The sequence below is a fragment of the Dendronephthya gigantea genome, unplaced genomic scaffold, assembly GCF_004324835.1.
Source record: "Dendronephthya gigantea isolate DGI-Jeju-01 unplaced genomic scaffold, DenGig_1.0 000142F, whole genome shotgun sequence".
NCBI classification, from domain to species: domain Eukaryota; kingdom Metazoa; phylum Cnidaria; class Anthozoa; order Malacalcyonacea; family Nephtheidae; genus Dendronephthya; species Dendronephthya gigantea.
The window spans coordinates 35415-107123 of NW_021163152.1; the positions used below are offsets into that span (position 1 = coordinate 35415).

At 36.6% G+C, this 71709-nt stretch overlaps 7 protein-coding genes and 1 long non-coding RNA gene across 9 annotated transcripts; 3 read left to right on the top strand and 5 right to left on the bottom strand.

Moving 5' to 3' along the window:
- The first annotated feature begins 853 nt into the window (after nucleotides 1-853).
- LOC114536647 lies at nucleotides 854-2164 on the top strand. Its single transcript, XM_028557999.1, has 2 exons — nucleotides 854-1402; nucleotides 1886-2164. The coding sequence occupies exons 1-2, from the start codon at nucleotides 854-856 to the stop codon at nucleotides 2162-2164; spliced, it is 828 nt and encodes a 275-aa protein (XP_028413800.1).
- Nucleotides 2165-4019: 1855 nt separating this feature from the next.
- Nucleotides 4020-7205, bottom strand: LOC114536648 (kinesin light chain 1-like). Its single transcript, XM_028558000.1, has 4 exons — nucleotides 6748-7205; nucleotides 5930-6011; nucleotides 4726-5599; nucleotides 4020-4681 (listed from the first exon to the last, which is right to left on the bottom strand). Exons 1-4 carry the CDS (start codon nucleotides 7203-7205, stop codon nucleotides 4131-4133), a joined length of 1965 nt encoding a protein of 654 aa, XP_028413801.1. The 3' UTR covers nucleotides 4020-4130.
- A 13531-nt stretch (nucleotides 7206-20736) lies between these two features.
- On the bottom strand, nucleotides 20737-24331 carry LOC114536649 (nephrocystin-3-like). Its single transcript, XM_028558001.1, has 3 exons — nucleotides 23859-24331; nucleotides 22741-22825; nucleotides 20737-22020 (listed from the first exon to the last, which is right to left on the bottom strand). The coding sequence occupies exons 1-3, from the start codon at nucleotides 24329-24331 to the stop codon at nucleotides 20737-20739; spliced, it is 1842 nt and encodes a 613-aa protein (XP_028413802.1).
- Nucleotides 24332-29789: 5458 nt separating this feature from the next.
- On the top strand, nucleotides 29790-30389 carry LOC114536638. Its single transcript, XR_003688470.1, has 3 exons — nucleotides 29790-29856; nucleotides 29976-30086; nucleotides 30246-30389. It is a non-coding gene; the product is annotated as an uncharacterized LOC114536638 (long non-coding RNA).
- A 109-nt stretch (nucleotides 30390-30498) lies between these two features.
- LOC114536637 lies at nucleotides 30499-31366 on the top strand. The gene is made up of 3 exons (XM_028557991.1): nucleotides 30499-30688; nucleotides 30837-30905; nucleotides 30993-31366. The coding sequence occupies exons 2-3, from the start codon at nucleotides 30895-30897 to the stop codon at nucleotides 31342-31344; spliced, it is 363 nt and encodes a 120-aa protein (XP_028413792.1). The 5' UTR covers nucleotides 30499-30688; nucleotides 30837-30894; the 3' UTR covers nucleotides 31345-31366.
- Nucleotides 31367-31673: 307 nt separating this feature from the next.
- LOC114536636 lies at nucleotides 31674-32612 on the bottom strand. 2 transcript variants are annotated; one of them, XM_028557990.1, is made up of 4 exons: nucleotides 32597-32612; nucleotides 32380-32520; nucleotides 32163-32309; nucleotides 31674-31987 (listed from the first exon to the last, which is right to left on the bottom strand). In XM_028557990.1, the coding sequence occupies exons 2-4, from the start codon at nucleotides 32434-32436 to the stop codon at nucleotides 31697-31699; spliced, it is 495 nt and encodes a 164-aa protein (XP_028413791.1). In that variant the 5' UTR covers nucleotides 32437-32520; nucleotides 32597-32612; the 3' UTR covers nucleotides 31674-31696. The 2 variants fall into 2 exon arrangements, with proteins under 2 accessions (XP_028413791.1, XP_028413790.1); XM_028557989.1 differs by having other exon boundaries at nucleotides 32380-32609.
- On the bottom strand, nucleotides 32610-35183 carry LOC114536650 (nephrocystin-3-like). Its single transcript, XM_028558002.1, has 4 exons — nucleotides 34735-35183; nucleotides 34298-34388; nucleotides 32765-33570; nucleotides 32610-32622 (listed from the first exon to the last, which is right to left on the bottom strand). The coding sequence occupies exons 1-4, from the start codon at nucleotides 35181-35183 to the stop codon at nucleotides 32610-32612; spliced, it is 1359 nt and encodes a 452-aa protein (XP_028413803.1).
- A 16042-nt stretch (nucleotides 35184-51225) lies between these two features.
- Nucleotides 51226-52418, bottom strand: LOC114536635. Its single transcript, XM_028557988.1, has 2 exons — nucleotides 52284-52418; nucleotides 51226-52067 (listed from the first exon to the last, which is right to left on the bottom strand). Exons 1-2 carry the CDS (start codon nucleotides 52416-52418, stop codon nucleotides 51486-51488), a joined length of 717 nt encoding a protein of 238 aa, XP_028413789.1. The 3' UTR covers nucleotides 51226-51485.
- Nucleotides 52419-71709: the final 19291 nt, after the last annotated feature.

The window sequence follows — 71709 nt, forward strand, 5'->3', positions numbered from 1 at the left end:
GTCCCTGTTTGATTGCTTAGCCTGCACAATTATTCGTGACTCGTTTCAAATTCAAGTATTTCGCCTGCTCGCTATCTTAACAAAACGGCAAGCTGTTAAATTACAGCTAGACATCGCGTGTATTTAGCAGTTCAGATGTGTGGACATAATCTGACGAAATATTTGCTGTTGGAAAACTTCATTCAGTCATTTTACGTTTTATAAGACAAACATGAAGTCTTTATATTGGGAGTATATCTTCGGTGCTCACTTTGCTATCACAACTGCGTGGAAGCATCAAATCAGGTAAGAAAATTATTGAAATTGGTGCCACGGTAGGATAATTTTATTTATCATAATACGATTGTCAAAAATTGTTTTGCATGCAGAAATTCCTATCATGTCTAAGTTAATCATTGCTGCTTTATATAATAATCCTTGTTATAATTGCATTGTATGATAATATAATAGTATACTATCATTAAGTCTAAACATATTACCGCGTGTATTGAAATTTTTAAAGAAATACTGGAATTTCAGCTTTATTTAACGGACTTTTGTATAATCATTTGCCATAATATTAATTATCTGTTTTACACCTTAAACGCCACGTTCGGGTAGCTATAGTTTATCAAATAGTTTTAGAACACTTCGCTTTATCTAAGTCAAATGATGGTCAAAAGTGATGACCATTTATTAAAATTATTTTATTATATTATATTCCATTATTTTGTAACTATAATCTTCGCAGTTTTACCCATGCAAGATAGCTGTGGTATTGGGTTTTATAGCTCTTGTCTTGATTAGAATTGATGTTTATGTATAATATAGCTGGAATCATGTATTGAAATTTCCGATCTTTCTAGGAACTACAATGTATTTGTCCGTCATCATCATAGCAATATTCGCACCGGTTTTTCCTGCGTCAGTTCGTGGCCATGGTATGATGATGGACCCAGTGAATCGCGCGAGTCGTTGGCGCAAAGGTTACGGAGGTCCAAAAGAATACACTGACAACCAACTGAGCTGCGGTGGTAGAAACGTACAATGGGGGAAACACAAGGGCAAATGTGGCGTTTGTGGGGACGAATATGGGATCGCTAACCCCAAGTTCCATTATCCCGGGGAGTTCGCAAAAAATGCGCCGATTGTGAGAAGCTACCAGGAAGGTCAAAAAATTGAGGTTAAAATAAGAATCACGACAAATCATTTGGGTTATTTCACGTTTCGTCTCGCCCCATTGACACAACAGCCCATCACGCAAAACGAGTTAAACAAGATCTTGCTGAGAATGCCCGATGGAAACGCGGAGTGGAAATTGCCCCGAGGAAACGGGGTCTACACTATCACCCTGCAGCTGCCGAATGGAGTGACATGTGATCACTGCGTGATGCAGTGGTGGTGGAGCACTGGCAATAATTGGGTATGTAATCACTGCGCTTTTCGCCTGCGTCTGAACATATTCCTTTGCACATGCGCATGCTACTGACACGAGAGCTTTTAACCACTTAAATTATAACTGGATGATATCTAAAGCCCTGGTCAAACGAGAATGAGAGTTGATGAGATTTGAGAACGAGAGTTGACTACCGCGCGCATTAATTTCGTCATTACTCCACTTCGTTTTGCTATTTTTTTGTTATGTAAAAAAAATGCAAACCGCTGGCGGTTTTGCAACTCTCATCAACTCTCATGACGGATCAAACGCGCCCAAACTCTCATCAACTCTCATCAAAATTTGAACCAGTTCAAAGTTGATGAGAATTGATGAGAGTGTACGAGAGTGTATGAGAGTTCGCGGTCAAACGCAAGCGAGAGTTGCAACTCTTATCAACTCTCATCAACTATCATTCTCGTTTGACCAGGGCTTAAATCCATCCAAACTAATCTCATTTCTTCTCTACAGGTAAACGACAAACCAGAATCCTTTGTAAATTGTGCTGATATTGCCATTCTCCCTCATGAGGGAAAACCCCAACCCACCCGAAACCCCAGGCCAACTAAGCGCCTAAAACCCACCAGAAGACCACCCTCCACAATGCGACCTCGGCCTCCACGCCCTACCAATCCGGCAGGAAAGAATTGCCATGCCTTACCTAACAACCCGCGACCATCCATGGACAACTGGTGTCGGTTAAATTGTGCTCTTGGTAATTGTCCAGCAAGTCTTTGTATATGTGACTAGAATGTAGATCTAACGTCATCAGATGCCAGTTATTAAAATTATTAAATGTGTATTAAACGAGCAAAATTAATATTTTGTACTTTGCGCACACGAATTATGCTGACATAGATTGAGAGCCACTGGAAACCTTTCTTGCTTAGGTTATTGCTGGAAGTAACCCGTGTTTGAGGTTTCAATATAGGCACACGTGTTGAATAGCGCACTGTCCAGGTCTAAGTTTGAGATCAGCGACGCCATTTTTTACCAGTAAGAGCGGTTATGTTTCAGTAATTATTTTTCCGCTGCGCTTCCCCCCTTCTGGGATAATCAACTGGTAGAACTTCGCGGTTATATGCCGAAAATGGGTTTAATCGGCCACTTAGAAATACTGGCACATTTTATTTTATCGACAGTTTTGTACACTAAGCGAAAAGAACTTTTAACAAATTACATTTTGCTACGGAGAGAATCAGTGTTTAAATTTATTGTGCCACAAAACTGCCAAAAGTGTTCAAGTTTGAATGAACACACTTAGCTTTTCTCACGATGATGTTTTGGGGGTAGCTATGGAACATAAAAAGCAATATTTTTTAGAATCAACAGACCATTTGAAGAATAAATTCAGTCTTAAATTGAAGACAGTCGCCATTTCAAGGTCTTGCGCTCACGATTTTGAAAAAAAAGTACCGAAAAAATGGCGGCATATTCAACATCGTGGGAAAGGGTATTTGGAAGTGCAACGTTTTTGACAAGTGAGGCAAGGATGTCCTTTAAATTAAATGCCCGACTCTCATCTTTTTGTAATATTTTACTCACTATAAACAACGTCGCAAATGACCAATATTTTGGCAAACTGAAGGAGTCTTTTTTACATTGTTGCCGAAGTAAACAAGATTTTGTTGGTTATGACTTTAGATCTTTCTAGACGAGTAAAATCACTGTTCATGTAGACCAAAATTAGAGTGAGATCTCTTTGTTATTTTCTACCACGAATCATCTCACTTAAATCCTGCATATATGCTACAAACATGATACAAATTTCAGGCAAATATTGGAGGCATATGCGATTTTTGAACTTATTTATCTATTAAAGGGCATGCATATTAAGATTTATATGACCGTAGTTCGCGTCTTATCTTTGGGAAGATCTTAATTGATAAAAAATAGAAGTTAACATAGTCGTATTCAACTTGGGTGTTGTGATATTTTGTGCTCCAAGCCCCCATCAGCAGCTGCATGCCTATACCCTGATTTATTTTACACTATACGCTACATTGAATTATCGGATTCGAAAGGTTTTTGGAATCCCACTCAGACTAGCTAAAAGGGGAAAAACGGTATTCTTAATAAAATTAACGGAAAAAATTCTTAATAACGAAAAACAAAAAGTACTACTTTTGTGCGATAATATGATATGTTCTACCCTATGTATTTGAACCTAAAAAGTTTTTGTTATAAATTTAGTTACTTGGTATTTCAACTGAACACTATATTTGCTAAAACTAGTTTGTTTATTCAATATTTCAGTCCAATACTTTACTTATATTATTATTTAAATCAACAAGTGATATCTTTAACAAGTATCTGACTTCTACTCGTATTACAGATCTCTCTTCTTGTCTCTTTTATGGGCGTGTCATCTGCACACGTCTAATTTACCTCACACTTTACCTAATGCGCTTATATTACTCTATACTTACAGTTAATTAATACGGGCTTACACAATGACGTCATAGACAATCCAGAAGACATTATATTTTGGTCTATGATTACATCCATGCTTGATTCGCGCTCATACATTACATTTCTGCCGCATAAGAAACAAACATAAATCTCTAATGGATATGCGCAACCCTATAAACTAACAATGGCGAATAAAAACTGGAATTTAGATTCGATATTAGATATGCTCTGAATGTACACTCTAATATGGCCTAACAAACAAAAAATGTAGTTGAAATTTTTTTAAATGTTCAGATGCTCTTCTCTACAAATAATCGCTCCAAACTGGCGGTTTCCTTTGTATCTGTCCAGGGTTCGCCTTATTATTCAAAAGACCTTTTACCCGAGAAATATCGAGAGAATATTCAGCCATCTCAGGATGATCTTCTCCGAAGAGTTTTACTAGGATTTGTAGAGCTTTTTGTTTGGACTCTAATGCTGAATTGTAATCCTGCATTTCCTGTTGTGCGATCCCAATTTGGGTATAACTATCAGCTGTGTCGGGATGATGTTCTCCAAACAATTTCAATCTGATTTGAAGAGATTTGTTGTGCGACTCTAATGCGAGTTTGTAGTTTCCCATTTCACATTGTGTGGCTCCAATGTTGCTGTAAATACCGGCAGTGTCAGGATGATTTTCTCCATGCAAATTCAAACTGATTCTTAGAGCATGTTCATGCGATTCTAAAGCAGACTTGTAATCTTTCATCTCGCGTTGTGTGATTCCCAGGCTGACATAACTAAAAGCAGTATCGTCGTGGTATTCACCATGCAGTTTCAGTTGTGCTTGCACGACATATTGATGCAGGTCATGTGCTGCGTGGAGGTTCCTCATTGAACGTTTTTGACACCAATGTCACGATAAGTCTCTACGGTGTCTGGATGATTTTCTCCATATATTTTTAATCTGACTTCGAGAGCTTTTTGTTTCGATTCTAACGCTGACTTGTAATTTTTCATCCCATAATGTGCAAAGCCGATGTTGGAGTAACTACTTGCTATGTCGGGATGATCTTCTCCAAATAGTTTTAAACTGATATCTAAAGCTTTTTGATATGAAACTAATGCTGACTTGAAATCTTTTATCTTATGTTGTATGTATCCAATGTTGTTGTAACCGATAGCTGTGTCGGGATGATCTTCTCCATATAGTTTCAGTCTGATTTTAAGTGCTTTTTGATACGAAACTAATCCTGACTTGAAATCTTTCATCTCATTTTGTGCGTATCCAATGTTGCTGTAACTGTTAGCTGTGTCGGGATGATCTTCTCCATATAGTTTCAATCTGATGTGAAGAGCGTTTTGATACGAAACTAATCCTGACTTGAAATCTTTCATCTCATTTTGTGCGTATCCAATGTTGCTGTAACTGTTGGCTGTGTCGGGATGATCTTCTCCATATAGTTTCAATCTGATGTGAAGAGCTTTTTGATGTGAAACTAATGCTGACTTGAAATCTTTTATTCCATTTTGTGCGTATCCAATGTTGCTGTAACTGTTAGCTGTGTCGGGATGATCTTCTTCATATAGTTTCAATCTGATGTGAAGAGCTTTTTGATGTAAAACTAATGCTGACTTGAAATCTTTCATCTCATTTTGTGCGTATCCAATGTTGTGGTAACTGTTAGCTGTGTCGGGATGATCTTCTCCGTATTGCTTTAGACTAATTTCAAGGGCTTTTTGTTTAGATGCGAGTTGTGAATCACGTTTAACCATTTCTGTTTGTAATTTAGCCTAAGAAAGTAATTGCCATTAGATGAGTTATTTGTATATTTTTTTTTGGGGGGGGGGAAATATTCATAAATTCGTCTTGTGCCTCATTTATTTGTTTTGATAGGGATTGTTTTTACGCCTATTTCAACATTAAGATGTAAAAATTTCTCCTCCCCCCAATTAAGCTCACTAGCTAGCTCCGTTTCTGTTTTAGTGTGTCATACGAATTTTCTCTTGAAATTCCTAGATGGAGTTAATACCTTAGGACCAAAAATACAAAAGATTCTTCTAACAGACTCATCAGTTTTAAAAAAAACAATCGCAAAATTTAACCTCCTTAAGTTTTCCTACCTCCTTATCTTTATTACCATCCTCTACATCACTAATAACAAGACTTTTGATGTTGCTAACAGAAATATTCTTGGTCCGGGACCTGCGTATATTATGAATAGATAAAGTTAAAAATTACACTATCGACTAAAATGTAGTACTATACTTCGAACAGTATAAACCTCTATTAAGAAAATTAGCACTTTATTGTTGGGTCAATAGTAGATGATAATAAACCAGGCTGTCCATTTAAAGTGGATGTCAATTAAACCCGTTCTGCGCATCGGTTCTGCTCACAACATGTTAGCGCACTTTATTTTAAAAATTAACAAAATTTCCAATGTTTCGTAACGTAACGAACCTAAATAGTTTTAGATATAAAGAGTTTGATGTTCAAAATGTAAACAAACCGTTTGTGTAAATACGGACTTGACTTCCGGAAGCACTTAACATCATGAAGGTGGTTTTCTCAAAGTTATTTATACCGGGTGTATCTAAACATTTGAGTTGACTCAGCTGAACGAGTTGGACCGCTTTGCTGAGTGACCCGCTTCTTAAATGTTTAACCCAAATGATTATTAATATTTGGATTACTTGGGAAGCGAGCGAGTTGTCTCGGTTCTAGCTTTCCGAGTCAACTTGCTTAGACGAGACAGAAATTGCCCACAACTGTAATCACTTTTTGACAAGTTGGCTAGTTGAAGCGGGACACGAAATGAGACTAACGAATGAGGTGCATGATTGGTCTGCTTACCCCGCGACTGGCATGTTGCACGCAATCTTACTTTCTAACTCGCACCGGCAAAATTAGTCAACTCGCTTTTTTGTTGATTATATACCTCGTTTTTATGGCGTCCCTTGTCTCATTCACCTCCTCCATGTTTTTAATCTTCACCTTCAGTCCTTCCACTTTAATTCCAACCAGCGAAAGTTCATCCTGCAAGTGTTCCTTCATTCTTCCTGATTCGTAATCCTCCAAGACTTCCAGAAACCTTTCGTCAGTGAAACAATGTAACTCAAAATGCAAACTTCCTGGTCGAATGTCACGAACGTCCTGATCATCGCGTTCGCCACCAACACCTTTTTTAACTGCACCCTCGATTATTGGTTTTAATGAATTATAACCAACATACACAGCACCCAGACCTAGTCCTATTCCAAGTCCTATTCCCAGTCCTTGACCTAGTGTTTTAGCTACTTCCACATTGTCAGTGGAAACACCGATCGAAAATATCCCGCCAAAGAGTGTTTCACCTGCTCGTAGAACCTTTCCACCTTCGGATAATGCTTTGTCCATTCAGGGGTTATGTAAATCACTAAGAAGTCGCTATTCTATAAAAATATAATGCTTTATTAATTCCTCGGTTAGACGAGATAAACCAAAATATCGTAATTTGTAGGTGCTACGAGAACGCGAACCAATCGCGAATTTGTAAAAAAACTTTTTAAATTATCTAGTAGCTATTTTTTTTTCGTCTGGCTACTTCACAAGACGTTTGTTGGAATTTTTCTAAATAATCTTAAAGTGCCTATACCATGGTTGCGAATGTTGAATATATCAAAAGTTTTGATGTTTTGCAATACATTTTATTATAATATTGAAAAAATTGCAAAAAATTCCTCGATAACTTTGCATTGCAAGTAATATATGTATAATATATTAATATACAATCCTCGTGCATCATTGGCCTAAATCTACTCATGCGACCGTGCAGTTATAGTTTAGGTTCAATTGTCTTGAATGCTCTTATTATCTCCTTCACGTGATTTTGAAGCGACAAAAAAGATATATTCTCTCCGGATCGAGCTTAGGATGATGATGAATCAATATATAAACAATTGTAATTTTCATTTGGAAATTTTGAACTTTGCAATGTATACATAATTATATATAATTTATATTGGCTTGGCGAGATTGTAGCTTTAATATATCCCGACCTAAAAAGGTTTCAAATTACCCCAGCTCCCATGAAGGTCTAAACTATCGCTACGAGGATCTGATTTTGATTCGATCGCCAATTGTACGGATATTTCACCAAAAGATATTTGACGATATGTGGTCGAATGCAGTTGTGAAATTTGACCTATAATATATGTAACCAATTCCGCACATTTTTACCACAACAAGGTATACTACATTTTGTAACAAATATATAGATTGACTGGATGAATTTGGATTTAATTTCTTCCGAAATTGTGTAGACAGAGCCTATAAGTAACATGTAATAATGATATATGTAAGATACATATATGCCTATATAGTAGTTCTTCGCAATGGTATACTGCATTTCGTGAAAAGCTCTCGAAAAAATATTTATTTCCGCGCAAAGATTTTTAAATTGTGCACTCTTAATCACCAATGCAGCAAAGTTCAAATTCACTCACCACCCAACAATTTACATGCATCTTTAAAGAGTTATCATGCAGAACGACCAAATCATAGTATGAAGTCGCTACGATTTCAATGAAATGGCCCATATTACCTGTTTTAAGACCCGAAATTCTATCAAAGTTTCTAAGCCATACTATATATAGGGTCTAATATAATTATAAGCGTTCAGGCTTTAGCCTTTGCGTGGTAAACAACCGTTGACAATATAATTCACAACTATTGGTGCAAAACGTAACGTCCATTTTGCATATTGTTGCATGTATACAATCTAATAGTCTAAAAGTATATCACTGTTAATTTGAATCTTAACTTAATTTATGTAATACAGGAGCCGTTCACTCGGTATACCGGATTGCGACCGCGGAACAGGTCAAATTTTGAAGTTAAAAAAGGCAGTGGAGATTTTTAAAGACCGAGACATGAGTAAGTATATAGCTACTAAATCAACCAAATTAGTAAACACTTGTTAATAATACGAATCCGGTACCGTTTGAATCAACGCATGCAGCCATAGCGAAGGAATTAGTCTTTATATTTAACAGGACTAAGGACTTTTAGCATCTTGTCGTATGTTAGAAAATCCAGCGTGAAACTAACTGCTCTACATCTACAACCCTTGCTGACATATTGCAGTTTCTTGTTTGGAATTGTTGCGGCTTAAAACCGCTTTTTACGCATTTACCAGAATCAGCAAAGGAATAAAGAAAGTTGTCTTACCTTTAAGGGATAAAATGAGGCGAAAAACTTTGAACAAATCCGTGCCTGATACACTTTCTAGTCAAAATTACGACGTCGCTGTACTTGGAAGATGCAAGAATAATTGTGATTCTTAGTAATACTTAGCATTTTCAATAATGCATGCACTTTCATTGTGTTGTAGATGAAACAAAATTATGTGGGGAAATATGTGCACTTTTAGTATATTGGTTCAAGATTTTCAACACCTTATACACAGAAAATGGTGTTTTATTCTCTCACTAATCGCAACAGCTCGCAAGTAATATTGTAATGGGAAGATATATACAAATGTCATGCCAGCAAGCATACATTCCTTTGAGGCACCCAAATGCGCTATTTTGATGTTATCGTTATTATAAATATATAATTTCATACCGTAGGATCGTAGAAGAGGGTAAACTATTTACATGTACAAGTTTGTCGTTATACGGTTCTCTCTATAGGAGAGCTTAGAAATTCTAGCTAAATTATAGTGCTACAAATTATGTTAACGGCTCCTGCATTGAGGCTTGATTCACAGCTAAAATCCGGAGCATCGGGGTCTAGTTGCCTGTCGTCATTGATATCTAAAAGGCTTTGATCGTCAGCAGATATTAGAAAATATATCGCATGAAAGTGCATATCACATTGTTACCATTTTTCACCAAAAAATTCGTATCAGGCGATTCGAATGATATGTATCATTCCCCGGTCTGTTAAATCCTTCTAAGGATATTTTGGATCAAGAATGCCAAAATATAGGTTCTTTTAATAGTTGGCCGGGAGAAAAGAACTATAATTTGGGTTCTGACGTCATTCTGGGCACGAAAGGAAATCGACTAGCGTCACATTACAAAAAATATATGTCGTATGGGCAAAAAATTTGTATACTTTGCGCTGCAAAATGCCCGCTAGACGTGTCCTATACGATGTTCCAACACACCAGGTTCTGAAAATCAAATAGCCCTACAGCCGATACCGCATAGTGGAGATTTTCGCCCAGAGGCAGTAAGGAGACGAAAGAAATGAATAGACTTCGAAAAATTTTGCTCAAAGCAAGCATTTTTTTTCTTAAATAAAGAATGACAATTTCTGCTGTGTAGCTGTTAAATTACAGCTAGATATCGTGTATTCAGCAGTTCAGATGTGTGGACATAATCTGACGAAATATATGCTGTTGGAAAACTTCAGTCATTTTACGTTTTATAAGACAAGCAAGAAGTCTTTATATTGGGAGTATATCCTCTGTGCTCACTTTGCTATCACAACAACGTGGAAGGATTAAATCAGGTGAGAAAATTATTGAAATTGGTGGTACGGTAGGATAATTTTATTTATCATAATACGATTGTCAAAAAGATCATGTCTAAGTTAATCATTTCTGCCTTATAACAATCCTTATTATAATTGCATTATATTACTATCATAAATTCTAAACATATTCTCGTGTGTACTGCAATTTTTAAAGAAATACTAGAGTTTCAGCTTTATTTAACGGACTTTTTTATAATCATTTGCCATAATATTAATTACCTGTTTTACACCTTAAACCCCACGTTTGGGTGACTACCGGGTGTCCCAAAAAAAGTACCTATTTTTAATTAAACATAACTTATAAACGAACTAAAGAATTACAATCAAATAATCCATGTGTAGTTGAGTAATGTCTAACTTAAAGTTTGATATATTGCATATGACGTTTGAGCGAGTAGTTTCCGAGATATTAGTCGCGTTTAAAGACACGGTAACGTTTTGAAATGTGTCAAAAATGAGCAAAAAATGGCTTGTTAAACGCAACAATCCGATATCTACAGGGGCAATTTCCTGGTCGGCTCATGAGTAAACGCGGCGATTGGCCGTGGCCTCCACGCTCCCCAGACCTGACGGTGTGTGATTTCTTCCTCTGGGGCTATTTAAAGCAGCACACCAACAACCTAATGACCAACAACCTCAAAATTTGGGAGAACTTCGCGAGGCGATTCTTAGGTCACGTCGCAATTTGGACGCCCACATGATTCAAAGGTCTTTTGATGGCATGCTCACACGACCAAGAAAGTATGTTGCTGCTGGTGGACATGAATTTGCAGATGAATAAGAACAAGTAAAAAACGATTTAAAAAAAAACACTAAAAAATAAGTTACAAGACACCATGTTACGAACCGGTATTGTTGAAACAAGTTTAATAGGCCATTTTTTCCTGATTTTTGACAAGTTTCAAAACGTTGCTGCGACTTTAAACGGGAATATCTCAGACACTACTCGTCCAAACTTCATATGTAATATATCAAACTTTAAGTTAGACATTACTCCACTTAATATGGATTATTATATTGCAATTCTTCAGTTTGCTTACAAGTTATGTTGAATTAAAAATAGGTACTTTTTTTTGGGACACCCGGTATAGTTGATCAAATAGTTCTAGAACACTTCGCTTTATCTAAATCAAATGATGGTCAAAAGTGATGACCATTTATTACTATTATTTTATGTATATGTATAAAATAGCTGGAATCATGTATTGAAATTTCCGATCATTCTAGGAACTACAATGTATTTATCTGTCATCATCATAGCAATATTCGCCGCGGTTTTTCTCGCGTTAGTTCGTGGCTATGGTATGATGATGGATCTAGTCAATCGCGCGAGTCGTTGGCGCAAAGGTTACGGAGGTCCAAAAGAATACACTGACAACCAACTGAGCTGCGGTGGTAGAAACGTACAATGGGGGAAACACAAGGGCAAATGTGGCGTTTGTGGGGACGAATATGGGATCGCGAACCCTAAGTTCTATTATCCCGAGGAGTTCGCAAAAAATGCGCCGATTGTGAGAAGCTACCAGGAAGGTCAAAAAATTGAGGTTAAAATAAGAATCACGACCAATCATTTAGGTTATTTCACATTTCGTCTCGCCCCATTGACACAAAAGCAAATCACGCAAAATGAGTTAAACAAGATCTTGCTGAGAATGCCAGATGGAAACGCGGAGTGGAAACTGCCCCGAGGAAACGGCGTCTACACTATCACCCTGCAGCTGCTCAAGGGAGTGACATGTGATCACTGCGTGATGCAGTGGTGGTGGAGCACTGGTAATAATTGGGTATGTAATCACTGCGCTTTCGGCTTCCGTTTGGGACATATTCCTTTGCGCATGCGCATGCGCATGCTACTGACACGAGAGCTTTTAACCACTTAAATTAAGACTGGATGATATCTAAATCCATCCAAACTAATCTCGTTTCTTCTCTACAGGTAAACGACAAACCAGAATCCTTTGTAAATTGTGCTGATATTGCCATCCTCCCTCGTGGGGGAAAACCCCAACCCAACCGAAACCCCAGACTACGTGTTAAGGCACTATGCAAATTACACTATGCAAATTTCCTTGCAACTTGCAATATAAATCTAATGTTGGGGGATGTTAATTTGTAAAAAGCGTTGAAATGCCAAGAGAAATGCCAAGAAAACGTTAGCAGATCGTAAGAAATGTTCGTATTTAACAAATTTAGATGCCTCTGGAGTAGAATTTCATTGCGAGTTGCATACTGTCACAGCGCCTTTAGCCTCACGACCACAGGTTCTTATGGTATAGTTGGACACAATAATCAATATTTCAGTCCAATACTTTACTTATATTATTATTTAAATCAACAAGTGATATCTTTAACAAGTATCTGACTTCTACTCGTATTACAGATCTCTCTTCTTTTCTCTTTTATGTGCGTGTCATCTGCACACGTCTAATTTATCTCACACTGTATCTAATGCGCTTATTAATCAATAGTTATAGTTAATTAATACGGGCCTACACATGCACAACTCTCAATGACATCATAGACAATCCAGAAGACAGTATCTTTTGGTCTATGGTGACATCCACGCTTGATTCGCGCTCATACATGACATTTCTGCCGTATAAAACACAAATCATAAAATTCTAACAAATATACGCAACTCTATAAACTAACATTGGTGAATAATATATATATATATATATATAATATATATATATATATATATATTTATATATATATATATATATATATATATATATATATATATATATATATATATACTCTAATATGGCCTAACAAACAAAACATTTAGTTGAAATTTCTTTAAATGTTCAGATGCTCTTCTCTACAAATAATCGCTCCAAACTAGTGGTTTCCTTTGTATCTGTCCAAGGCTGGTCTTATTATTCAAAAAATCTTTTACACGAGAAATATCGAGATAATATTCAGCCATCCCAGGATGATCTTCTCCGAAGAGTTTTACCAGGATTTGTAGAGCTTTTTGTTTGGACTCTAATGCTGACTTGTAATCCTTCATTTCCTGTTGTGCGATCCCAATTTGGGTATAACTATCAGCTGTGTCGGGATGATGTTCTCCAAACAATTTCAATCTAATTTGAAGAGATTTGTTGTTCGACTCTAATGCAGGTTTGTAGTCTCCCATTTCACATTGTGTGGCTCCAACATCGCCGTAAATAGCGGCAGCGTCAGGATGATTTTCTCCATGTAAATTCAAACTGATTCTTAGAGCATGTTTATGCGACTCTAAAGCAGACTTGTAATCTTTCATCTCGCGTTGTGTGATTCCCAGGCTAACATAACTAAAAGCAGTATCATCGTGGTATTCACCATGCAGTTTCAGTCGCGCTTGTACGACATATTGATGCAGGTCAAGTGCTGCGTAGAGGTTCCTCATTGAACGTTGTGTGACACCAATCTAACGATACGTCTCTACGATGTCGGAATGATTTTCTCCATATATTTCTAATCTGACTTCGAGAGCTTTTTGTTTCGCTTCTAACGCTGACTTGTAATTTTTCATCCCAAGTTGTGTGGAGCCGATGTTGGAATAACTACCTGCTGTGTCGGGATGATCCTCTCCATATAGTTTCAATCTGATGTGAAGAGCTTTTTGATGCGAAACTAATCCTGACTTGAAATCTTTCATCTCATTTTGTGTGCATCCAATGTTGTTGTAACTGTTAGCTGTGTCGAGATGATCTTCTTCATATAGTTTCAGTCTGATTTTAAGTGCTTTTTGATACGAAACTAATCCTGACTTGAAATCTTTCATCCCATTTTGTGCGTATCCAATGTTGTTGTAACTGTTAGCTGTGTCGGGATGATCTTCTCCATATAGTTTCAATCTGATTTGAAGAGCTTTTTGATACGAAACTAATCCTGATTTGAAATCTTTCATCCCATTTTGTGCGTATCCAATGTTGTCGTAACTGTGAGCTTTGTCGGGATGATCTTCTTCATATAGTTTCAATCTGATGTGAAGAGCTTTTTGATGCGAAACTAATCCTGACTTGAAATCTTTTAATTCATTTTGTGTGCATCCAATGTTGTTGTAACTGTTAGCTGTGTCGGGATGATCTTCTCCATATAGTTTCAATCTGATGTGAAGAGCTTTTTGATGTGAAAGTAATCCTGAATTGAAATCTTTCATCCCATTTTGTGCGTATCCAATGTTGTTGTAACTGATAGCTGTCTCGGGATGATCTTCTCCATATGGTTTCAATCTGATGTGAAGAGCTTTTTAATACGATACTAATCCTGACTTGAAATCTTTCATCTCATTTTGTGCGTTTCCAGTGTCGTTGTAACTGTTAGCTGTGTCGGGATGATCTTCTCCATATAGTTTCAATCTGATGTGAAGAGCTTTTTGATGTGAAACTAATCCTGACTTGAAATCTTTTAATTCATTTTGTGTGTGCATCCAATGTTGTTGTAACTGTTAGCTGTGTCGGGATGATCTTCTCCATATAGTTTTAATCGGATTTGAAGAGCTTTTTGATACGAAACTAATGCTGACTTGAAATTTTTCATCCCATTTTGTGCGTATCCAATGTTGTTGTAATTGTTAGCTGTGTCGGGATGATCTTCTCCATATAGTTTCAATCTGATGTGAAGAGCTTTTTGATGTGAAACTAATGCTGACTTGAAATCTTTCATCTCATTTTGTGCATATCCAATGTTGTTGTAACTGTTAGCTGTGTCGGGATGATTTTCTCCGTATTGCTTTAGACTAATTTCCAGAGCTTTTTTTTTAGATGCCAGTTGTAAATCACGTTTAACCGTCTCTGTTTGTAATTTAGCCTAAGAAAGTAATTGCCCTTAGGAGAGTTATTTGTATACCTTTTTTTGGGGGGGGGGGAATATTCATAAATTCGTCTTGTGCCTCACTTATTTCTTTTGATAGCGATTGTTTTCACGCCTATTTGAACATGTAAAAATTTCTCCCTCCCCCAATTAGGCTTACTAGCTCCGTTTCTGTTTTAGTGTGTCATACGAATTTTCTCTTTAAATTCTTAATTGGAAGTAATACCTTAGGAACAAAGCTTCAATTTTTTTTAACACATTCATTGGTTGTAAAAAACGAATGGCAAAATTTAACCGCCTTAAGTTTTCCTACCTCCTCATCTTTATTACCATCCTCCACATCACTAATAACAAGACTGTTGATGTCGCTAACAGAAATATTCTTTGTCCGGGACCTGCGTATATTATGAATTGATGAAGTTAAAAATTACACTATCGACTATATTATAGTACTATACTTCGAACAGCATATAATTCTCTATTAAGAAAATTAGTGCGTTATTGTTCGGTCAAGCTACCTCGTATAGTAGCTGATAATAAACCAGGCTGTCCAAAGTGGATGTCAAGCCTGTTCCGCGCATCGGTTCTGCTCAAAACATGTGAGCGCATTTTAAAAATTAAAAAAATTTCCAATGTTTCGTAACGTAACGAACCTAAATAGTTTTAGACATAAAGAGTATGATGTTGAAACACAAACCGTTTGCTTACATACGGACTTGACTTCCGGAAGCACTTAATTAAGAACATGATATTCGTGTTCTCAAAGTTATTTATACCCGGTGTATGTAAGCTTTGAAAAGATACTTTAGAGCCTAAAAATTAAATAGCACGGCAATTTTTAAATTTTGCCGTTTAAACAGACATAATAATTATAAGGGGGCAGGACCGTAATTTTGAAACCTGGCACCGTACCGAAAAACAGAGTTGCAGCAGCAATTTTTTGTTGTTGATCATGCGCAGGATTCAATACAACTTGAGATAATGAAGTCATTCAACACGTTATGATAGGCAAAAATACCGAAACTGAAACAAGCAAAAAGACTCGTTTTTTAATTTAAAAAACGCATTTATGGCAGGATGACTCGATGACCTAAAAAGTTGTCTCCAATTCCTTCTTTTCCTTAACTAAGCTTTGCCTATTTGATTTAATTGTTGCATCTCTTCTTTGTTAAAACCTGCCATTTAAGTTTCCTGACTTAGAATGGCAATTGGTCAATTACATGGGCGAGTTGACCCAGCTAAACGAGTTGGACCGCTTTGCTGAGTGACCCGCTTCTTAAATGTTCAACCTAGATAATTATTAATATTTGGATTACTTGGGATGCGAGCGAGTTGTCTCGTCTGTAATCGTTTTTTGACAAGTTGGCTCGGCGAAGCGGGACACGAAATGAGACCAACGAATGAGCTACATGATTGGTCTGCTTACCCCGCGACTGGCATGTCGCACGTAATCGTACTCTGACTCGCTTTTTGGTCGATTATATACCTCGTTTTTATGGCGTCCCTTTTCTTATTCACCTCTTCCATGTTCTCAATCTTCACCTTCAGTCCTTCAACTTTAATTCCAACCAGCGAAAATTCTTCCTGCAAGCGTTCCTTCATTCTTCCTGATTCGTAATCCGCCAAGACTTCCAGAAACCTTTCGTCTGTGAAACAATGTAACTCAAAATGCAAACATCCTGGTCGAATGTCACGAATGTCCTGATCATCACGTTCGTCACCAAAAACTTTTTTAACTGCACCCTCGATTATTGGTTTTAATTAATTATAACAAACATACACAGTTCCCAGACCTAGTCCTATTCCAAATCCTATTCCCAGTCCTTGCCCTAGTGTTCTAGCTACTTCCACATTGTCAGTGGAAACACCGATCGAAAATATCCCACCAAAGAGTGTTACACCAGCTCGTAAAACCTTCCCACCTTCGGATAATGCTTTTTCCATTCAGGGGTTATCAGTTATGAGAATTACGAAGAAAGCGCTATTCTATAAAAGTAGAATGCTTTATTATTCACTCGTTGGACGAGATAAAGCAAAATATCGTAATTTGCAGGTGCTACGAGAAACACCGACAAATTGCGGGTTTTTAAGAAAATTTTTAAATTATGGAGTATTTTTTTTCCTCTCGCTAAAACTTCACAAGGCTTTTGTTAGAATTTTTCTAAATAGTCTTAAAGTGCCTATATACCATGGTGGCGAATTTTGAATATATCAAAAGTTTTGCGATACATTTTATTATAATATTATTGAGAAAGTTGCACAAAATTCCTCGATAAATTTGCACTTGCAAGTATAATATATTAATATACAATCCTCATGCATCATTGGCCTAAATCTACTCACGCGATCTTGTTGCTTAGTGACAGATCATGAGAATCATAATTTATTCACAATAGCTCATGAAAATCGTGGTTTATTTAAAAATGACAGCCCACAACCAAGCTTAGATCTTCAATCAGCAGCAATCAATGAACTCAGACTGCATAGCCGCAATTCATCAAAGTGTGGGATTGACTTTGAGTTATTGAAATAAGTGTTTATGAGTTATGACACCAAACAAGCACATGCTATTGTAAAGGCGGCTTTCACTTGCATGTATATATACTATCATGCAGCGCGGCCGATTTGGCGCATGCTGGAAACGAAACCAAACGAAACCAAACGAAACCAAACCTAGGCAAATTTTCAACTCCGTGGCTCACGCCGGAGTAATAATGATATATGTAAGTTGATAATATTGATATATAATAGTTCTTGGCAATGGCATACTGTATTTTGTGAAAATCTTTCGAAAAAATATTTTTTTCCGGGCAAGGATTTTGAAACTGTGCGCTCTTAATCACCAATGCACCAAAGTTCAAATACATTCACTACCCAACAATTTACATGTATCCTTAAAGAGTTATCATGCAGAACGACCAATTATAAAGTCACTACACGATTTGAATGATACATTCACCTGTCTTAAAACCCGAAATTCTACCAAAGTTTCTAATCCATACTATATAGGGTCTAATATTTAGGAATTTAGGCTTTAGCCTTTACGTGTAAGCAACCGTTGACAGATTATTAAACTATATAATTCACAACTATTCGTGCAAAACGTAACGTCAATTCTGCATATTGTTGTGTGTATACAATCTAATAGTCTGAAAGTATATCATTGTTAATTTGAATGCGACCGGAACAGGTCAAATTTTGAAGTTAAAAAAAGACAGTGGATATTTTTAAATTCAGAGATCTGAATAAATATAGCTGCGAAATCAAATAAATTAATAATCACTTGGTAATAATCGTCGCTTCCTAAGGGCAAACGAAGCTGTCGTGACAAACGAATCTGGTACCGTGTGAATTAACGCTGCCATAGCGAAGTAATCAGTCTTTATATTTAACAGGACTAAGGAATTTTAGCATCTTGTCGTATGTTAGAAAATCTAGCGTGAAAATAACTGCTCTAAATCTACAACCAATTCCGAAATATTGGAGTATATGCGTAATTGTTGCGAGATTAAAACCGCTTTTTACGCATTTACTAGAATCAGCAAATTAATAAAGAAAGTTGCCTTACCTTTATACCTCATGGAATAAAATGGGGATAAAAACTTTGAACAAATCCGTGCCTGATACACTTTCTAGTCACAATTACGACGTCGCTGTGCTTGGAAGTTGTGAGAATAATTGTTGCTTCTCAATAACATGCAATGATGCATGCACTTTCATTGTCTTATAAATATACAAATGTCATGTCAGCAAGCATACATTCCTTTGAGGCACCCAAATAAAATAAAAAGTAAACGAGTAATAAAAAGGTAACACGTCCCTTTTTTTGTCATTCTTTATCTTTTTTCTTCTCGTTTTATTTTGCGAAAAGTTCATGAAACGCCTTTTAATTACAAAAAAGTTTATACGAAATGACATGCAGTTAAATTGCTACGTAACATTCTCATTGAATCTTAGCCAATCAGAACGAACGTTGTTGATTACCAGTCGTTAGTCGCGCATGCGCATAGCTGACAACGGTCAACGTCGACGTCCATGTAGAATTTGGACAACTTTGAATTCAGCTATGTTCACCCGGGTTCCTAATGTCCGACCGGAATTAGTAACCTCGCACCCGCTCCGCGCCCACAGTGCTGCATTTAGACAAATATTACGGTAGAGCAGTAATTTATCGTTGATGTAAACAAGGTTTTCTTAGATATAACTATTGCCTAGCCTGAGATAAAAACTGGCAAGGACGAAATACAGCGTATCCCAAAAAAACTCCAAACTATATTGAAATCACCTTTTGTTATATGAACATTTGAATGACTTGTTCGCGAATTTTGCCCGTGAAGATTAACTTATTAAATGCTAAATTTATAAGATTTTAAAAATGAAATACTAAACACAATGAATGGCCAGAGAAGAAGGACATGTTGAAGGTAATGGTGCTTGTGATTGTAAATTTAAATATTGTTATCCATATTCGTAAAGTGTAAAATAATATGTTAAAAAAATCATTTATGGGTACAAACAAATTTTACTGTCAGCATAAAAAGGCTTATGCCAAATATTAATACACTTGTGGCTCCCAAAAAGTGCTTAGGCATTCAAACTCTAACTCAGTACATTATTATGCGGATGATTTCAATAGTTTTTAGTTTTTTTAGACACTCTGTTTATGTTCCATATATCATCGTTGATCGGAATTTTATCTGAAAATTTTTCATTGAAATTATCGTATTATGCATGCATGCCCTCAGCTTGACTGAAATGTTTGGCTCTGGCAACAATTTTTTGTGAAAAATAAATGATACCAGTTGCTGCCAACGATGTATACATTCGTCTATTCAGAGCTATTCAAAAGAACTAGAAAGTTGAGAAAGTCCAGCAATGTCCGAATACTATATGGTCTTCTTTAACCTGATTTGATTAGCTGTCAAAATCATTTATCGTTTTCACCTGAACAAAATGTTTGTTTAAAATTGTTCATGGCAGAGTTTCCATAGTCAAGAGTTTCCTTTGAAAAAAGTTCAAGTATGGGAGAAGGGTTCATCGAGGATTGCATAAATTATACGTTGTTTTCAAAACAGTAATTAGCTAGTATTAGTACGTAATAGTAATTAATAGTAATTATTTTATTAAATATTAATGCGCGAAACTAGAATTAAAGTGCAAAAGAACGAGTGCCATTTCCCCTATGATGAGGTTTCAAAGTGGAAAAGGGCACCATGCCCAAGAACGGACACTATAGTTCCACAGGTATCACGCAACAAAGGCTGTGGGCTCAGCATGTTTTACGAACCAGTTGTGACATTGCGCTCCAGTTTCGAGCACTCAGTCTGAACAATCCTCAGACAAACAAGACTGAATGCTACTAAGTACATAGTCTCTCTTTTTTCGGGATTTTTCTTGCGATTTCGGAATTCTGCATAAAATTGATCAAATATGTGCAACTACATTATATAAATTACAATAAGTAAAGCGGAATACCAATACAAAGGCTGAACACGGATGAAATTGTTACGGGTACCCAATATCGCTGTGCTGTGGCGATGTGTAGTGTAAACGAGGCTAAAAAGTCCACTTTACTTTTTGCTAAATGTTCTGATTATCTTCTCTACAAGTATTCGTCCCATTTTGGCAACGTTTTTTGTTCCACTTCAGGGCTCTTTTTATCGTTCAAAAGATCTTGCACACGAGAAATATCAAGATGATATTCAGCTACCTCAGGATGATCTTCTCCAAATAATTTTACTAGGATTTGTACAGCTTTTTGCTTAGATCCTAATGCTGACTTGTAATATTTTATTTCCTTTTGTACATTCCCAATTTGGAAATAACTATCAGCTGTGTCGGGATGATCTTCTCCAAACAATTTCAATCTGATTTGAAGAGCTTTGTTGTGCGACTCTAATGCAGATTCGTTGTCTCCCATCTCACAATGTGTGGCTCCAATGTCACCAAAACTCTCGGCGGTGTCAGGATGATCCTCTCCGTAAAGATTTAATCTAATTTTTAAAGCATGCTCATGCGAGTCTAATGCAGACTTGTAATCTTTCATCTCTTGTTGCGTGATTCCCAGGCTGCAATAGGCGACAGCGGTATCATTATGGTATTCACCATGCAGTTTCAATTGTGTTTGCACGACATATTGATGTGACTCTAATGCTGCTTTGAAGTTTCTCATTGAACGTTGCGTGACACCGATTTCACGATACATCTCCAGAGTGTCGGAATGCTCTTTTCCATACAGCTTCATTCTGATTTGAAGTGCCTTCTGTTCCGACTCTATTGCTGACTTGAAATCTTTCAACTCTTGTTGTATGATTCCGATGCCGTGATAACTTTGAGCGGTATCAGGATGATCTTCCCCATGTAGCTTTAATCTGATTTGAAGTGCATTTTGATGTGAACTAAGTGCTGACTTGTAATCCTTCAGCGCATGTTGTGTGATTCCGATGTTATTATAACTCTTAGCTACGCGTGAATGATCTTCTCCGTATAGTTTTAATCTAATATTCAGAGCTTTTTGCTTCCACTCTAAAGCTAATTTGTAATTCTTCAGTTCATGTTGTAGAATTCCAATGGTGTCGCAGCTTTCAGCAGTCTCGGGATGATTCTCTCCATGCAGGTTTAAATTGATGTGATAAGCCCGTTGATGCGATTCTAATGCTGATTTGTAATCTTTCATCTCATATTGTGTGTTGCCAATTTCTCGAAAACTTCCAGCCGTGTCGGGATGATCTTCTCCATACAACTTCAATCTGATTTCAAGCGCTTTTCGTTGTAACCGCAACGCTGACTTGTAATCTTTCATCTCGTGTCGCGAGATTCCAGATTTGTAATAACTATTGGCTGTCGCTGCAGTATCTTCTCCAGTTTTAGCAGAATATTTCCGACACTTAAAATATATTGAATTGAATAACATTTTAACAGGAGAAAATGTATGGAATCACTATAATTATACGATGCCTGTGACAGATTGCGTGGATACTTTTCAAAGTATATCTCAGATAAAGTTCAGGCCATCAAGGCAATATTTTACAAGCGTGATAACAATTGATTCATGAAACATGAGACCTTACTGACTTTTAACTCTTCGACATGATCAGTTTAAAATCAATTCTAGAATCATAAGACGCTCTAATATAACCAGGGAGCAGCGTGAAACACTTCTCGACGTTTCGACCTGATGGCCTTCGTCAGGAGAGTTAGTATACATAAAAATGCTCTGACTGCCTTTTTAACAGGTTTGCGTCTTTTATCAAAAAGTTGTAAATATCTTCAATGCTGAAAGATCGAATTACCTTTAGTTCGCAAAAGATCCCTCAGGTGAGATGATCTTTCTGGAAATGAGCATTGACTGAAGGCTTCCTCAAGGTCTCAATACACTTAAATTTGCTTTTTTTGTTCGCTGCTGTTATCCCTAACATAAACTTTCTTTGATTGTCGAAATTCGTTTTGTCGAAAATGCAATTGTTATGCTCATAAAACACAGTGTTTTCAGGCCTGTGGAAGAAATGTTTTGATTGCCCAAACTTCACGCGTTTTTTTAGCAAATCGATTATATCTGACTCCTTGCAAAACCCGCGCGGAAATTCCTTTCGCTACATTGAATTACCTCGGCATACTCCTCCGCCCATGGACCACTTTCGGTAGCACATATTTCAACATTTTCCTTTCTGAATGAGTTTTCATCAATGCATCTGTTTGACAAAAATAAAATGAGATAAAAAATATTTCGATTATAGCGTTTGGTTTTTATTTTTTTTTCTTTCTAATACCCGAAAATAAAACTATAGGCTTATCAGGATTGTAATACAGTATGAAAAGTGAAAACATCGTGTCGTCTTTAGGAGACTTTAAACCTCTACGTGAAGTAGTCGATCGATATTCCCAAGTGGGAACGTTGCATGAAAACTTGATTGAAAGACAAGTTGTATCCGAAGAATAATTTTACTGATCAAAGTTCGAGTGTTTATCTTGAAATATGTCTTGTCTGAAAAGGTTTAAAGACTTTTGATTCCTCTTTTGAATCGCTTCCGTTGTTACATTCACCAATATTATATATAATCATTTTTCTGTATTTCTATATAATCATGTAGGGCATATACTTCCCATGTGTTCACAAATGTCTGCTGTGTATTCTATTTTATGACTCATCAATATTTTAGTAAATTTACATTTTATTCTTACATATAGCAAAATACCATGTCAGATTTTTTTGGGTTTCTTGAGAATTAACTTTTTTTATTGTTAGGGCCTAATTCCACGGGCGCTTTTTCTTGGCGAAATGCTAAATATTTCGCCTGTTTCTTTTGAATTTCGACCACTTGAATAAATTAATTCTGCTTCGTTGCTCACAATTCAAAAGAAGCAGGCGAAACATTTCGCATTTCGCTTAAAGATTTAGCCCGTGGAATTAGGGCTTAAGAAAAATACTTTCTTAAAAATATTTCTTATATTAAGAAACAATTCTTAAGAAAGTTTTTCTCATTATGAACATTCTCTAAGAAATTTTGGGCCAATTTTAAGAAAATTTTCTTAAACTGAGAAATCATTTTTATGCAACTTTTCTTATTTTAAGAACATTTTCTTAAGAAAAAATTTCGTAAGAAAAAAGTAAGAAAATTTTCTTATTATTCTCCCAAAAAAATTGAACTCATTTTAAGAAAATTTTCCTAAAATGAGTTTTTTTTCTTGAAATGAGAAAATGATTTTTTGCTGTGATATATATACCTCTTTTTCGTAATCGCTTCCCTTATTTCATTCACCTCCTCCATGTTTTCAATCTTCACCTTCAGTCCTTCCACTTTAATTCCAACCAGCGAAAGTTCTTCCTGCAAGCGTTCCTTCATTCTTCCTGATTCGTAATCCGCCAAGACTTCCAGAAACCTTTCGTCTGTGAAACAATGTAACTCAAAATGCAAACTTCCTGGTCGAATGTCACGAACGTCCTGATCATCGCGTTTGCCACCAACACCTCTTGTGACTGCGCCATCGATTTTTGGTTTTAATGAATTATAACCAACATACACAGCTCCTAGACCTAGTCCTAGACCCAGACCTACTCCCAGTCCTTGTGCTAGACCTTGTCCTAGCGCTCTTGCAACGTCTACATTGTCAGTGGAAACAGCGAAGGAAAACATTCCACCGAGGACTGAGGCACAAGCTCGTAGAGCCTTCCCACCTCCGGATAATGCTTCTGCCATTTAGGGAATGCGAATCACTAAGAAATCGTTATCCTACAAAAAAATACTATCAATCACTTGACGAGGTCATGGCCGCAGCTAAACTGCTTAATTCGAGGTGCATTTTCACTTTCTCGCTTCTGGCTAGTACTGTAAAAGGACTTTTTTCATTACTAATCGCTGTGATGTTTTCAGCGTTTAGTCTCATAAAATAATATTCGGAAAAATCAATTAAAATTTACAAAATGACAGGTTTGTAATGTATACTGTACTTTGTGAAAATCACCAATGCAGCAAAGTTCAAATTCACTCACTACCAATATCAATAACTACATGCATACATAAAGAGTTATCATGCAGAACGAATTAAAGTCACTACGATTTGAATAAAAATGGCCCGCCCATATTTACCTGTTTTAAAACCCGAAATTTTCCCGTTTCTAAGTCATACTATAGGGTCTAATATTTATGAGTTTAGCCTTTGCATGTAAGCAACCGTTGACAGATCATTAAACTATATAATTCACAACTATTCGTGCAAAACGTAACGTCAATTCTGCATATTGTTGTGTGTATACAATCTAATAGTCTGAAAGTTTATCACTGTTAATTTGAATCTTTAGTTTATGTATAATACAGGACCCGTTCACATACGGTACCAGATTGCGACTAGAACAGGTTAAATTTTGAAGTTAAAAAAGGCAGTGGAGATTTCAAATACCTGGACCTTAATAAATATAGCTAACAAATCAAATAAATTAATAAGCACTTGGTAATAATCGTCGCTTCGTAAGGGCAAAGGAAGCTGTCGTGAATCAGCGAATTACCAGAATCAGCGAATGAATAAAGAAAGTTGCCTTACCTTTATACCTTATGGAATAAAATGGGGATAAAAACTTTGAACAAATCCGTGCTTGATACACTTTCTAGTCGCAATTATGACGTCGCTGTACTTGGAAGTTTCGAGAGTAATTGTGCTTCTCAGTAATATGCAATTATGCATGCATGCACTGTCATGCACTGTCTTATAGATATACAAATGTCATGATCATTTCAGCAGGCATACATTCCTTTGAGGCACCCAAATGCGCCGGCTATAAATTGTTTTGATGTTATCTTTATTATAATTATATCATTTCCTACCGCAGCGTCGTACAAGAGGGTAACCTATTTACATGTACCAGTTGGTCGTTATGCGGTTCTCTCTCTAGGAGAGCTTAAAAATTCAAGCTAAATTATAGTGCTACAAATTATATGTTAACGGCTCCTGCATTGAGGCCTGATTCACAGCTAAAATTCTTGTGAATCGGGGATCTAGTTGTTTGTCGTCATTGATATCTAAAAGGCTTTGTTCGTCAAAAGATATTATTAGAAAATGTATCCGATTCTAAGGACAAGTATAAATCAGGCCTATTTTCATAATTGTCCTGCATGAGCATGTCATTTTTATTGCGCGAAATAATCCGGAGAAACCTTAGTTTCTATTTTTTTACATTTAAATCGGTCATTGTTAAATGCACCGAAGTAGCAATATTCCATTGCATTACACATTGACAGTTAATGAGAATGGCGACTAAATAGAGCCCATGCCTGCTCTAGCGCTTACCAAAGTTTCTAAGCTATATACTATATAGGAGGTCAAATATTTAAGAGTTTAACCGACAGCGTTAACAGATTATTAAACTATATACACTCACAACTATTCATGCAAAACGTAACGTCAATTTTGCATGTTATTGCGTGTATGCAATCTACTGAAGGTCTGAAAGTTTATCACTGTTAATTTGAATCTTTAGTTTATGTATAATATAGGAGCAGTTCACAAGCGATACTGGATTGCGACCATAAAGAACAAGGTTAAATTTTTAAGTTAAAGACACTGGAGATTTTTAAAGTCCGGGACCTGAATAAATAGCTATCAAATCAAATAAAGTAATAAGCAATTGGTAATAATCGTCGCTTTGTAACGGCAAACGAAACTATCGTGACAAACGAATCTGGTACCGTGTGAATTAACGCAGCCATAGTAAAGTAATTTCAGCGGCTAGCTGAAAACCGCTTTTTACGCATTTACCAGAATCAGCAAATGCATAAAGGAAATTGTCTTACCTTAAGCAATAAAATGGGCATAAAAACATTTTTGAACAAATCCGTGCCTGATACACTTTCTTGTCACAATTACGACGTCGCTGTACTTGGAAGTTGCGAGAATAATTGTTGCTTCTCAATAACATGCAATGATGCATGCACTTTCATTGTCTTATATAAAAAATCTATACAAATGTCATGTCAGCAAGCATACATTCCTTTGAGGCACCCAAAAAAAATAAAAAGTAAACGAGTAATAAAAAAGTAAACACGTACCCTTTTTTTGTCATTCTTTATCTTTTTTCTTCTCGTTTTATTTTGCGCAAAGCTCATGAAACGCCTTTTAATTACAAAAGAGTTTATACGAAATGACAGTTAAATTGCTACGTAACATTCTCATTGAATCTTAGCCAATCAGAACGAACGTTGTTGATTACCAGTCGTTAGTCGCGCATGCGCATAGCTGACAAAACGGTCCAACGTCGACCGTCCATGACATAGAATTTGGACAACTTTGAATTCAGCTATGTTCACCCGGGTTCCTAATGTCCGACCGGAATTAGTAACCTCGCACCCGCTCCGCGCCCACAGTGCTGCATTTAGACAAATATTAAGTTAGAGCAGTATTTTATCGTTGATGTAAACAAGGTTTTCTTAGATGTAACTATTGCCTAGCCTAAGATAAAAACTGGCAAGGACGAAATACAGGGTCCCACAAAAAACCCCAAACTATATTGAAATCACCTCTTGTTATATGAACATTTGAATGACTTGTTCGCGAATTTTGCCCGTGACGATTAACTTATTAAATGCTAAATTTATAAGATTTTAAAAATGAAATACTAAACACAATGGATTGCCAGAGAAGAGGGACATGTTGAAGGTCATTGTAAATGACATGGTCATTGTAAATTTAAATATTGTTATCCATATTCGTAATGTGTAAAATAATATTGTTAATAAAATCATTTATGGGTACAAACAAATTTTACTGTCAGCATAAAAAGGCTTATGCCAAATATTAATACACTTGTGGCTCCCAAAAAGTGCTTAGGCATTCAAACTCTAACTCAGTACATTATTATGCGGATGATTTCAATAGTTTTTAGTTTTTTTAGACACTCTGTTTATGTTCCATATATCATCGTTGATCGGAATTTTATCTGAAAAATTTTCATTGAAATTATCTTATTATGCCTGCATGCCATCAGCTTGACTGAAATGTTTGGCTCTGGCAACAATTTTTTGTGAAAAATAAATGATACCAGTTGCTGCCAATGATCTATACATTCGTCTATTCAGAATGTTTCAAAAGAACTAGAAACTTGAAAAAGTCCAGTAATGTCCGAATACTATATAGTCTTCTTTAACCTGATTTGATTAGCTGTCAAAATCATTTATCGCGTTTTCACCAGAACAAAATGTTTGTTCAAAATTGTACATGGCAGAGTTTCCATTGTCAAGAGTTTCCTTTGAAAAAAGTTCCAGTATGGGAGAAGGGTTCATCGAGGATTGCATAAATTATACGTTGTTTTCAAAACAGTAATTAGTATTAGTACGTATAATAGTAATTAATTGTAATTATTTTATCAAATAATGATGCGCGAAACTAGAATTAAAGTGCAAAAGACCGAGTGCCATTTCCCCTATAATGAGGCTTCAAAGTGGAAAAGGGCACCATGCCCAAGAACAGACACTATAGTTCCAGAGGTATCACGTAACAAAGGCACCTGGCTCAGCATGTTTTACGAACCAGTTTTGACATTGCGCTCCAGTTTCGAGCACTCAGTCTAAACAAGCCTAAGACAAACAAGACTGAATGCTATTAAGTGGTCTCTCTTTTTCGGGATTTTCCTTGCGATTACAGAATTCTCCATAAAATTGATCAAATATGTGCAACTACATTATTTAAATTACGATTAAAGCGGATAACCCATACAAAGGCTGAACACGGATGAAATTGTTACGGGTACCCAATATCGCTGTGCTGTGGCGATGTGTAGTGTAAACGAGGCTAAAAGTCCACTTTACTTTTTGTTAAATGTTCCGATTATTTTCTCCACAAGATTTTGTCCCATTTTGGCAACGTTTTTTGTTCCAGTTCAGGGCTCTTTCTATCGTTCAAAAGATCTTGTGCTTGAGAAATATCAAGATGATATTCAACTACCTCAGGATGATCTTCTCCAATATCTAGGATTTGTACAGCTTTTTGCTTAGATCCTAATGCTGACTTGTAATCGTTTATTTCCTTTTGTACATTTCCAATTTGGAAATAACTATCAGCTGTGTCGGGATGATCTTCTCCAAACAATTTCAATCTGATTTGAAGAGCTTTGTTGTGCGACTCTAATGCAGATTCGTTGTCTCCCATCTCACATTGTGTGGCTCTAATGTCGCCAAAACTCTCCACGGTGTCAGGATGATCCTCTCCGTAAAGATTTAATCTAATTTTTAAAGCATGCTCATGCGAATCTAATGCAGACTTGTAATCTTTCATCTCTTGTTGCGTGATTCCCAGGCTGCAATAGGCGACAGCGGTATCATTATGGTATTCACCATGCAGTTTCAATTGTGTTTGTACGACATATTGATGTGACTCTAATGCTGCTTTGAAGTCTTTCATTGAACGCTGCGTAACACCGATTTCACGATACATCTCCAGAGTGTCGGAATGCTCTTTTCCATACAGCTTTAAAGGAGCAGTGTCATCGTGTGCGCATCTTTTCTGCGCACGTGAACTTGAAAAACTACTGCCGTAGTTTTTCAAGTTTTCCAGTCTAATATGGCGGATTCGCGAAGAGGCTTGCACGGTGGCAAACGAAATAATTGCGGCCGGAAAAGGAAGTACGAAGGACGAAATGCACAGAAAAATTGGGACAGAGAACACAGAAGAATATTTGTATCCTTGACGATATTTAATTCTTGGAAAGATGCCAAAAGTATTGCAGGATATGAGTTACGTAGTGACAGTGAATTTGCAGCACATCTACTTTCACTGGAATATCGAAGAAGGTAGGCATAAATATAATAGCCATTATAGCGCGTATAATAGTCATTATAGCCCGGATAATAGCCATTAAGCTTTAAATGCCCTGTTCGATTAATGCGCAGATTATCATTATTATACAGGTCTGATGAAACAAGGGGATACATTCAGCCAGCTGAATGCCCTGAACCAAGTTCGAACATTATAAATATAAACACAATAGGTAGGGTTTTGAGATGTCATAGTTTTTATACTGCAAACAGACGATTAATCTTCAACGTATAGTTGTATATATTTAGGCCAAAACGTAATATCAACACCGATAAAGAAGACAATGAAGGATGTATTGTATAAACTTCCCGCAATATGCGAGTCTCCCATTCTGGCGGGAAAACATGAGGGAACAAGAAAATGATGAAGTGGAGAATACTCAACGTTTTCAAGAGGTTGAGATGGCAACACACGATGAATGGTATAGTAATGAAGGCCTGAAATAAGTGAAAATTAACTTTACTTACTGTTACTATTTATATATCACAATACCCGATACAACATTTATAACACTTTTATCTGTTGCCTTATGCAATCTAGCATTGGATATTCTCCAATCCATGAGTCATTTGTATCTGTTGGGGGAAACACTTCATTGTTTACAGATGATGAGGGTGATGCATCGGAAGAAAATTCTGATGAAAATAACAGGTATATAATTTATTTCCTTCGTCTAAATTTGTCTCTTCATTTCACCAAAATGCACGAGAATTGTTTCAGATCTTAAAATATATAATTCATTTGCTTTTAGATCAAGCAGGGTCAAAAAATAATTTCTCTCTAAAAATGGTATTATTAAATATTTTGCAGACAACATGACATTTCCTATTCAGCCCTGCAATATTTGAATGCTGACAGGGATCTAGAAAGTGATGATTCAGAGACAAGCAGGTACAGTATGTATTCACTGCAAAAAATCGAAGTCTACTCTAGCATAGTTTTCTTATTACTGTAAGATTATTTTCCTAATTCTTATAAGAAATTATTTCTTGCCAAGAAATATCTTATATTAATCAGAATTATATTCTTGTATCATAAAATTACATTCTATATTTTCAGGATAAGTGGATTGCATTACTACACCATGTCTGCAATGAGCATGATTGGATAGGTGGATCTTGTGACCATGAAGATGGTGAACACGACACAAGCTTGCCATGGTTTGATAACAGAGATGCAGACTTTATTGAACTTCAAAAAGTCATTTTAAATCCTGACCTGCTTGCAAGCTTCAAGTACTACACACAATTCCGGTAATTATATTGTATCATTAGATCAATCACCACCAGATGACAATAAATATTCACCATTTATTTTGAGACAAATGATTAACCAACTAATGTCCCCTGTCCTCTCCCACCCCTCCTCGCGAAATTTCAAACCGTTTTTTTACTTTTACAGGCATACAGGCTCCATAGAATGTGCAAACAGTCTGAGCTTAGTATATACTCCAAAAAGAATGCCATTCAGGTTTGCCTCTACTACATGTTCAAGCATTAATCATGTCTTGTCTATCTTAGGACAGTTCTAAAATAATATATGTATGATGGCATCTAGTTACAGAGCATTCAAGGCAAGAAAGCAATTGACAGCTATAGATTGGAACTTTCACATTAATCTCCCACAAGCTAAGAACAAGAGTACTGGAGATGTGATGGTCACACGGAAATACAACCCTAGAACAAGAAAATGGGATGTAAAGGTTGTGAAAGTGGAAAAGGGCTATGACTACATCCCATTACTAATTGCAAAGGTTTTCAGAAGCAGAGAAGATGATAATGACAGTGTCACACGAAGTGTGCCTCTGAATGAAAGTGACCCTGGCCTTATTGCCCAAACAATTGCACACATAGTTCCACCTCCCACAAAAGAAATTCCTAAAAGAAGTAGATTTGAACAGAAGAAATAAGTATCATTAACTGTTGCTATAAATAAATTGTATATAATAGTAAACATAAAAGCTTGTTCATGCATGCAATGTCTTAATCAATGTTCTCTATAACCCATATACACTCCTGTAATGGATGGGTACTGTTTTCGTATTTTCAATACTACGCAAGATGGACAAACCCTCCTGTTCCCTTTTCCTAGATGCCCATACCGTGCCAGAATAAATTGTCTATATGCCGCTTTTCTAAAGGCTCGTGTACTATTATCCTCTCGATCATTCCTTATGTCGCTGGAATTCCGTATGCACAGCTGTAAGACATCAGGATCAAGACACAATTTTTCAAACCTTGATGTCAACGATATGCAGCTCTTTAGTTTACAACATCGATTTTCGATTTCTTGTGGCATGGGTTGACAATATCCACATTTGCACCAATCTGGCCCTTGTGCAGAGGGTTGGTTTTGAGGCAGATCAGGAGTATTTGGTTGCTCAGTTTCCTCTTCAGACTGTGCTCCAAATTCACCCATGTCTTCATCCTCTTCCACAAGATCATCATCCATAATAAGCAATGTATGAATATATCCATGCTTCCGATGCCTCGTCTAAGACTGCGAATAGCCAATTTTCGAACCATATCTTCATCCAGTGTGGCTACAAAGTCCTAGGGCAAATTAAAGCCTTTATCCTAACCCTCGGTGTAGTTAGTTTTAAGAACTAGTTTGAAAAATTGATTGGACATTGTTTACATATATTACCAAAACTATATTAATCTTGACCAACGCAATCAGTATATATCAGTAATTGAATAAAAATAAGTTATTAAAGAAACTGTCTACCTTTACATCCTTATTTTCTTTTTCTCTTTGTATTTCCTCTGTCTCTCTTGGCTCGTGAGTGAGGCGAAACCCTTGCTGATTCATACGTCTAACTTTACTGTTCGTTGGTTTCCCCCGACTTTCACCTTCATAGTTTGCTGCCGCTTTCTGAAACAACGCCATATATTAGAAATGTGAAGAAATTGTAAAACAGAAAAATAATTTATTTCAAGCTTACCTTATTCTTGCAAGGTTTAGCACGAGTGCCGCATTTGCACGCTACAGAGCAATCCATATTTGAACCTTTGCAAGGGCATCCTCGATTCGTATTCGGTTTTCGCTTCACGCTACAAGAGCTCTTGCACTTACAATATTCAACCTGCGCTAATTTAAGAAACATGATATGCATTTGGTATTTATGTTGAGTAGACAAGAAAATATGCATAGTTTTGTACCGTCGAGCTTGCCTCAGGGGACGCCACTGTTCAATATTATTTAACGCACCGAACAATATCCGAGACTTTCCGATTCGTTTTTTGTTATGCGCAGAAAATATGCGCACACGATGACACTGCTCCTTTAATCTGATTTGAAGTGCCTTTTGTTGCGACTCTATTGCTGACTTGAAATCTCTCAACTCTTGTTGTATGATTCCGATGCCGTGATAACTTTGAGCGGTATCAGGATGATCTTCCCCATGTAGCTTAAATCTGATTTGAAGTGCATTTTGATGTGAACTAAGTGCTGACTTGTAATCCTTCAGCGCGTGTTGTGTGATTCCGATGTTATTATAACTCTTAGCTACGTGTGAATGATCTTCTCCGTATAGTTTTAATCTAATATTGAGAGCTTTTTGCTTCCACTCTAAGGCTAATTTGTAATTCTTCAATTCATGTTGTAGAATTCCAATGGTGTCGCAGCTTTCAGCAGTCTCGGGATGATATTCTCTATGCAGGTTTAAATTGATTTCATAAGCCCGTTGATGCGATTCTAATGCTGATTTGTAATCTTTCATCTCATATTGTGTGTTGCCAATTTCTCGAAAACTTTGAGCCATGTAAGGATGATCTTCTCCATACAACTTCAATCTGATTTCAAGCGCTTTTCGTTGTAACCACAACGCTGACTTGTAATCTTTCATCTCGTGTCGCGAGATTCCAATGTTGTGATAACTGTCAGCTGTTGCTGCAGGATCGTCTCCAATAAGCTTTAGTTTCACTTGAAAGTCTTTTTCTGTCGACTCTAATGCCTGACCGAAATCGCTTACGTCAGGATGCGTGCTTTCAAAACCGGAAAGATTCTGATCACTTGGTTTTCCATACAGTCGTGTTCCTATCAGATCCAATGCCGATTTGTAGTCTTTTATCTGTGGTGGCAAGATTCCAATACCGGACGAATCGTATGCAGTTTTTGCAGGATATTTTCGGCGCTTAAATATATTGAATTGAATAACATTTTAAAAGGGAAAATGTATGGTATCAATATAATTATACGATTCCTGTGACAGATTGTTCGATATTCCCGGGCTAATCTTACTTCTCTATGAATAAGTAAAGAAGTTCTAGCTCGTAAGCAGAATAGATTTGCTTTGATATATAATGTCGGTTTTGCGTGGATAGATTTCAAAGTATATTTCAGTTAAAGTTCACGCAATCAAGGATATATTTTACAACCGTTATAACAATGGATTCATGAAACATTTAAGTGCTTTTAGACCTTACTGACTTTAACTCTTCGACATGATCAGTTTAAAATCAATTCTAGAATCATAAAATGCTCTGCTTTTTTTAACAGGTTTGCGTCTTTTATCAAAAGGTTGTAAATATCTTCCATGCTAAAAGATCGAATTGCCTTTTGTTTGCATAAGATCCCTCAGGTGAGGTGATCTTTCTGGAAATGAGCATTGACGGAGCGCTTCCTCAAGGTCTTCTTCAGCTAATACACTTAAATTTGCTTTTTTTGTTCGCTGCTGTTACTCCTACGATAAACTTTCTTAGATTTGTCGAAAATGCAATTGTTATCCTCATAAAATCCATTGTTGTCAGGCCTTGGAAGAAATGTTTTGATTGCCCGAACTTCACGCGTTTTTTCAGCTAATCGATTATATCCGACTCTGCAAAACCCGCGCGGAAATTCGTTTCGCTACATTGAATTACCTCGGCATACTCCCCCGCCCATAGACCACTCTCAGTAGCACATATTTCAACATTTTCCTTTCTGAACGAAAAACCCTTTTCATCAATGCATCTGTTGGACAAAAATAAAATGAGATAAAAAATTTTTCGATTATAGCGTTTGGTTTTTGATTTTTTTTGCTTTCTAATACCCGAAAATAAAACTATGGGCTTATCAGGATTGTAATACAGTATGAAAAGTCAAAGCATCGTGTCGCCTTAAAGAGACTTTAATCCTCTACGTGAAGTGGTCGATCGATATACGCAAATGGGGACGTTGAATGAAAAGACAAGTTGTATCTTTATGAAAAGACAAGTTGTATCTGAAGAAGTGTTGATCAAAATCATTTTACTGATCAACGTTTGAGTGTTTATCTTGAAATATGTCCTGTCTGAAAAGGCTTAAAGACTTTTAATACCTCTTTTCAATCGCTTTCTTTGTTACTTTCACCTCCTCCATGTTGTCAATCTTCACCTTCAGTCCTTCCACTTTAATTCCAACCAGAGAAAATTCTTCCTGCAAGCGTTCCTTCATCCTTCCTGATTCGTAATCCGCCAAGACTTCCAGAAACCTTTCGTCTGTGAAACAATGTAACTCAACATGCAAACATCCTGGTCGAATGTCACGAGCGTCCTGATCATCGCGTTTACCACCCAGAGCTTTTGTAACTGCAGCATCTATTAATGGTTTTAACAAACTATAACCAGCATACAGAGCGCCTAGACCTAGGCCTAGTTTAGTGACTGTTTTGCACACTTCTTTTGCCACTTCTACATTGTCAGTGCCAATGGTGATCACAATTTTTCTTCCAGTGACCGATGCAGTAGCTCGGAAAGCTTCTCCAGTTACGGAAAATGCTTCTGCCATTCAGGAAGTATACGTATAGTGAATCTGAAAATATCACTAATCTATAACAAAGTAAAATAAGATACTTATAAGCAATCAAAGATCTTACATATTAGAGGCAATGTTATATTTTTTACCAACATACAGGGCACCTAGACCTATACCCAAACCCAGTCCAATTCCCAGCCCTTGTCCTAGTCCTTGCCCAAAACCTTGTCCCAGCGTTCTCGCGGTTTCGCAAATGTGCCGCGCCACTTCAACATTGTCAACATTAACGTTTACCAACGATATCAAGTATCTGTGTGATAATTGTGAAATCTGTCAAGAGCATAAACCAGATCAAACCAAACAACCGATGCAGAGCCAACCCATTCCAAAACGTCGATGGCAGTATATGTTAGCACAGATTTGTTTTCGGTCAAGAACGACACATATGTTGTCGTCGTTCATAATTTAACGAAGTACTGGGATCTCGAAGAACAGGAAACAAGTGCCCAAAAACCTAAGAAGATTTTCTCGAGACATGAAGTGCCAGAGTTTGTTATATCAGACAATGGAGCCAGGTATACAAGTAGTGAAATAAGAGGTTCTCTGAAGAGTGACATTTCCAGCATCATACCTCTTCGCCATATTATCCAAAAGGGATTGGGGTTGTAGAGGCAGCAGCGAAACAAGCGAAGAGGATACTAAAGATGAGTAACGATCCTTGGCTAACGGTCTTGGAGATGCGAAACACCCCTGATGAACTGGCGTCACCAAATGAGAAACTGATGTCTAGAAGAACCAAAACTACTCTTCCTATTAAGCCTGAGTTATTGGAAACTGTCATAATATCCACCAAAACAATTGTAAAAGCGACGGTGAAGAAGAAACAACAAAATAAACGATGCTATGAAAAAGTTTCCAAACCCTTACCTCCCTTGGTTGTAGGAGAAAACATTAGAACTAAAGTCAAACCTAGTTCACGTCCTTGGTCTAGCGGAACTGTCGTGGGTAAACACAATGAAAGATCTTATATTTATAGTTGAAGCTAACGGAAGACAGTATAGAAGAGATCGGCTCCACATTCGGAAATCTTGTGAGCTCGTGATCTCGAGGTCAAACAGCCCTACCCATTCTGCAGATTATGATATCATTCCTCGTCAGGTTATACCGTCAAGAAAGGTCCTAACCTCGCCTCAGCGTGTTGAGCCAGAATATATCGAGATTTCACCGCCACGTGACGAGCAGCCCTAGTCACCAACGAAGGCACTCAATAATACCCATAAACCGTCAAACAATCCAGACCCGCGTGTAGACCTCTTCCACAACCTTAAGAAGATCCGGAACGTGTACGAAAACCTAACCCTAAGTTTAAAGATTTTGTCTTGAACTAAAAGACTAATAAACTTTAACGTTGTTGGCGTTAGTCAGTTATTTAGAGTATTGGTTAATTTGGACAAAAAGAGCTTTTAAAAGTTTTTTTATAAAAAAACAAACGATAAAAATGTTGGGATTTAATGGTTACTGCCTGTGTTGTATAAATATTTGAATATGTATAGAAGGAGCATGCAGTGGAAGTATAAATGTATAATTGCATATTTTAGCATAGTAATTAACATCATGTCGAGGATATAAATATAGCAGCTTTGTATAGAGTTCGGGGGATACATAGAGATTAAAACTTGTCTTTATATGTGGAAGTCTTGCTGTATTTTTGTAAGAGAATACACAACACAATTGGTACTGTATTTTATGAAAATCCTTTGAAAAGATATTTATTTCTAGGCAAAGATTTTGAAACTGTGCGCTCTTAATCACCAATGAAGCAAAGTTCAAATTACTCACCACCCAACAATTAACATGCATCCTTACAGAATTATCATGCAGAACGACCATATAAAGTAGCTACGATTTGAATGAAAATTGACCATATTTACCTGTTTTAAAACCCGAAATTCTACCAAAGTTTCTCAGCCATACTACAGAGTCTAATATTTAAGAGTTTAGGCTTTAGCCTTGGCGCCTAAGCAACCGTTGACAGATAATTTAAACTATATAATTCACAACTATTCGTGCAAAACGTAACGACAATTCTGCGTATACATTTAATATTCTGAAAGTTTATCACTGTTAATTTGAATGCGACTAGAACAGGTTAAATTTTGAAGTTAAAAGAAGACAGTGGATATTTTTAAAGTCCGAGATCTGAATAAATATGGCTGCCAAATAAAATAAATTAATAATCACTTGGTAATAATCGTCGCTTCCTAAGGGCAAACGAAGCTGTCGTGACAAACGAATCTGGTACCGTGTGAATTAACGCTGCCATAGCGAAGTAATCAGTCTTTATATTTAACAGGACTAAGGAATTTTAGCATCTTGTCGTATGTTAGAAAATCCAGCGTGAAAATAACTGCTCTATGTCTACAACACCTGCCGCGACACATTGGAGTATATGCGTAATTGTCGCGAGCTGAAAACCGCTTTTACGCATTTACCAGAATCAGCGAATGCATAAAGAAAGTTGTCTTACCTTAAGCAATAAAATGGGAATAAAAATTTGAACTAATCCGGGTCTGATACACTTTCTAGTGACAATTACGACGTCGCTGAATAAGGAAGTTGCAAGAATAATTGTGCTTCTTAGTAATATTTTGCATTTCCAATGTGCATGCATATAATGACGTAAGAAGCCGTGAAACCTGCAGGGAATTCTGGTCTTAGTATAATCACGGCGGGAAATTTTGAAGTTTTCGAAGTAAAATTTGGAAATTTTGAAGGAAAATTTTTCCCTACTAGTGACTACTAAATCCAGAATTCCCTGCAGTGGTCATTATCCATTATGCAGTGGTCTTGATACGTCATTATGCCTTAAGGTCTATCGTCTTACGGATGAAACAAAATTATCATCATATCGATTAAATTATATAAAGGGAAAAATATGTGCACTTTTCAACACCTGGTTCAACACCTGACACACAAAAATGGTGTTTTATTCCCTCACTATTCGCAACAGCTCGCAAAGTAATATTGTAACATGAAGATATATACAAATGCCATGTCAGCAAGCATATATTACTTTGAGGCACCCAAATGCGCTATAATTTGTTTTGATGTTTTCGTTATATAATTTCATACAGTAGGCTCGAACAAAAGGTACCCTATTTACATGTACAGGTTTGTTGTTATGCCGTTCTTCTTGGGAAGCATAAAAATTATAGTTAAATTATAGTGCTACAAATTATGCTGACGCGGCTCCTACATTGTATGAGGCCTGATTCACTCAAATCCTAAGAATCGGGAATTTAATTGTTTGTCATTGACATTGTTGATATCTAAAATTATTTGTCTGTCAGAAGATTCTTAGACAAGTATGAGTCAGGCCTCAGCCTAGTTTATATATTTTCATAATTGTCCTGCATGAACATGTCAGTGATGTCATTTTTATTGCGTGATATAATCCGGAGAAACCTTAGTTTCTTTTTTTAAATCGGTCATCGTCAAATGCAAATAAGTAGCAATATTCCATCACATCGGCCACCTTGAAATCAATGAGATGTTTACGACAATGGCGACTATTTAGAGCCCAGGCCTGCTCTGGCGCTTTGCTGACGGCGCTAGGGACCACATGTATAACTGGGAGAAGCGAGGCGTCAAAATATCGTGTATTTCAGACTTTCAAAATATTATTCACGTAGCTACTGTAAAGCTGAGAAGATTAATCAAAGGCCCGATTTTAAGAAACACCGGTACATTTGTGTTTATTGGAAGTTTCGTGGACAGTAGTTTGAGCAATAGCGCTTACGAGTTGCAAATTGTAATTTATATCGCTCTAGGTTGACGGCCACGGAATGATTGTATGTTGAAATAGCTTCCAATGACCGCAAAAAAGCTGCTGAATCGATCTGTTTTAAACGCGTATGGAATTTGGACTTTTACAACCAACAAGGTTAGTACTTTGCGTAAGACGTATGGTTGTATTTTGAAGTGACCAAGTTTCATAAGACCTGCTATAATGTAGATATGCATTAAGATAACACTAGAGACAGTGCTGCGTTTTAGACATATAAATTATTATGGTAGAGCAGTATTTATCGTTGACATAAACAAGGTTTTCTTAGATATAACTATTGCCTAGCCTAAGATAAAGTCTAGCAAGGAGGAAAACATGGTGTCCCAAAAAATGCTAAATACAAAAAAATTGCGAGAGAAAAGGGCTATGTTCAATGAAGGTCATTGTTCTTGAGTTGTAAATTTAAATTTTGTTATCCATATTGGCAAATATTGCTCATAAAATCATATGTGGTTACAAAAAAATTTTTACTGGCATCATGCATAAAAATGCTTATGCCAAACAACTTGTAGGTCCCAACAACGTTTATTTTTCAAAAAAATTATCGCCAGAGCCAAACATTTCAGTCAAGCTGATGGCACACATGCATAATAAGATAATTACAATAGAAATGTTTTAGATCAAATTCCGATCAACGATAATATACAGGGATAATTTTTATACAAAACTATTGAAATCACCTCTAACAATGTAATAGTTAAAGTTTGATTGCCTAAGCACCTTGTTCACTCCGCTATACAGTAAACATATATAGAGCTTATCGGACACGTTTATCGTACGTTGTTGTAGCGCTAATGTAAGTGTCCGCCACTATTGAAAATTGTTCAAGGAAAAGTTTCCACAGTCAAAGGAATTCCCGTGTGGGGAAATGGTTTCTCATGAATTGCACAAATTATATGTTGCTTTCAAAAGTTAATATACGAAAATATTATGGAAGACCTGGTCATGGACTTGCGGTTAAGGTCTGTTCACACGATCCAATTTTGTTGGATCCAATTCACATGTGACGTATGAAATATAGTCGGTTATCGATAAAGCAGTACTTCATTGGCTTCAGTGGATTTGCTGCTCATATACATTACAAGACAACAGGCTATAAAACATCCATCAGAAGTGAATTGGATCCAACAAAATTGGATCGTGTGAACAGACCATTACATCTTTAACATCACCATCGGTTTGTGAACACAGTAATTGGTGTTACTACGGTGTGTAACACAGCAATTAAAAGTACTTATTTCATTAATTATTAATGCGCTAAACTAGAATTAATCAATTAAAGTGAACGACACTCAAAGTTAAAAACGATGCCTAAGAACGGACATTGGTTCCAGAAGTATCACGCAACAAAGGCACTGGGCTCAGTATCGATTGTCAGCATGCAGCGATTACAGAACCCGCTTTAAGTCTTCAAACAGCTTCACATAGGATATGTCTCCATCATTGAATTTTAGCACTGCTAAGGAAGTAGCCAATTGAACAGTCTCCTGTTCCACATAAGTTGTTTTGGGACATCTCTCCCAAATTAGGCCATTCAGACACTCATTGACGTTTTGAGTCATACCGTGGGTGCACTTTTGGAAAAGGGCTGGATTGCTCAGATCATTAAAAATTGGTTTCATAACTTCAAAAATAGCATCAGGAATACCATTCTTGTGTTTATAAGTCTCTTCATCTCTCTTATCAGGACACAGGTGATGTTGTGGATCTGAATCTGTCAAGGCAACATGATATAATACCGCTTGAATAGATGTAGCCATTTTACTGATATCATCCAAATTCTCCCTTACTGCTAGCCCATGATAATTTTTCAAGACATCAATCTTTCCAACTGTTAATCTTTCCTTACCACCTAAACCTTTTCCATCACTAAACTTCACCCCTTTACTTGAATTCTTTAACTTTCGCATTCTATACTTCCAACTCTTTTTTGTACATGTCCTATACATTCCAGCTTGTCAGGCATGCAGTCCTCGCCATAGGGCATACTCTCTACAATCTTATTGTATGTAGATGAATCCCCATCCCCAAGCATACTCTTGTATTTGAGTCTTCGTGATATATACGACCGCTGGAAAATTCGAACAGCACCAGGTGCTTCCATACTGTTCGCACTTCCAGTGTGGTTGATCTTGCACAGGTGGTTGGCTTTCCACTCTGGGTACTTGGGGTCGTTCACTTTTTTCTCCCATTTCTGACATTCTTAGCTTTACACTTATCAGATAAGACTTCTACATGAAGACACTTCTGTGTATCCAATAATATGGCAGTAACAACACCATTGTGTGATGTATGACCGCGTCTTTGCCAACTTCCATCTAGGGAAATCCCACACTCTCCCATATCATTTCCACAAACCTCTTTCACATTTGTGGCATTGGTGACCATGCTGTCATTTGCCAATTGTTTCACAACTGGCAAAAGTTTGTTACTTTGGATTTTAGTGAAGTTCCGGCTGGTTGGTGGTGGTGGCATGTTCATGATTTTAGTAAATGTTTTCATGGCACTGTGTCCACGACCAATTTCTCTGAAGGCCAAGACTGCTCTTGTGTTCACATTGTATGAGGGCCCTTTCTTTTGTGATGTATGAAAGCAATACTTCCAGTCACATTCGGGATTATCGCATTGTAGAACGATATATAATTGAAGAAAGAGCGAGAAACCATTCTTCTTTTTTATGTCAACATGAGATCTTGTATGACTACCACAGTCAGGGCATTTCAATAGTTCATCATATGCACCAAAAAGTATTTCCAAATCCATAAAAATTGTACCTTCTTTATCAGAGTCACTGTGGCAAGACGTTTTACTAACTGACTTGCTTTGTGAATCTTCAAGTTTCTTCTGGGAAGCACCAGGGTTATGACGTGTTGTTCGCCGCCATCTTAAATTGAATTTTTTATCTCTCTTTGACGGTGCAATTCTCTTCTTTTTTCTTTTCCTGTTCTGCAGATTTTCCATTATTTTGTCCAAAATTATTTCAAAAAGATAATCCGATAAACAAACTTTCAAAAAAAGGCAATAAGTCTTCGGTAGATACCAAGAAATTACAGAATATTCGCAGGAAAATTTCGCTCAGTCGATCAGCGTAGCTTCGACCTCCCTTACCATAACGTATTCATCGCTGAACTCACGAATCTAAACGTCCATCCAGTTATATTACGTTGGATTAAAGCCTTTTTTAACAGATAGAGAGCAATGTGTAAAGCTTGGTAGTGTAACGTCATCGTGGAAGAGAGTTAATGGTGGTCTCCCTCAAGGCACTAAACTTGGCCCTCTTCTCTTCGCAAGTTTGGTTAATTCCCTTCTCAAAGACTGGTCTGGTCGTATCAAGTACGTGGATTGTAATGGATCAGACGTAACGTGCGGTAGAGTTTACTAAACCGCCTGACGGGTGACGCCTCAAAACTCGCAAATCCTTGCTTTATCACGTTTATTTCAATTGGACTATATCACGTCGCCGTTCGACAGCACATAAAAACCCTGTCCCCGCAGATCCGTTCAATATGAAATCAAGACTAAGAATCTAGTTGAGAACTTGTAGAATCGTTATTTATACAACCATGCGGCCTTTGTACACAGCCCACGTAATATGCTAATAATATCCTTCACATGGATGATACTACGGCTGTGGAGATTATTCCTCGTTGCTCCTCTGGCCTTTTACCATTGGTTGTGAATGAGATTTCTGATTATGCTGGAAAATGGGGAATGCATGGAATTAAATCCCAAAAAATGTAAAGAGATGCTCGTGTTTTTCTTGAAGTATATGACATACATTCTAATACTCCTCCGTTGCACGCTTCAGGAACGGTTGTTGAAAGAGTATCCACGTTTAAATTGCTTGGTGTAATATTATCTGCCGACTTAGCTTGGGGTTCTCACATCGATTATGTCCTTAAGAAGGCGAATTTCTCGATTTTCGCTTTAAGGAAATTAAAGAGAGTTGGTGTTAGCCAGCAGGTTCTTATCCATGTATACGTTTCGTTTATTCGATTTTGGGTTGAATATGCATGGCCATCGCCTGTTTTGTCAAATTTGTCTCAGGGCGTTTCCAATTTGGTAGAGTCGATCCAGAAACTGGCCTTACGGATAATATACCCCCTTTTGTCCGATGAAGACGCCTTGAAGTTATCAGGCTTAGAACATTTGCATATTAGAAGATCTAATCATTGTAAGAAATTCGCTAAACGAATACGAACTCAGTCACGTAATAATCCACTTGAACAAATTTTCAGCAATGATTTTAATATTCCTAGGGATCACAATTATGACTTAAGATTTGACAATGTTCCTAAGATTTTTGCAAACACTGATCGTTGTAGAAGTTTTATCACCTTTAAATATTATTAGTTAGTTGTTATATATGGTATTAATTGTAGTTATTTATACCGTGTAATTCAGTTTTTACTGCCAAACGGATTATTAAACCAATTACATTATATCATTAATCGAATAATTCTATATACGTTGTTTTCTATATACATCGATCACACAATCCAAAACAGCATTCTATCGGTTCCAGCATTCCATCGGTTCCATTTGCTGCCCATGCATATACTTTGCATGTCAGCGGAATATAAAACATCCATCAGAAGTCAATCGTGTGAACAAATCTTTACATTAAAAACATTTATTATATAATATGTAGTGTTTTATTGACGAATCCGCCATTTTGGAAAGCGATAATAACATGCACATGTGCGGTTATTCATGATAATAACACTGCTTGGAAATATGGAATTTATTTGTCATGTTGAGAAAGATATCTAATTCGTTCGCTGCGCTCACTCGTTCGATAGTATTCTCAACACTCGAAATAAATTCCCTATTTAGTTGTTCTTTTCTTTTTAAATTCTGTATTTAGTTTTATTGTTTTTTCCTTTATCTGAACATTAAATAGTTTTACTACGAATAAGGTATAACAACTGCCTAATATATATACATACATATATATATATATATATATATATATATATATATATATATATATATATATATATATACAGTATATATATATATATATATATATATATATATATATATATACACCCATTTGCAAAACGTTGGCCGCAGATAGATAGATTGATAGATACTCGAAGTCTAATTAGAATTGCATATCATTACATTAGCATGGCATTTCTATAATATTACACAACATATGCAATTCTAATTAGATTTCGAGTATCTATCTATCTATCTATCTGCGGCCAACGTTTTTGCAAATGGGGTATTATTAGTCTTATTAGCTCTATACTTCGGTATATCGAGCACTCTACTCGTATACGATTCTAAGTGCATATATATATATATATATATATATATATATATATATATATATATATATATATATATATATATATATATATATATATATACTTATATTGGTATCCGTTAGAGGACCCTCGCCCTTCTATGCTTTGCGCATGTTAATTCACGTTTATGGCTGGCTCCCTGTTGAAGCACATTACTTATCTGTTTTTCTTGTCCCTGCAAAAAAGGCGAAATTTACAGAATAAAAAAATGCTATCAGTTTAATTCTACTCGACTCAAAATGGCGAAACTATACATAGTTATTAAAGCCTTATTTGGGAAGAAATAAAGATGATACAAGTAAATTGGTCAGCGCTACCGCAAGGTATCGCAATTATCGCTACTCGGTTTATTTAATGAAAGTAATCACCACACAAAGTTTACATTCACGACTCAACGTTTCGACACTCTATCTAGTGTCTAGTGTCTTCATCAGGGGTGATCTGATGCTGAAACCTTGAACTTTATAATTATATACTCACAACATGACGTCATCTATCAATCTGATGTCAATCAATCTATGTTGAGAGTATATAAGGATTAAAGTTTCAACTTCAATTCGAACTTAAGGTAATTAGAGTTTTTTCTCAAATATTACACTTGCTCTAATTTTTATAATAACATACAGTTACAATATACAATGTGGCTAATACGCGTCCTACCCGTAATTTTTAGAAACAAGTGGTTTGCTCCGTAGCTTTACCCGAAGCAGTAGCTTCTTCATTCCAAGGTTCAAACTTTCTGCGAAACTCGGGTGTGTTGACACTCTTGGAACCAGGCTTGAAAAATTGGAAAATTAGAAAGTGCATTTTCTTTTTTAAAATAATGGAGTATTATATAAGTTTTTTAACTTCAATTCCTGAATTTGTTTGTTTGCCTTGTTTGCCTATATTTTGGCGGCTAAAAACTTCTGAACAAGAGATCACATTTTAATACTACAAAATAATAAAATTAAAGATAATAATGATACAATTATAATGCAATTATTCGAAGTGAATATAGATTCCTATTAACGCATGCATACACGCATCACGCTCAAACTAACTTTTCATTTAGACCACTGAACACTGATTTCGCTTACAATACATGTATTTGAGCATTTTGTAATCCCAGTTAAAAATAAGGTATAGTTGGAAAGCCAAAAAACTCTCCTTTCACCCAATACGTAAACGTTAAATGATTAAACTTAATAATATCCTGAAAATTCCGTCTGTTAATAACCTACGGGCATTAAATTGTCCTTTTATTACATTGTTCCCATATTTGTTTCCCTGCCGTGTTGCATAATCTAGATGCTATTTTGACTTGTTATGACATAGAATATATCAAAATTGATGTTACGGACGACATGGGCAATCTAATTGTGTGATTAATTTTAACCATTCTAATCCGAAATGACAAAAATATCTCAAATCAAAAATAACCTGTCTTGCCTTTGTTAAATTGTCACCCTTCAAAGATGTCTGACTTCTTCGCTGGAATATTTTTATTAATGGCTGATCTGGTTTCACCCTTCGCAATCTCTGCATTGAAGATACTCTTTCCCTAGTACAAGGAGTAGGACCTATACAAGAAACATAGACGTCACTAAACCACGAAACTTATATCTATCGTATTTCGAATCAAATTTTGCATATGAAAAAGCGGATTGAACAGTAATTAATCGAATTAAACTTTTTACCAGGGGCCCGTTGTATACAAATGTTTGAAGCGCTATCTATCTGATAGTACTAGTGATTTTTTTCAATTAAATTTACTCAGCTGATTTACTTAACTACCTTCAAGAAAAAACAACTACAAGGAGGCGGACAGAGTTTGTTGAATCTAGCTCGGTTGGTTTTTGCATCGACAGTGACAAAGAACAATTCAAGAAAAGTGTAGAGAATACATCCAACCTTTCTCTGGTGTTACTGCGGAAAAAATTCCATCCGTTTTTGCATGCACGACCTAGTGAGACTACGAAAGAACAACCCATCTTAAAGCTCCTATTCACGAGGATGATTTAAGCGACAACAAAATGTTTTGTTATCATGCAGCAATTATTCCATGGTTTGTTTCATGGAAGTATTTTGCAATACTGCAAGAGTGCGAGAAGAATAGCAAGTGAGTGGGCGTAACTTGACATCTATAGAGGCTCGAAACTTATATTAAATAAAGGTTGCTTTGTAAAATGCAGTACTTTGAACATTCGCATAAAACATTACATTCGATAAACTTACATCATTACTCGCCAAAATTTCACCTGCATCCTAACAACAGATCGGGGCGTAACTAGAACGATACTTGGGGGGGGGGGGATGAATATTCATATATTCAGTTCTGCCCGACGGATTTCTATTGTAAGCTACTCCAATTATCGTTCTAGTTACGCCACTGCAACAAACGGCTAGCGCCGCTTTCTTTCAATGAGTTAAACAAGTCTCAAGACTGACTTCACTTGAAGCTTACTTTCAGGTAACTGAAGAATTTCTTTCGAAGTGGTTGCAGATGGCTGAATTTCGGTATTCTCCTCAAACCCTATAAATATTGGCAGTTCCATAAGATATACGATGATAATAGTGGCGACTGGCAGTAACGTAGCGATGCAACCTATAACGATTTAGTTGCGCTATGCTAATATTTTAGAGTTAGTTGACTGAAAAAAACCAATCTATTTCTAGCTAACGAGACGAATATTTAATGACTGAGAGCCTGCATGCATGTTTATCTGGAGCGAGTTATCCTGGCTAGGCGAGGTAAAAAGCGCATCAAAGAATTCATCGTTCTGTCTAACTTCAGCGCCTTAAATATTGCTGGCATGATGACCTCCTGCATTCATAGTACGTCATCTCAACTTTTTATATACGAAGGGCCAAACTGCTATGTACATAAATATAATAAACAAAACTCGAAAAACTTGTAAAAACAATACTTACACTTTTGATAATACTTGGATCGAACTTTGCCCGCTAAATCATTTTTCTTCGCTTCTTTCAAAGCTTTGACTAAACCTTCCCTGGAGCCTCCCCCGTGCGTGTAATGGAACAACATGTTGATTGCCTTCTGCACGTTGTCATGGTAGTTGTTATCAAGTTGAATGTTCGTAATTTCGGCAATGTCAAATTTCCCAGTGAGAAGAGCAAAATCTTCCCAATTCCCTCGAATTTCTACAGCAATCCGATATAATTCTGGATGTGTAAAAGACTGCATTTTGCGGTTGCTTGTTCCCCTACATTAAAAGAATCTATAGTATAAAATAACAGAAAAAAACCCTAAGGAATTATTTTTTTGGTTTTCTGGCAGCATGAGATAATTCTCAGCCCTGATTTACAATAAAACCCCAGTGCTCTTGTTTTGTTTTTTATTCTCACAAATACTAACCCCGGGTTGAAAATACTTCCGTCCCCTATCTGTAGAAATCCGAACTGTACCTTCGGGATTTTACCTTGAGTCGTCGCAAATTTTCGGGGTTGTTTCAAGGGAATATACCCCCATTGCAGACAGATGAAGACATTTACAAAATGTCTACTTTTCTGATATGTGAGAGAAGTTTAAAAAACCTTGCAGAAAATGTTCTACCCAACAATAGGTAGCCCAGCAGTATATATAAATTATGTTCTGTTTCATATTGCAGTCTCGCAAATGAACTTAGCGGTCGATTACATGAGGCGAGTTGACCCGGCTAAAAGAGTTGGACCGCTTTGCTGAGTGACCCGCTTCTTAAATGTTTAACCTAAATAATTATAAGCATTTGGGTTACTTGGGAAGCGAGCGAGTTGTTTCGTCTTGTCCGGGACCACGGTCCTAGCTTTGCGAGTCAACTTGATTAGACGAGATAGAAATTGCCAACAACTGTAATCGCTTTTTCACAAGTTAGCTCGGCGAAGCGGGACACGAAATGAGACTAACGAATGAGCTGCATGATTGGTCTGCTTACCCCGCGACTGGCATGTCGCACGTAATCATACTTTCTCACTCGCACCGGCAAATTAAGTCAACTCGCTATTTGGTCGATTATATGCCTCGTTTTTATGGCGGCCCTTCTCTCATTCACCTTCTCCATGTTCTCAATCTTCACCTTAAGTCCTTTCACTTTAATTCCAACCAACGTCAGTTCTTCCTGCAAGCGTTCCTTCATCCTTCCTGATTCGTAATCCGCCAAGACTTCCAGAAACCTTTCGTCTGTGAAACAATGTAAGTCAACATACAAACATCCTGGTCGAATGTCACGTGCGTCCTGATCATCGCGTTTGCCACCCAGAGCTTTTGTAACTGCAGCATCTACTAATGGTTTTAACAAACTATAACCAGCATAGAGAGCACCTAGACCTAGGCCTAGTTTAGTGACTGTTTTGCACACTTCTTGCCACTTCTACATTGTCAGTGCCGATGGTGATCACAAATTTTCCCCCAGTGACCGATGCAGTAGCTCGGAAAGCTTCTCCAGTTACGGAAAATGCTTCTGCCATTCAGGAAGTATACGTATAGTGAATCTGAAAATATCACTAATCTAAAACAAAGTAAAATAATATACTTATAAGCAATCTAAGATCTTATATTTTTTTGGGGCGATGTTATATTTTTCGAAATCGTTTTCGATAGTACCTAGTTGACCTATGCTAATATTTTGGTGTTCATTGACTGTGAAAGCAATGAATTTCTAAAGAAATTATTAATTATATAATAAATCGAAATTTACATAGCGGGACAAATGGCGTCAATATCTATTCCGAAAAATTGGGAATGGGCGGGGAGACTCTAACATCTATACAAAATTTGCCAGATTTACAAAGCTATATTTTGCGTATTTTACAATATTTCGTTACCAAACTTTGCATTTCTACTACTTACTACGCTCTTTTAAGCTCTGGTGATTTTGTTGCATTTTCTTACATAGATCAAAAGTTGATCATAATGCAAAAGATCTTTCTTTGACACTGAGCGAGAAGATTGAAAAAAAACAAAAGACGGCATTTGAATAAATGTCCAACCCCATTGGTAAAATACTCCGTTATTCCATTAGCTCCGGCTGTATACAAAACTTTGGTAGCCCGACCAAATATTACCTTTTACCGTCTATTTTACTTTAGATGCATGCGCATGTGAAGCATGCAACTGTGTGAGAATAATTGCCTTGCATGAAGTATGATTGATGTTTTGAAACTAATCATATTCAACGTACTCCTAATGATATTATATAAAAGATACATGTTTGCATGGCGTCCATGAGTATTCTTCGGAGTGCATGGTATATTTTGTAAAAAATCTTTAAATATCTTTTTTTGCAAAAGATATGAAACTGTATGCTCTTAATCACCAATGCAGAATAGTTAAAATTCAGTATTACCCAACAGTTATTAAGCAGAACGACCGTTTACAAAGCCACTGAACTTGTCCGATTTGAATAAGTTTTAAAACCAGTTTTAAATACCAAAGTTTCTAGGCAAGCTAGGTTTCTTAGCTATAGTGTGGTAGCTACCGTTGACATGCAGATAATTAAACTATATATTCATTACTATTCGTACAAAACGCAACGTCAATTCACTGTTATTTTCAGGGAGTTATTTTAACACCCCCAAATTTCATTTTTCGGGGTGTTAAATTTTGGTGCTATTTTGACACCACTTTTAGAGTTATATTAACTCCTCGGTGGAGTAACGAGGTCTTCGAACGTTGATTAGTATGCCAAAATAATCCCATCTAGAGGGGTTAGAGAAATTAACTCCGTTTTTGGAGTTAAATTCCTCTCATTATATATTCATAATGGAGATTTGAAAACAAGGAGTGAAGATTGGTGATGCACATCGCGTGAATGATAATTTTTATTGAAATTGAACAAAATCTTGTATTGAAATCATTTACTACATCAGAATACGTGATGAAAAGATTGCCTCGGATAGTTCTGGTAAGTTTATAACGATAAATGTCATAGAATCAACCGTTAAATAGCGAAATACATGTAGGCCGTAGGATGAGCATCCAAAAGATGCAATTCCGTTGCACCCCTCGTGAAACTACATAATTTTCACATGAATCAATAGATAAAAACTTACTTTATCAGAATCCGTCGCTCCCCAAGTGAAACAGGTGCACAAATGGGAAAAAAATCCCTCCAAAGTTTGCTATATTCGCGCTTCGAAATATTCGAACCGCCATTGTTTTAGTAGCAAATACGCATGCGCTTGTCAGCCAAACTCGCACTGCGCACGCGCAGACAGGAAAAATGGATTTTCCCTGTGGGTTTTCCCCGATTTCCCGTGTAAAAATAACAAAATAAAATCACGGAATAAAGATCAAACCTTGTAATATTAACGAATAAATACACACACAATAAATATTGTTAAAACACATTGTACATTTTGCTTGCTCATATGCTAAATCACTTCAATTTATTGGCTATTGTTTCAAAATACCGTTTTAACGTATAATTCTACTTATTAACATCTTAATTCAATAAAAATTTGTGAGGTAAAAAACCCACCTGTATCAAACAGGACGGAGAATATATAAATATACATACAACTCACACAATCAAGAAACAAGTTAAATATTTCGCTTAAATATAGCCTTGGCCAAACGCAGCAAGAAACATTGTCGCGAAAATATTCGTGATTTTCAATGTTTGCTCCAATGTCTCCCTGTCTCCCACATCTGGAAACATTGGCTTTTAATGCAGAAACAAAATTTGCTTCCCGAAAAGCAAAAATATTTCCTACCAAATTTGGCAGAATCATTGGATATATTCATCTGTGCAAGGGCAGTTTCATGGCACAATACAAATGAGTGTGACATGCAATGTCCAAAGCCACTCAATAGAGAAATTACTGAGGCTGAACCTGTCAGTTGTCTAAGTGCCATGGCAAGTGCTATGCTCTTGGGTGTAGGATTCCTTCCCCCAGATGCTAAATTCACAAGGTCTTGTACAATTGATAGTTTGGAACTGTTCTTGCCCTCAATTGGCACGTACTCACTTAAAGTTGGCTCTGAAGAGAATCCACAAGTCCAAGCCAATACATTAAAAAGTTCACATGGAACCACTTTTTGCACATTATCCATTGTCAAATCAGATGCCAATGGTGGCCAAGGAAGATTCAGTTTTGGTATATCTTGGACCTTTTGGCGAAGAATCAATGCAGCATTGTATAGAATTTGTAACTCATTGACTTTAGAATTTCCCTCAGTTTCTGTGTTGGAATTCAGATCATCATCATAATGGTACCGGTATAGCTCTCTTCATCAAAGTCTTCATCGTTGTTTTCTGACTTGTTTGACATATGTTCCTCAACCAATTCGGAAGAATCCAAATTTTCCACATATACAATCTCACTAACATTTCTCATTTTCGGTACATAGAACACAAGTTGGGGATAACTTTTCATCAGTCGTTGCTTGAGTTTAAAAGCTCTATATTTAGATGCATCCACATTCTCGGTGTCCTTAGCAATGATAACAAATTTCTCCAGCAAATCTTTCATGTACCTTATTTGCTTATTTGCGATGACCTCAGTCTCGATTACTTTCTTACAGAAGACATCATAAGACTTCTCGTACACTGTAGATCTTTCAGTCTCCAATTGCTTCTTTGTCTCTCTGGTGAGAAAATTTGTATAATTGCAGTAGCAAACTTTGTGATAGCGGACGTCCAGTGCTACACAGTCTTTCCCCCGGATTTGCACGAGTATCCGTTCATCATTCTTTCTCTCGGCAGCTGTACGTAGAAGACCAGCATCAATTGTTTCTGCCAACATGAGTGGGGTTCTTCTTCTCTTCTTAGTCACCTGGTGTGAACAAAACTATTAAAAAATATCTGCTAATAACACAGTTGGATGTTTGTAGCATTAGAAACTACTTTACCCTAAGCCTAAATAAACTTATTGACCACAATTCAAGATATTTTAAAACCAAACTCGAGAATGCTGTGCTACTAGTGCACATTGCACTAGCTACTAGTGCACATTGCACTAGTATAATTATATCTATCAAAATGACCATACCTTGTCTAGTGAGAACCAAGAGGAATCTCTTCCACAAACAATACATATCTCTGGAAGTACATGCTCGTTTCTTTTAGGCAGGGTCTTATTAACGTCTGCGACTGATTGTCGTGTAATTTTTCGCCTTGGTTCCATTGGTTCCACTTCACATGTAGGCCTTGGTAGGAGTTACAGTTTCAGAGCTAGTGCCTTTTCCTTTTTCTTCCTTTCGCTGTTGTCTACGGATCTTCTCTTCATCACAAAATCTCTTCCAGCATTTCATATGATGGTACCATTCTAAGTTAATGCTGTCAGGGTTCTTCTCCATGTATGAATTGACAGATCCGTCATCGATGTTTTCGTAAGATTTCTTAGCTATTTCAGCTTGTTGACATTTAAGTTTGGCCCATTTGGACCTACACTCAAGAAATTTCTTAAGCCTTTGGCGTGTAACTTTGCAAAGTTGCTCCGTAACGCCATCAAAATGAATAAAACATGAGGATATTCGAGTGTTATAAATATCTTCAGCCATGATTATTTTGCATAACTCGAAGCATGTGCGTGCTTATGCGCGTGCGCAGTGCGAGTTTGGCTGACAAGCGCATGCGCATTTGCTACTAAAACAATGGCGATTTGAATATTTCGAAGCGCGAATATAGCAAACTTTGGAGGGATTGTTTTCCCAATTGTGCACCTGTTTCGCTTGGGGAGCGACGGATTCTGATAAAGTAAGTTTTTATCTATTGATTCATGTGAAAATTATGTAGTTTCACGAGGGGTGCAACGGAATCCGTTTTCTAAGCATCTTTTGGATGCTCATCCTACGGCCTAATGGTCGATCGGCTGGAGTAAAGCATTGACAACTGATCATTATATATCGTATAGCGTGTTATTATATAAGGTATTTAGCGCATTAAAAATATCATATTCCACGGTCTTGTAGTTCAAGCCTGGAAGGCCTTAATTTAAGTTTTTTCGAAATCAAATTTTCAAACAAACTGTATAAAAGAGCTCATTTGATATATTTATGGAAATGCGAATTCCCCAGGTTAATATTTTTGGTACTTTAAAACATGATTTATTCGTGAATTATTCAATAAAACTCTTTTTTAACCTCTTTATGTGCAAGAAATCCAAGCATGCTTGTTTATTTCAGTTTATAATAAATCAAATACTAAACATTTTCCTGTTTTTTGTTAATTATTTTGCAATGAATCTTCTTTATTTTTACATTCAGGATCACCTTAAAATAACCAGGTAATATGGGACATTGTAATATCGTAAAACCCATTCCTGGTTCTTTTTAATAATTGTCTGAAAGGTGGTCAATATTTGAGTGTAATGCTCAAATGCACATTAGCTATTTACACAACCAAGAAGTGCTATAAATATTTGATTGCTGCATTTTTGGATAACATATATATGTGAGAGTTAAGTGGCATTTAAAAGCTTGGTGATTTGCAGTCTTCCATATCAAATGTGGTCTTTTATGCTACAAAATTTTAAGTAATACATCTCTCAAAACTGACCCTTAAACATGTTATATATGATTATGAAGCTATATTTTCATAAGGCTATAAATAAAATTTTTTGTATAAACTATTTTGTGTTCATATTATTTGTCAAAGAAGCATTAAACTGTGCAGATAATTTAGAGCTATAATTATACACAATATGTATTGCAAGGCAGGTTTTAATCAGAAGTCAATTTTGAAATATTTGACCTTTTGAATTAACATTCTTGAGGGCTCATGAAAGTTAGATTTTCATGTATGAAAAACAGTTAATTTATTTGTCTTTTCCATTGTCCCACTTGGAGACCTCAATAACATTTATACAAAATCACCAACAACATCAAATCATAGATTAATTAAACTGCAGTTCTAAATAAGTGTTTGTTTAATTGGTACCACAGAATATGTTCATAAGTTAATAAAGCACAAAACATTAGTGTTGGTATCCTAACATTAACTTTCATTTTAAATTTTGACAGTTGATTTTAAAATCAAGACAAACTGAGTCAACTAATGCAGAAAAAGAAAACCTCATGATGTGGGTTGAATTGTCAGGGACACCTATGCTAAGACTTCAGGTCTTTATACAGCTCAGTGGCCGGGTCTTTCTCTTTGTCAAAATATTTGCAAAGTACACAAGAAGCCTCGCTCGCTCCGTAAAAAGTTCTCTTTCTCGGTACTTTTCATTCGAAAATTGTAAACTTAGTAGAGGACTTGCGATTTTGGATGCGAAAAGATGGATTTGGCGACTACTGCGAGCTATTTCAAGGTAAATATTTGACGTTTTTCTTGCATTTAGTTTTCCCGCCTTTTTATTGTGTTAACTTGGCCTGCAAAAACAGACAAATTTATTGCAAGATTCTTATAGTTTGATTCTAAAATGTTTTTCAAATAGTTATTTCTATAATTTTTTATGCTGGTCGATTCATTTTTTCTGTGGGGCTGTTGCCAAAAGAGTTTTTCAGTCGCAAAACTGACGGCAAAGTATTTTTTTGTTTCTGATCAGCATGAATACATGATATCGCGAGCCTCCGATATTTACCTTAAAGTTCCTGGGATATTTTTATAGTCTATAACAATTCGCATTCGTATCTTTAGAAGCAGTAGAAGGACACAGGTCCACAATGCCGGGTAGAGGGTAGAAGAAGCAATGCCAATGGGAAACTCAAACACAAATTTCAATTCAAGAAAGCTCTAACCAGGCCCTAACCTAGCGAAACGATGTTGAAAACAACCCCAAAATAACTGTTCAATTCTCAATGGACAAAGCAACTTATCATGATGCAGCAAATCTAGGTATGTGGAGTTTTTTTCCTATTTTTTTATATTAGCTAATCCTAACTAAGTTACTTGAAATTATTCCTTCCTTATACTCACATGTTTGTGCTTATTTGTTTGATATATGCAGTGTAGATCACATAGAACATATAGATTTTGAATTAAGGTCTGTTGAACAATGTGCTCTGTTATATGCATACAAAGCACACTACTCGAATTTACACTCATATATACATGCAATTTTTCTATTTGTTCGTAGCATGAAGACTCGTTTCGTGCAATTGGCACAACAGAAAACCTCTGCAAATTTTACTACGAGGAAAATTGTAAAAGAAGAAACGTGGATCAGAATTGCTTATACAGCCAGGTCATCATCTTGGTAGAGTGAGTCTTAGCTTAGTAGAACTCTAGTAGAACTGAACAGCCAGTGTCTTAATGACTATACCATTATGCTTCATGCATGCATGCTACTCCACTTAAAAACATTTTCTAAATTTTTTGCAAATGTGCACGTGTGTTAAAGTGTAAATAAAAAGTATTAAAGAGCTATACTATAGAAGCAATTCCTTTAATGCCTATAGCTGACTTGCTGTACTCAAACAGAAATGTAATTGATCTCATGTATTCAATATTATAATAATATAATAACGATATTTGTGCTACATTGTTTGATGACTCGATCAGTATTATAGGTGGAAATCTTCGATGGAACGGAATATTTCGCTCAATTTAATTCTCTTTTCAATTGTGAAATTAAACCAAAGCAGATTTACTTGATAGATCACAATTGAAAAGAAAATCAAGCGAAAAATTTCCTTCGATCGAAGTAATTTACCTATGTAGTAGAAAACCGGCCTAACACCTAAAACGGTGTTAAATGTGTTTAACTCCAAAAATGGAGTTATGTTTTAAGTCCAGAATTGGAGTTAAATTAACTCTAAAAGCGGTGTTAAATTATAACACCAGAAGTGGAGTTATTTGTTACTCCAAAAAGCTACTCATTTTGAACCTTTTTTTTTGACCCCTTTTTTGGTGTTAAAATAACTCCCTAAAAATAACAGTGTTGTCATGTTGTTTGCATGTATGCAATTCTAATAATAATAAAAAGATATCACTGTTAATTTCAACCTTTAGTTTATGTGTAATATAGTGAGATACTTAGCCCTTTTATAATTGCACTTAGGAATTTCAGAATCTTGCCGGTCGTGTGTTCATCCAGCGAGAAAGCAACTGCTTTAAGGCCCGTTTACACTTGCGTTTTTTGCTCCTATTTTATGCGCGATTATCTTCTTTTGATAGATGTGTACGAACTCCTATTTCAACATCCGTAACTAATTCACTCGTTCACATCTATCAAAAGAAGAAAGTCGCACATAAAATCGCTGCAAAAATAATTTCGATACACTGACATATCTGGGTTTATGCATTTGGAATTGTTGCAAGCTGAAAATCGTTTTTACGCATCAACTAGAATCAGCGTATGAATAAAGAATTTGTCTTACCTTTAATAAGAGATAAAATGCATAATAAACTTTGAACAAATCCGTGCCTGATACACTTTCTAGTCACAATTACGACGTCGCTGTGCTTGGAAGTTGCGAGAATAATTGTGCTTTCTCAGTAATAATTTGCATTCCCAATGATGCATGCACTTTAATTGTCTTATATATAGATGAAACAAAATTATCATATCAATGAATACATGAACTGAAAGTCAGAAATAAGTGCAGAAGAGTTTAGAATATATTGTTCAAGATTCTCAACACCTCACACAACAAAATGGTGGCTTCATTTCCTCGCCATTTGCAACATTGTTTCTAACATACATGAAGATATAATTATGTATAAACGTCATGTAAAAAAGCATGTATACATTCCTTTGAGGCACCCAAATGCGCTATTAAAATTATTGTTTGATGTTTTCGATATTATATAATTTTATACAGTATGGGATCGCACAAGAAATTAACCTATTTACAAGTTTGTTCATTATAAATAAGTACGTGCTCTCCGAGAAAGCTCTAAAATTATAGCTCAATTATAGTGCTACGAATTATGCTGACGTTGAAAATGGCAGGCTTAAGTTTAAGATTAACGACGCAAACGCGAGCTCATTATAATGAGCTGATACAGAGTATTTTATAATATAACATATATGTAGTACGCGCGTGCTGATTGGTCAAGAAGCGTATTTCTATTTAACAATTAGACAACGAGTCCGAGTTGTCTATGAGCGAATAGTCAACGAAGGCGAAGCCTGAGTTGACTATCCGCTCATAGGCAACGAAGGCAAGTTGTCTAATTGTTTTAGTATACACCCTGTACATAGATATATTAATTTCGAGGAAATAATCGATACACCGCAATTACACCGAAAAATGATTTAATTAATGCAATTTTATACGGTCGCGCGAGCGAATTTTTCCCAAACGTGCACTATCACGAATAGACGATGGTTGAGTAGCCAATCAGAATGTAGGATTTGTAATAGACAATAGTCAGGTGTATACTAAAACTGTATAGAAACACGGGACTTTTCCCGCCGAAATTGACAAGCGAAGTAATGTAATGAGAATTTGTAATTGAATCGAAATGTATATAACATTTGTACAAAATCTTTTTATTGAGTTATATTATGAGAGAAATGGGAAACATTTTTTCCTGTGTTTCTATACAGTTATAAAAACACTTGGGGGAGTTTGGGAGAACTCAAAATGACGCGAAAAAACTCGCGCTATTTCAGCACATTTATGATTCTCATACATTGACGCATGATTATCTCGAGTCCTGAGAATCGAGGAGTAATTGTCTGCCATCATTGAGGTCTAATATGCTTTGTCTGTCAGAAGATATTAGAAAAGATCCCTGATTTTTACGACAAGTATGAATCAGGTTGGAGTCTAGTTTCCATATTTTCTTAATTGTCCTGAACATGCTATTTTTATTGTTGTAAAATAGACAGGATAACTGGATAAACCTTTCTGTTTATTTTTATATTTAAATCGGTCATTGTTGAATGCACCCAAGTATCAATATTCTATTACATCCGCCACATTGACATGTTCACGACGATGGCGACTAAATAGAGCCCAGGCCTCCTCTAGCACGTTGCTGACTGCGTTGGGGACCAGGGATGACCACATGTATTACTGGAAGAAGCGAGGGGTCAAAATTCCCCGTATCTTAGGCTTTCAAAATATCATTAACGTACTGTAAAAAAGAGAAGATTGACCAAAGGCACGAAGTTTAAGAAATACAGGTAAATTTCCAGTTTTGTGGACAGTAGTTTGAGTAATGCCGTAATGGCCGTTATAAGTTGCAAATTGTGATTTATATCGCTCTAGGTTGACGGCCACGGAATGATTGTATGTTGAAATAGCTTCCAATGACCGCAAAAAAGCTGCTGAATCGATCTGTTATAAACGAGTTTGGAATTGCGACTTAAAACGACAAGCAAGGTTAGTACTTTGCGTAAGACGTATGATTTTATTTTGAATTTACCAACTTTTATAACACATGTCATAGTGTATGTGTGCTAATGAGCATATCAATACTATAAAATACCACTAGAAACAGTCCTGCATTTAGACAAATATTATGATATATCAACTAAAGCAGTAATTATCGTTGAAGTAAACAAGGTTTTACAATACAATACAATACAATACAATACAATACAATAAAAATTTATTTAAACACGGTAGAATCTTCAGTACATTAACTATATAATAAAATTACAACTGGTTTCCAAGATTGCCGTGTGGGAGTCTTTTTACAAATTATAGTAATCGTTCAATGATCTTTTAAATAGTGGTAGCGAATTAAGCCCTCGTATGTTGTGAGGCAAAGTATTCCATAAAGACGCTCCACTGTAACAAAGGCTTCGTTTTAAATAGTTAGTTCGTGGCTTGGGCAGGTTAAGCTTCATTTCAGAGTCTCTTAAATTATACCTATTGCCACGAACCGAGAAGAGATTTTGTAGGTAAAATGGTGCATCGCCATTAATTGAGTACTTTGAACATGGTTCCAGCTTTAATCTTTTTGCGCCGTAAACAAAGATGTCTAGGTGCAAATTGTTCAAAAGAGAACTAGCGCTTGCATCGTAGCGCGACCTCGTAATGACTCTTGCAGCTCGGTTCTGTAGTTTCTGCATTTTATTACTGAGAGTTTCTCCCAGACCGTCCCAGACCGAGCAGCAATAGTCGAAATGAGGTTGTATCAAGGCTTGATACACCTGAACAGCTGTTCTGGTAGTTATAAATGGTCTAATACGTTTTAAAGCACCAATGGCTGAAGCAGTTTTCTTGGTCAGTTTCTCAATATGGGTTGACCAAGAAAGGTGTTTGTCGATGTACACTCCCAAAGATTTAACAGAATCGACTTTGTTGATTTCACTGCCGTCAAGCTTAATAGTTATGCTACCCTGAGTGGCATTGATTCTCTGTCGAGATCCAATGGTCATAAACTCGGTTTTTGCAACGTCTTATCTTGAAGTGTTGCCTAGCCTAAGATAAAGTCTGGCAAGGACGAAATACCGTATGTATATATCATCGTTGATGGGAGTTTAATCTAAAAAATTTCCATTGAAATTATCTTATTATGCATGCATTAACTCGACTGAAATGATTGGCTCTGGCAATAATTTTTTGAAAAATAAACACTTTATTGTTATAGCTCTACTAAAGCTCATTAACAACGAAGCAGAAAATTAGTGAAAAAATATTATGTCAACCAGAATATATACATTCCTTTGAGACACCCAAATGTCGGCATTTAGATGTTCGCTCCGCTGTAGCTCATTAAATGTACGGCAAGCAAATAATATTAGTGAAAACAATAAGAATTCTATTGTACTGTTAACTGATAGAGCAAAAAATTGAGAAAGTCCAATAATGGCTTATGACAATAAAACTGCAATACTTAATACTCTTATATGTTCGTTTCCTTTCAATAACAAAAGTTCGTAGGCCCGATGGAATTATTGGAATTATTCGGAATATATGGAATTATTCGGGAGTGCTTTTTTTATACACCCTGTCGATACGATATAACAGATAAATACGTCTAATATTATAAACATTTGACGTCTGAAGACGAATTAATCTTTGCCTGAGAAGTCGAAGAGGAAGCCTATGACAAAGTCACATGACTGCATGAAGTATCTCACCATATAACTGAAAATTTGGCGAAAATTCGCCTTTTTTCTGTTTATACGCCTTTTTTCTGTTTATACAAATTATCCGTCTGGGTGAGCTTAACACAAAGTTCATCTTGACGGACCGTTTATACCCAGACGAATCAACAGACGAATTAAAAAATTTTGCTCAAGTTCGTCCAGACGAATTACTTAATTGTCTCTATTATAAATACAGCTATTTATACTAGAGGCGGTTTATCCGTCCGGACGAATGATCCGTCTGAGACTCCGACAGATCATTCGTCTGAGTATAAACACACCACAAACTATGAAGGCGAATATGTCAAACAAAACAAAATCGCGCGTTTAGAAAGTGCACCACGGGAATTGGGAAATTGGTTATATGTGGTAAAAAGAGTGCGGAAGAGTCGTTTTACGATGAAATTTTCGTAGTTCTCCATACTTCGTATTTACTAACAGAGGGATGATGCGTCAAGACGAACTACCCATTCAAATTCGTCTAACTAGTGAACATGCACAATTCAACGAGAACAAAGGACTATGCAATTATGTTAATAAGTTTTTGAGGTTCTCAGGTTCGAGTGGAATTATCGAGTGGCAACTTAATTTCCAAGCCAACACATACCTTGCATGGGAGAAATAGCAAAAACACAGGAACTACACAGCAAAGAACACAGAAAATTACATGGAGGTAAATTAAGATACCTTTACTAAACTACAAGCCGTTTTTGTTGTCGTAAACGACAAACGAAGTGTCGAAAAATCGGTAATTTAATTTACAAATTTGCTGAATTTTTGCTGTGACTATGCGGGATGCAAGTTTCCTGATACCTGTTTTTGGTTTGAATCACGAATGCATTATTTCATTGGCTTCTACAATTTACGAACTTCTAAAAAGCCAATGAAATAATGCATTCCTGATTCAAACATCGTCAAACATAGTATCGTCGTGGTATTCACCATGCAGTTTCAGTCGTGCTTGAACGACATATTGATGCAGGTCAAGTGCTGCGTGGAGGTTCCTCATTGAACGTTGTGTGACACCAATGTCACGATACGTTTCTACGGTGTCGGAATGATTTTCTCCATATATTATTAATCTGACTTCGAGAGCTTTTTGTTTCGAATTTAACGCTGACTTGTAATTTTTCATCGCATGTTATATAAAGCGGATGCCGGAATAACTGCTTTCTGTGTCGGGTTGATCTTCTCCAAATAGTTTTAATCTGATTTCGAAAGCTTTTTGATCTGAAACTAATGCTGACATGAAATCTTTCATCTCATTTTGTGTGTACCCAATGTTGTGGTAACTGCTAGATGTGTCGGGATGATTTTCTCCATATAGTTTTAATCTGATGTGAAGAGCTTTTTGATGCGAAACTAATGCTGACTTGAAATCTTTCATCCCATTTTGTGCGTATCCAGTGTTGCTGTAACTGTCAGCTGTGTCGGGATGATCTTCTCCATATAGTTTTAATCTGATGTGAAGAGCTTTTTTAATTGAAACTAATCCTGACTTAAAATCTTTCATCTCATTTTGTGCGTATCCAATGTTGTAGTAACTGTTAGCTGTGTCGGGATGATCTTCTCCGTATAGTTTCAATCTGATGTGAATGGCATTTTGATGTGAAACTAATCCTGACTTGAAATCTTTCATCTTATTTTGTGTGTATCCAATGCTGTGGTAACTGTTAGCTGTGTCGGAATGAACTTCTCCAAATAGTTTCAATCTGATGTGAAGAGCTTTTTGATGTGAAACTAATGCTGACTTAAAATCTTTCATCTCATTTTGTGTGTATCCAATGTTGTGGTAACTGTTAGCTGTGTCGGGATGATCTTCTCCGTATAGTTTCAATCTAATGTGAAGGGCTTTTTGATGTGAAACTAATCTTGACTTGCAATCTTTCATCTTATTTTGTGTGCATCCAATGTTGTTGTAACTGTTAGCTGTGTCGGGATGATCTTCTCCATATAGTTGCAATCTGATGTGAAGAGCTTTTTGATGTGAAACTAATCCTGACTTGAAATCTTTCATCTTATTTTGTGTGTATCCAATGTTGTTGTAACTGCTAGCTGTGTCAGAATGATCTTCCCCATATAGTTTCAATCTGATGTGAAGAGCTTTTTGATGTGAAACTAATGCTGACTTGAAATCTTTCATCTCATTTTGTGCGTATCCAATGTTGTTGTAACTGTTAGCTGTGTCGGGATGATCTTCTCCGTATAGTTTCAATCTGATGTGAAGAGCTTTTTGATATGAAACTAATCCTGACTTGAAATCTTTCATCTCATTTTGTGCGTATCCAATGTTGCAGTAACTGTCAGCTGTGTCGGGATGATCTTCTCCGTATAGTTTCAATCTGATGTGTAGGGCTTTTTGATGTGAAGCTAATCCTGACTTGAAATCTTTCATCTTATTTTCTGTGTATCCAATGCTGCTGTAACTGTTAGCTGTATCGGAATGAACTTCTCCATATAGTTTCAGTCTAATGTGAAGAGCTTTTTTTTGTGAAACTAATGCTGACTTAAAATCGTTCTGTTTATTTTGTGTGTATCCAATTTTGTGGTAACTGTTGGCTGTGTCAGGATGATCTTCTCCGTACAAATTCAGTCTGATGTGAAGAGCTTTTTGATGTGAAACTAATCCTGACCTGAAATCTTTCATCTCATTTTGTGTGTATCCAATGTTGTTGTAGCAGTTAGCTGTGTCGGGATGATCTTCTCCGTATTGCTTTAGACTAATTTCAAGAGCTTTTTGTTTAAATGCCAGTTGTGAATCACGTTTAACCATCTCTGTTTGTAATTTAGCCTAAGAAAGTAATTGCCCTTAGGAGAGTTATTTGTATACCTTTTTTTGGGGGGGGGGGCAAATATTCATAAATTCGTCTTGTGCCTCAGCTATTTTTTTTAATAGCGATTGTTTTTACGCCTATTTCAACATTAATATATAAAAATTTCTCCCTCCCCAAATTAAGCTTACTAGCTCCGTTTCTGTTTTAGTGTGTCATACGAATTTGTTCTTTAAATTCCTAGATGGAGTTACTACCTTAGGACCAAAGCTACAAATGGTTTTTTAACACATTCATCGGTTTTAAGAAAACAATCGCAAAATTTAACCGCCTTCAGTTTTCCTACCTCCTTATCTTTATTACCATCGTCCACATCACTAATAACAAGACTTTTGATGTCGCTAACAGAAATATTCTTGGTCCGGGACCTGCGTATATTATGAATAGAATAGAATAAAAAAATACACTATCGACTGTATAGTAGTACTATACTTTATACTTCGAACAGTATAATTCTCAATTAGGAAAATTAGTGCGTTATTGTTGGGTCAAGCTACCTCGTATAGTAGCTGATAATAAACTACGCTCTCCATTTAAAGTGGATGTCAAGCCCGTTCTGCGCATCGGTTCTGCTCACAACATGTGAGCGCACTTTAATGTAAAAATTAAAAAAATTTCCAATGTTTCGTATCGTAACGAACCTAAATAGTTTTAGATATAAAGAGTTTGATGTTTAAAAAATAAACAAACCGTTTGTTTACATACGGACTTGACTTCCGCGCGGAAGCACTTAACATCATGACAGTCGTTTTCTCAAAGTTTTTTATACCGGGTGTATGGTATTTCGTTATGGTCAATTGGTTATGGGTGCCAAAAGTGTTATATTGGGCGCTTTTAGGATTTTGTGGCACGCGAGATGAGAAAGAAAAATGCCGTGTGAACACACTGCGATGCCAATTTATTTTTCCTGCGTTCCAAAAATTACACGCGTAAAAATCATCATGTTAATGCAAGTTGTTAAAAACAGAAGTGAACAATGTTGTGCTGCACCCTGTGAACAGTATTGTTAACAATTTCCTTGAAGCTTGTTGAGTCATCAATGTTGTTGCAACTTGTTACAACAACATTGCATCAACATTGATGATTCAACAAGCTTCAACAACATTGTTAACAAAACTGTTTCCAGGGTGCAGCTCAACATTGTTCACTCCTGATGCGACAACCTGATCAATTTTTGGCCGTGCAGGCGTGCATAATTGCATTGACATGCATAATTTGTGGTTATACTTTATATAAGAGTTATTAGAGTGTCAGATACTTTAATGCCCGCCTGCGTGCATTATGTGCTCTCCTCGTCTTGCACTCCTCAGCTTCTTACGAAATGTGCATTACTGAAAAGTCTTTGCAGTGTAAAAACATGAGTGTAATAAACGCAAAACTTCCGCAATTGCCAATTATCAATCCATAAGAATCGTGAATTGTATTGCAAGTTGCATAAAAATTACACGGTGCAATATGCCCTTATTTGTTACTTGGGTGGTTCAAAATTTCAAATCAGAGGTTCTTGTGACTTCTAGCTCATTAATTAATTGTTGTGACGAATTCGAATATTTCAAATAAAAAACCGCTCGTGCTACAATCCCCAAAGACGAGGATTTAGGCGTTTGTTCACAGATGTGTGAGATGCTTGCGGGCGTGCATGTGTCCGAAGAACTAAAACTATTTCTTACAAACTATTGAAACTAGAGATTGCGAGTCAACTTGTTTAGACAAAACAGAAATTGCCCACAACTGTAATCGCTTTTTGACAAGTTGGCTTTGCAAATCGAGACACGAAATGAGACTAACGAATGAGCTGCATGATTGGTCTGCTTGCCCCGCGACTGGCATGTCGCACGTAATCGTACTCTTGCTTTTTGGTCGATTATATACCTCGTTTTTATGGCGTCCCTTATCTTTTTCACTCCTTCCATGTTCTCAATCTTCACCTTAAGTCCTTCAACTTTAATTCCAACCAGCAAAAGTTCTTCCTGCAAGCGTTCCTTCATCTTTCCTGATTTGTAATCAGCCAAGACTTCCAGAAACCTTTCGTCTGTGAAACAATGTAACTCAAAATGCAAACTTCCTGGTCGAACGTCACGAACGTCCTGATCTTCGCGTTCGCCACCAACACCTTTTTTAACTGCATTCTCGATTATTGGTTTTAATGAATTATAACCAACATACACAGCTCCCAGACCCAGTCCTATTCCCAGTCCTACTCCTAGTCCTTGTCCCAATCCTTGTCCTAGTGTCCTTGCTACTTCCACATTGTCAGTGGAAACACCGATCGAAAATATCCCGCCAAAGAGTGTTACACCAGCTCGTAGAGCCTTCCCACCTTCGGATAATGCTCTTTCCATTCAGGGGTTATCACTAAGAAATTGCTATTCTATAAAAGTAGAATGCTATATTAATCACTCGTTAGACGAGATAAACCAAAATATCGTAATTTGCAGGTGCTACGAGAAACACCGACAAATCACGACTTTTTGAGAAAACGTTTTAAATTATTTAAAAATATTTTAAATTATCGAATATTTTTTTCATCTGGCTAAAACTTTCAAATGACTTTTGTTGGAATTTTTCTAAATAGTCTTATTGAAATAATGTTATTAATAATTATCTTAATAATATACAAGGAAATGTTTCTCGACCCTGATTGGTTGATTCCAGTGCAGTTAATCCCAAACAGTGGTGCAAAAATGTGTAACAGTGCAAATCTCTGTAACAACAGTGCCAAATTCTGTAACAACAGTGCAAAAGCCTGTTACAAATATATTCTCGAAGATCTCCTTGCATATCATTAATACGTCCTTTTGCAGCCTTTAAAAATAGGTATGCAATGCATACATGTGGGTGGCCTCCAAAGCATTGGCAAAGATTTTCAAGTTTTGTTCAATCTCAAATGACAGGCCGCAATAATGGCGGGGAAATCAACTGCATGATGCTTAGTTTTACGTTCTAATACCATACGCAAAGGCAAAAATGGGCTAGTTTGTTAGTTGGATACAGTAATAACAAAGTAGACATAAGAATAATCAATGAAATACCAATGAAATACCATTTCTGCGATTTATTTATCTGAAAGTTTAGGCCAGTTTACACCGATCACTGCCCAGTCTCTTTCGTAGATAAACAAACTCGGCGGACAGACATGCATCATCGCTCATCGTTTTTTGCGTGTAGCATAGTGGTTAGCCCGCGAAAACTCACTCGTGCTTGTTAATCCGTAATTGCACTCGAAATTATACTATTACCTATACAAATAGTCTTCCTATACCAAGCTTGGACCATCAATGCAGCAATCAATGGACTCGGATTGTATATTAAAAGTGTTAGAGACTTTATTTTCGTGTTTTGTTGACAAATAAGCGCACTTCCTGACCATACAAATGTCAAATATTGAAATTTCGAGTTCATTGTATGGACAGCAAGTGCGTTTATTTGTGAATAAAACACACACAACAGTCTCTAACCCTTAATTCTACATCTCAACAGGGGCTATGATAGATTTAAAAACAGTTGTCGTTATATACAAGAGCGTAGGATCTCGTAACGGCAATTTTTTTTAAATCTGAGGCTAAATTTATTCTTTTAAGGGTTTGTTTAAGTTAGCCGCGATTCAATAAAGTGTGGAATTGACTTTGAGTTATTGAAATAAGTGTAAAGTGTTTATGAATTATGACACCAAACAAGCACATGCTATTGTAAAGGCGGCCCTCACTTGCATGTAATATCAGTGCGGCCGATTTGGCGCATGCTGGGTGACTCGAGACTCGCGGTTAATTTGTTGTACGCAGACAATAGAACTGTGTTCTACTTTTAAAGCGGCCGTCAACGCGCAAGCGTACATGCGATTTCAGCGCGTACGTACGTGTAATTGGAGGCTGTATATTAAAGGTAATATTACTACACGTTTACCAAGATCGTGTATACAGGGTGAGTCAAAAAAACTGACACCTTTGAAATTTAAATTAGCTGCAATGTGTCTGTAATCGGCCTAAAGTCGCCTAAAATATCTCATAGGTATACGAAGCATATAAAATAAGTTAACCATTAATTAACCTAGAACATAAAGTTTGTTCCTTTGGGAGTTAAAATGCATTCTAAGCCCTGTAATAAAAAAGAACGTTGAATTAGTTCAATTGGTTTAAACACTTTTGAATTAATTAACCACGTCTTGTTGATTGTACACAATGGGAATTGTCAAATTCCAGCCATAAGTTTGCCGCTAATTTGAATTTCAAAGGTGTCAGTTTTTTTTTACTCACCCTGAACAAAAAAAAACCTTTTGAAATGAAGCTTTTGTTGGAATTTGAATGCATGATCAACGCAGTAGTGTGTAAATAGCATAGTTATTAGGTTGAGGAACTCAAATAAAGCGTCTTGCTTTCAATTCAGTTTATCATAATATTAAGGCAATTAGATTCTAACAAAACTTGATTTCAATAGACGACTTTTTGTGACACCCTGTATAAGGTGTATAAAAGAAAAGAATCTTAATAACTCCCAGGGGGCCTACGATTTTTTCTTATTGAATAGAAAAGAACATGTATATGAGCATTGAGTAGTTGCTGGGTTTTTTATACACCCTGTGTAAAAATAAAAATACATGCATGCTTATTCAATACCTCAAATTCTTGACATCAATGAGATGTTTACGACAATGGCGACTAATTAGAGCCCAGGCCTGCTCTGGCGCTTTGCTGACGGCGCTATAGGGACCAGGGATGACCACATGTATAACTGGGAGAAGCGAGGCGTCAAAATATCGCGTATTTCAGACTTTCAAAATATTATTGACGTAGCTACTCCATGCTGTAAAGCTGAGAACATCAAACAAAGGCTCGAATATTAATTTAAGAAATACCGGTACATTTCAGTTTATTGCCAGTTTCGTGGACAGTAGTTTGTGTAATGGCCCTTACGAGTTGCAAATTGTAATTTATATCGCTCTAGGTTGACGGCCACGGAATGATTGTATGTTGAAATAGCTTCCAATGACCGCAAAAAAGCTGCTGAATCGATCTGTTCTAAACGAGTTTGGAATTCCTACTTTTACCACAAACAAGGTTAGTACTTTGCGTAAGGCGTATGGTTGTAGTTTGCAATGACCAAGTTTCATAAGACCTGCTATAATGTAAGTAGATAACCCCCCCCATATAGCTAGCAAAGGGTGCCGACACAATAGGTTCACGTGAACAAAAATCACGATTCACGTGGACAAAGACCATGCGTTTGCACGTGGGCATGGGTCTTGGATCATGTGAACAAAGAAGTCATGATTCATGTGGACAATGACCATGAGGTACATGTGAACAGGGATCATAGATCATGTGGGATGGAGATTTTCCATCACGTGAATAGGAATCAATCATTGAACATGTGTACAGTAGGATGCATTTAGAGTGTAAATGAGATCATTTACAATTAATTTAATATGTTATAAAATTTATAAGATAATTCACAAATTTCTTCTGCTTTTGCCTCGTTCACGGAGATCTACCCCAGCCAAGAAGCATTTAATAATCTTAATATAGTAGCTATAAACTTTTTTTTTTAAAAAACCCCGACTATTCTTACATGGAATATTTCGGTTTACAAACACAAAAAATAGTCCAAGAAATACTCCAAACATTTTGCTAAATTACTTCCTTTCTGCCGAGTATACGTCCATCAATTGCAAGTATGGCAGCGCGAATATTAGTTCAAATTCTGTTTTGTGGATTTGCGGTTCCTTAGCACATCATATGCTTCGCCAACTGCTTGCCAAAGCTTAGTTTTTTCTTCTCTGCTTTTGCCTCATTTACGCAGATCCATCAACCAACCGATCTGGGCTCCTTTTGCTGATTTTTTCAATTTTAACTTCCTCTGTATGAACTTTATTATAATGTTAGCCATAATCTCATCTCTGGCTAAAGTTTTCACTATTGTTAAATCAGCACCGTACATTTGTTTAAATGAATGAGTCATTTTAGAATGAGTACATTGGTGCTTAAGAAATGTAAATGAAGAGATTTCGCTCGGTTGCACACATCAAGTCAGATCCTGTTTACACTGTACCCGATTCGCATGGTCACGACATCAGTTTAAGTTGTTTTACCGTATATTTGTCTCCCAGAATTTTTGTCAGATCATGCTAAAGTAACCATACTACCAAACGTTTGGAGGTGAAACTCCCGTTGACATGATTAATTTTGATGTCGTGACCATGCGAATCGGGACTAAGAGGCTACTTTTGGGATGTAAATTAGGCGCTTGAAAAATTAAATGCGTGGGAAGAGCACGTTGTGGATGTAAATGAGGCCGGCTAGCAAATGATATGCATGGAGAAAGCACGTTGTGGATGTAAATGAGGGGCGTGCGAAATTAGACAAACGTGGGTATGCTAAAGAGGAATGTGAGACCACATGAACAGAGTGTGCAAGTGGTGTGATTAACACGTCGTCTACGCAAATGAATAATCCTTGAAAGTAATATGGGTTACAATTTTGTGGAATGAGCCGATGAGCACATGCGTATAACTGCTCATAATTGCTCGTAACTGCTCATGAGAACATGCTCAACCGCTCGTAGACATTTTTAATACCAAACTATTAAAGTATTAATATCAGATTTGGGTAGATTTTGAAGGCAAAATGGGTTGCAATTTGGTGCAATGAGCGTATGAGCATGTGCTCATAACTGCTCATAACTGCTCATAACTGCTCGTGGACACATCCTCATAGCTGCTCATAGCCGCTCATAGCTGCTCATAGCTGCTCATAGCTGCTCATAGCTGCTCATAGCTGCTCATAGCTGCTCATAATTTATTAGTTGCTCATAGCTGCTCATAGCCGCTCATAGCTGCTCATAGCTGCTCATAGCTGCTCATAATTTATTAGTTGCTCATAGCTGCTCATAGCTGCTCATAGCTGCTCATAATTTATTAGTTGCTCATAGCTGCTCATAGCCGCTCATAGCTGCTCATAGCTGCTCATAGCTGCTCATAGCTGCTCATAATTTATTAGTTGCTCATAGCTGCTCATAGCTGCTCATAGCTGCTCATGAGTTAATCGGCTTCTGTGCTCATAAAATCCAGTTACTGCTCAATAACAAACCATTTTTACACAATCAGTCCTAAGGGAATGAGCTGCCAGTTTTGCGGGAAGCACTTTAGACGCGGTTACAATCTGCGCAGACACGAACGGGAATATTGTCCACTAAAACAGCAAGAAAGAGGCATGTCTCGAAGAGACTCGGACAGTCAAGAAAGGGATTTGCAGGACGATGTCTCGACCACTTCATCTGTAAAGTCTGAAAGTTCGATGACGACTGACTCAGAAACTGAAGAAAAAATGGATCCATGGATACCTCTAATAGAAGAAGCAAAGCAAAAAAGTAATACAGATTTTGAAGAAATGAAAGAAAGCCTTATAAACACTGGCCTGGATGAGCAATCTGCTAAGGAGAAAGCTTACTCGAATATTATGCCTATACTCCAGAAAGAATTGGAAAATATTTATTTGGAACGCCTTCTGTGGATGAGACAACTAAAGAAAGATCCAGTACATAAGAAAATAATGCACACAAAAGATGCGTTTGTTGAAAATGACGATTTTGATCCAGAAGAGGCAATAGAAGCTGCTGTTGATAAGAGAAAGTTTCTTATTAAAAGGCTTTTAAACAATCACCAGGTTCAGGATGAAGAAGAAAATACAGATAGCGATGATGATAATTAGAAATAATGATTTTCTAAACCATTCTTATAAGAAACCATGAAAAACGAACAAAAAGAGATAAAAAACGATTTAGAAGAAATTATTATACCAGAAAAATAAATGTTAAAATCGTTATTCCAATGATTGTCTTTGTTATTTCGTTCAACCAGTATGAGCAGCTATGAGCAACTAATAAATTATGAGCAGCTATGAGCAGCTATGAGCAGCTATGAGCAACTAATAAATTATGAGCAGCTATGAGCAGCTATGAGCAGCTATGAGCGGCTATGAGCAGCTATGAGCAACTAATAAATTATGAGCAGCTATGAGCAGCTATGAGCAGCTATGAGCAACTAATAAATTATGAGCAGCTATGAGCAGCTATGAGCAGCTATGAGCAACTAATAAATTATGAGCAGCTATGAGCAGCTATGAGCAGCCTATGAGCGGCTATGAGCAGCTATGAGCAACTAATAATTTATGAGCAGCTATGAGCAGCTATGAGCAGCTATGAGCAGCTATGAGCAACTAATAAATTATGAGCAGCTATGAGCAGCTATGAGCAGCTATGAGCAACTAATAAATTATGAGCAGCTATGAGCAGCTATGAGCAGCTATGAGCGGCTATGAGCAGCTATGAGCAACTAATAAATTATGAGCAGCTATGAGCAGCTATGAGCAGCTATGAGCAGCTATGAGCAGCTATGAGCAGCTATGAGCGGCTATGAGCAGCTATGAGCAGCTATGAGCAGCTATGAGCGGCTATGAGCAGCTATGAGGATGTGTCCACGAGCAGTTATGAGCAGTTATGAGCAGTTATGAGCACATGCTCATACGCTCATTGCACCAAATTGCAACCCATTTTGCCTTCAAAATCTACCCAAATCTGATATTAATACTACTTAATAGTTTGGTATTAAAAATGTCTACGAGCGGTTGAGCATGTTCTCATGAGCAGTTACGAGC

Coding starts and splice junctions, on each gene's coding strand:
- LOC114536635 (XM_028557988.1), bottom strand. CDS start 52,418: ATGGAACCAAGGCGAAAAATTACACGACAATCAGTCGCAGACGTTAAT. Junction 52,068..52,283: donor CTTGGTTCTCACTAGACAAG/GTATGGTCATTT, acceptor TGTTCACACCAG/GTGACTAAGAAGAGAAGAAG.
- LOC114536649 (XM_028558001.1), bottom strand. CDS start 24,331: ATGGCAGAAGCATTATCCGGAGGTGGGAAGGCTCTACGAGCTTGTGCC. Junction 22,826..23,858: donor GAAGCGATTACGAAAAAGAG/GTATATATATCA, acceptor TTTGTCAAACAG/ATGCATTGATGAAAACTCAT. Junction 22,021..22,740: donor GGGCGGAGGAGTATGCCGAG/GTAATTCAATGT, acceptor ATATATTTTAAG/TGTCGGAAATATTCTGCTAA.
- LOC114536636 (XM_028557989.1), bottom strand. CDS start 32,586: ATGCATATTTTCTTGTCTACTCAACATAAATACCAAATGCATATCATG. Junction 32,310..32,379: donor CTAAACCTTGCAAGAATAAG/GTAAGCTTGAAA, acceptor GCGTTGTTTCAG/AAAGCGGCAGCAAACTATGA. Junction 31,988..32,162: donor AAGAAAATAAGGATGTAAAG/GTAGACAGTTTC, acceptor AATTTGCCCTAG/GACTTTGTAGCCACACTGGA.
- LOC114536648 (XM_028558000.1), bottom strand. CDS start 7,205: ATGGACAAAGCATTATCCGAAGGTGGAAAGGTTCTACGAGCAGGTGAA. Junction 6,012..6,747: donor AGGGACGCCATAAAAACGAG/GTATATAATCAA, acceptor TAATATACGCAG/GTCCCGGACCAAGAATATTT. Junction 5,600..5,929: donor ATGGTAATAAAGATAAGGAG/GTAGGAAAACTT, acceptor TTACTTTCTTAG/GCTAAATTACAAACAGAAAT.
- LOC114536647 (XM_028557999.1), top strand. CDS start 854: ATGTATTTGTCCGTCATCATCATAGCAATATTCGCACCGGTTTTTCCT. Junction 1,403..1,885: donor GGAGCACTGGCAATAATTGG/GTATGTAATCAC, acceptor TCTTCTCTACAG/GTAAACGACAAACCAGAATC.
- LOC114536650 (XM_028558002.1), bottom strand. CDS start 35,183: ATGGCAGAAGCATTTTCCGTAACTGGAGAAGCTTTCCGAGCTACTGCA. Junction 34,389..34,734: donor AAGAAAGCGATTGAAAAGAG/GTATTAAAAGTC, acceptor TTTGTCCAACAG/ATGCATTGATGAAAAGGGTT. Junction 33,571..34,297: donor GGGCGGGGGAGTATGCCGAG/GTAATTCAATGT, acceptor AATATATTTAAG/CGCCGAAAATATCCTGCAAA.